Below are 72,089 nucleotides of genomic sequence, written 5' to 3'. Positions count from 1 at the left end.
TTTACAGTTTATGTATGCCATAGATGATTATCCTTCCATCTCAATGTCTCGGGCATAGGTTGACACATCATACCCATTCTATCTTTATCTCGTTTTTCCATCATAGTCATGCTCAAAAGTTTTTATCTTTTCATCTGCAATGTGCTTGTTTGTATGTTTTGCTCCTACTTTCCATGGTCTTTCCATGGATGCCTGGGCAACATGTGTCATAGCTCCACAACTATAAAAAGAAGATGAATCTTAAATTTGTTAGAGGAAGAGGAAAGAAACCTAAATATAAGCAGAGACAAGCATGGCCATCAAATTTTTTATTAAATATAATTATTTGGACCAAATTAAAAAATTCAAAAGTAGGGACCAAATTGTAATTTTCAAAAATTTGAAGGAGCAAATTGTAAATATTAAAAATTATTAAGGACCATTTTGCAATTTTTTTAAAAATTTAGGGTCAATTTTGTAATTTTGGAAAATATGAGGATCAATTTGCAAAATTTGAAAAATAATAGTAACAAATACATTTTATGGAGTATGATGAAATTTTAAATTCTTTGGTTTTTGGTGTCATTTCAAAATGATTAAATTTAACTTAGCTAAAATACTCCATAAATTTCTATCATTTTAACAATTTTTCATTTTTATATCCAAACAATAAATTTTATGCAAATCATTTTAAATTCCTTCAAAACATTATATTAGTTTATTAAAATCCTTCATTCAAACACACTCTAACGTAATCAGCCAATAGGTGATTTTGACAAAGATCATGCATTAATCCAACCTTGTAACGAAACTAGAAAATTTTAGTTAAAAGATTTTGTGTGGATTCACTTTTATTAGTTGGACAATGTTTACAAGGTAACACAATTTTGATACTCATAAGAGAGTTTGACAACTACATAGACACGGTACAAACACAGTCCAAGACATATGTAGCCAAATAATAAATCTCAAGAATTTCGGAAGTATACTTTCGAATTTATTCCAAAAATATACTTCCGAACTATTTTTTCTCATTTACCTATGAATTTAATCTAAATGAGTACAAGTTGAATTTGAAAATATATCTCCTGAATAAATTTTAGAAAAGAAATGGGGTGAGTCTCTTTTATTGTAAAAATATGCGTCCATAGATATATTTTCGAATTCGAGTTTTCATGAAATATTTTTACATCAGATAGGGTGAAATTAGCACTTCCCTTACTTTTATTATGAGCTTATATTTTTATTGGGCCGTTTACAACATATCTCCTTGCCCACACAAAAATAAATTGTAAATTAAATTAATTATCTATTCTCTTAAAGAGATTAACAATAAATATTTAAACATCACTATTTTTTGAATTATTATTTTCTCTGCATTGCAGTGGCTAATAGGGTTCTCAAACTTTTGGCACCGAGGAGAAGCACGAAGAGTGAGGACAATGATCTTACCTTGGCATGTATTTGTTGGTCTATACACTTATGCATTGGCAGTAGCAACAGCTGAAACTGGATTACTAGAGAAGTTGACATTCTTGCAAACACAAAGAAATGTATCTAAACACAACACTGAGTCCATGGTTGTAAATACTTTGGGACTTTGTCTTGCTCTCTTTTGTGGCTTTGTTATTTTAGCTGCAGTTTCACCTAATAAGTATCAATACATTCAAAACAAACTTTTGTATTCATCTTAATAAAACCCATTTCACTTGATCATTCTTCAGTAATAACACCTAAATGTATATTTTATGGAGGTGTTGTTGTTATTCTCTATATAGCTGTTGTTTTTTTGTTTTTCTATGTTGTGTTGTTATTCATTTTTTTTTTATAGGCAAAGTTAAATATATTAATTAAATGTTGTGAGTACTAGAGGTACTTACAGCACAAAGCAGAGTTATAAGGATTATTGAATCAATTACATAGAATTAAGCATATCCAGAGGTGCTTGTAGCCAATAGTAGAAAGAGATAAAATGTCGTCTATTCGCCCCAATCGTAAGCCAAATCCAAGAAACCATTTTAATCGACACAATAACATCATCTAAAACAATACCAATGTTGTTGAAGATGAGGTTGTTTCTTGAATTCCACAGTGACCACACCGTTGCTAACCAAATAAGACACAATTTCTTATTTTTTATCCTTCCATGAAGCCCCTGAATGTATTGAGATAGATGTTCTGCACCAGCCAGCCCCCCCACCATATTGATGTCCAGCCACAGCAAAAGATTGTCCTAAACAGCTTTAGAAAAAGGACAGAGAAAGAATAGATGGGCCGAGTTTTCGTGATCCGACAAACACAATCTGCACAGTTTGTCATCCTCATTGTGAATGATATTCCTCTTCAGCAGCTGATCTTTCGTCGGCAATCTGTTTAACATAAACCTCCAACCAAACACCTTGATACGAGACGGAACCTCTGAGCACCAAAATCTGTTAATGGCTTCAAGAGTGGTTGAATCTACAACAGCTTCTAGATTTATTTCCCGCATACAAGAAGAACAACTTTTAACCGTGAATTTGCCGTCTGAATTTTTCCACCATTTGAACGTATCCTCCATACCATCCTCGGGCCTCACCCCTCCCAATAGTTCCAGGAGTTCCAAAGCCTCCAGCATCGCACCCGGATATTCCATCATAACATCTAAATCCACCTGGAAATTCCACGACCAGACCTGCCCCACACGAACACCCATCTCCCTGATGCTACCCTGCGGTTTCCTGGATAAGCTAAATAACAGAGGAAGCAGGTTTTTTAGAGGAGTCCCTCCAAACCATCTTCCCAACCAAAACAGAATATTTTTTCCATCACTTAGTTTGAAGCTTATATTTCCTGCAAAACAATCAAAATCGTTAGTTTTCGACACGCTTGCCGCCATCATGTCTTTCCACCATATAGAGTCATTTTTTCCCGCCCTATAGTCCGCACCCACTATCACTGCTTTTTTAACGTCACCATATCTTGATTCAAGGATTCTCTTCCACAAAGACGCCCCCTCAAACAAGAAATCTAGCCACAAGACGAATTTCAGATTTGTAATCAGTGGCGGAGCCACGTAGATACAGGGGAAGGCCATGGCCACCCCTTTTATTTTTTTTAATATTTTTTTATATAGAGGAAAATACTAAAATGCCCTCACTTTAAGTTAAAACTCATTCCTTTTTTTATTTTCCTTCACTCTTTCACAAAAGAAACGTTGCCGGCTACTTCCACAGAAACGAAAACCAGTGGACGCTGCCGACTTCTTCCACGAAAACGAAAACGAGTGGACGCTGTCGACTTGCTGCCGTGGTTGCTGGAGGAATCATTGAAATATTCTCAAATAAAAAAGGTCTTCTTCTTCCTTTGTCAATTTTTTATTTTTAGGGTTTTCATCAAATCATCTTGGACACCAACAATGTCAATTGCCCCCTAAAACTATCATAAATATAGCTGTATCTTATTTGTCTGCTACTTAACTTTTATTCTACTGTCTTTGTTTTCTTTAATTTTATTGGAATTCACTTGTTAAAGTTGGAAAATTATGACTTCTATATTATAAAAATCTAAAACAAGTATATAAGCCTCCTTAAGCTTTTGTTCGATAGCTTGAGTGAATCATCCATAAAATTGAGTTCTTGGGGAGTTTGATTGTTCAATTGCATAGTTTATCTACATGATTGCAAAATTTTCAATTTTGAGGTTGTATGTAAGTTATTGGGTTGTGTGAACGTTTATGAGAGGAACTTTGATGTGAAGGTTCTTTATATTTTGTCTACAATGAATTCTTTTCCCCTTTGTGTCCTGATGAGAAAGTTACACCTTTCTGTATTCTGTTTAATTTTAGAGAAAGAACAAAGGGTGAAAGATGCTGTGAGACATTGACTGAATAAAAAATGTTCAGATTTTTTATGATAGTGTGTGATCAAATATACATGTTCCATTTTAAAATTTGACAAATAGATGGTGCACTTTATTAAGAATTAAAGTATTAGATTTTGTTCTATTTTCTTCTTTTATATGTAATTTGTGATTGTTAATTGCACTATGTGTGATCATTTTTTCATGTGTGGTAATTTTTGCCATTTTATTATTTTTCGTTTTATTATGTGTGATAATTTTTGACATTTTGTTATGTTTCATTTTTTTCATCAGAAAAATAAAGATGAATAATAGAAAAATTGATTCGTTTTTCAAGAGGAAAGCATGTGAAATTGAAAGAGATGAGAGAGATGAAGAAATTATAATCCCGACATTTGATCCTGAAACAATTCTTGAGATTCCAAGAATTGAAGAGCATCATGGGTTTGAAAATTCTTTGGAACGTGATCCTGGAAAGCGTCGTCCGATTTGGCAATATCCACCAAATCAAGTGGATGCAATACAAAGAGCTTATCTAAAATGGGGTCCATATCAAATTCATTTAGACAACTATCCTTTGTCCGGTAATGAGGATCATCCAAGAAGGTTTCAACACACTTGGTTTAGCATATTTCCCTCTTGGTTAGAATATTCACCATCCGAAGATGCTGCATACTGCTTACCTTGTTACCTTTTTAGCAAAAAACCAAGTGGACGTCCCGGATCACATGTCTTCATTTATACAGGATTTAGAACTTGGAAGAAAGTTAGGAATGGAAAACATTGTTCCTTTCTTAAACACATAGGGATGGATCCATGTTCGCCACACAACAATGCAATGCAAGCTTGTCAAGACTTGTTGAATCAAGATTGTCATATCAGAAATGTTATTCAAGTTCAAAGTTCAAGTCAAAGAATGAGTAACCGGCTTCGTCTCAAAACTTCAATTGACACTGTTCGTTGGTTAACACTTCAAGCTTGTGCTTTAAGGGGTCACGATGAAACTAGCAATTCAAGAAATCAAGGTAACTTTCTCGAATTGTTAAAACTTTTAGCGTCTTACAATGATGAAATTGCAAAAGTTGTGTTGGAAAATGCTCCACAAAATTGCAAATATACCTCACATCAAATTCAAAAAGAGCTCTTGCAAATTCTTTCTAGTAGGGTGAAAAAGCATATTCGTGAGGAAATTGGTGATTCCAAATTTTGTATTGTTGTAGATGAAGCTCGCGATGAGTCAAAAAAGGAACAAATGGCTCTTGTATTAAGATGTGTTGATAAAGTTGGTCTAATACAAGAGAGATTTTTTGTTGTGGCACATGTTAAAGACACCACGTCTTTAACTCTTAAGGAAGCAATATGTGATATACTCTCTCGACATAACCTTGATGTGTCTAACATTCGCGGACAAGGGTATGATGGTGCTAGCAACATGAGAGGAAAATGGAATGGTTTACAAGCACTCTTTATGAAGGATTGTCCTTATGCATACTATGTTCATTGTTTTGCTCATCGATTGCAACTGGCCTTGGTTACAGCATCAAGAGAAGTCAAACCAATTCATAAATTCTTTGATAAACTGATTTTTGTAGTCAATGTTGTTTGTTCTTCCACTAAGCGCCATGATGAGTTACAAGCTTCCCAATTAGAAGAGATTGCACATTTGTTAGAGATTGGTGAGATTGTAACTGGTAAAGGTTCAAATCAAATTGGTACTTTGAAACGAGCTGGAGATACCCGTTGGGGATCACATTACAATTCTATTTGTAGCTTGATAAACATGTATGAAGCAACTTGTTCAGTTTTAAAAAAAATTGCAAAAGAAAGGGGAAATTATGCTACACGTGGGGATGCAGATAGTTCTTACAATTACTTGAAGGCATTTGATTTTATATTTATTTTGCATTTGATGAAAGAAATTATGGGGATAACAGATATGCTTTGTCAAGCCTTGCAAAAACAGAATCAAGATGTAGTTAATGCCATGGACTTGGTTCGTTCAACAAAAAGTTTTATTCAAGACTTGAGAGAAAATGGTTGGGATATATTATTTAGTACAGTGACATCTTTTTGTGAAAAGCATGGCATTGAGATTCCCGATCTTAATGATATTCATTCAGCAACAAGATTTGGACGATCTCGCCTTGAAGAAAATCAAGTCACAATTCAACATTACTTCAAAGTTGAAATCTTTTTCACTACCATTGACAAATAGTTACAAGAGTTGAATAGCAGATTTAGTGAGCAGGCAATGGATTTGTTAACTCTTTCTTGTGCTTTGTCTCCTAAGGATGAGTATAAAGCTTTTAACATTGATACTATTTGTTCTCTAGTTGAAAAATATTATCCTATGAATTTTAGTGATCAAGAGAAGAATAATTTGCAATTTCAACTTCGGCATTTTCTATTTGTTGCTCGCCAAGCATCAAATTTGAATAATTTATCAACTATTCAAGAGCTATGTTCATGTTTGGTGGAAACTGGACAAGCTGAAATTTATTTCTTGATTGATAGGCTACTTCGCCTTATCATGACTCTTCCAGTTTCTACGGCAACAACTGAGAGGTCTTTTTCAGCAATGAAAATTATCAAGACTAAGTTGAGAAACAAGATGGATGTTGGGTTTCTAAGAGATAGCATGACAGTTTATATTGAAAGAGAGATTAGTGCAAACATTAGTTCTGAGTCTATTATTGAAGATTTCAAGTCACTCGGAACACGTAAAGCTTTATTATAAGGTATTTTCAAGTCATGTTATTTAATTTTTTGATAATCAACTTTATATTTATTTCAACTAATTAAATGCTTTTTATGAAATATGATTTACAATTTTATTGATAACTAGTGTCTTACCCGTACGTTCGCACGGGTACTCGTCGTTTTCGCGCATTGTGATTGAGAAAAATAAAAGATATTAGTAAAAGATTAAGTTTTGGGTAAAATTAAAAAAGTTATAAAAATAGTAATATTTTATTTAACAAATTATAATGAAGGAAAAGTTTTAAAATCGCAAATTCACGAATTATAATGAAGAAATATTCAATCAAATTATATAATTCAATTAGTGATAACTATTAGCCCAATCTCAAACTATCAGCTAAGGAGAATCGATTATTTTTTTGCTAGCTAAGGAGAAAATTAATTATTTTGGCTCAATTATAACTACAAACTATCAGCCCAATCTCAAACTATCAGCTCTGTCTTGTAGGCCAAAGAGAAACCACTACAAACTCCATTTATAATAATGATTCATTCAAAATGCATAATTAATAGAAAAATACTTTGACCAGTTACTTCATGTTCCCGTTAATATTCATTATTTTGATAAGTAACTTCGTATTCCCGTTAATATTTCAAAATTTTGATCAGTAACTTCATGTTCTTGTTAATATTCATTATTTTGATCAGTAACTCCTTGTTCCCGTTAATATTCATTATTTTGATCAATAAGTTCGTGTTCCCATTAATATTCCAAATTCGTTTCCGTTAATATTCAAAAAAATTATCAGTAACTTAATGTTCCTGTTAATATTCAATATTTTGTCAATAACTCCGTGTTCCCGTCAACATTTATTATTTTGATTAGTAACTTTGTGTTCCCGCTAATATTCAAAATTTGTTCCTATTAATTTTTAAATTTTGGATAGTAACTTAATATTTTCGATAATATTCAAAATTTTGATCATTAACTTTGTGCTCCCATTAATATTTAATATTTTAATCAATAACTCCGTGCTCCCGTTAATATTCAATATTTTGATCTGTAACTCCGTGTTCCCACTAATATTCAATATTTTGATCAATAAACTTCATTTCCCATTAATATTCAATATTTTGACCAGTAACTTCATGTTCCCCTTAATATTTAATATTTTGATCAGTAACTTCGTGTTCTCGTTGATATTCAATATTTTGTTCAGTAACTTCATGTTCCCGTTAAAATTCAATATTTTGATCAATAACTTCAAGTTTCCATTAATATTCATTATTTTGATCACTAACTTCGTGTTTCTGTTAATGTTTCAAATTTGTTCCTGTTAATATTCAATAGTTTGATTAATAACGCCATGTTTCCGTTATTATTCAATATTTTTAGCAGTAACTCCATGTTCCCGTTAATATTATATACTTTGCTCTGTAATTTAATACTCACGTTAATATTCAATATTTTGATTACTAACTTCATGTTCTCGTTAATATTCAATATTTTGATTAATAACTTCATGTTCCCGTTAATATTCAATATAGTTTGATCAATAACTTTGTTTTCTCGTTAATATTCAATAGTTTGATCAATAACTTTGTGTTCTCGTTAATATTCAATATTTTGATCAGTAACTTTATGCTCTTGTTAACATGCCATTTTTTATCAGTAACTCCATGTTTCCGTTAATATTCAATTCATTTAATATTTTGATCAGTAATTTAATATTATCTTTAATATTCAATATTTTGATTAGTAACTTCATGTACCCATTAATATTAAAAAAAATTCTATTAATATTCAATATTTTGATTAATAACTACACGTTCCCGTTAATATTCAATTTTTTTATCAGTAACTTCATGTTTCTATTAATATTCAATATTTTGGAAACAAAAATAAATTAATTTTAACATTGTTTAAAAATATTTGATTATAATTAATTTTTTTTATAATAACAAAAATCATAAATTGACAAATTATAATGAAGAAATATTCGATCAAATTATATAATACAATTAATAATAAATATTTAATATAATTGATTAAACTCAATTTACAAATCAAATATATTATTCCATATATAAAATATTTGAATCAATAGTTAGTTATTCATATATATATATATTTTTGTTTTGGAATTATTTATAAAACTATTTAGGCTTAATTGCAACTTTAATCCTCCTATTTTGTCTTTTTCTTGATTTTGATCCCTCTATTTTAAAAATCATTATTTTAGTCCCTTTTTTAAGTTCCCTCTATTTTTTTTTTCTGCAAAATTAGTCCCTATTCCTGTCTCTTTTTCATTAGAAAACTCAAAAAGGGGACCAAAATCGTGGTTTTAAAAATGAGGGACTAAAATCGAGAAAAAGACAAAATAGGGGGACCAAAGTTGCAATTAAGCCAACTATTTAAATCAATTGTAAACTTATTCTCGTTATTACATTTAATTAAATGTGTTAATATCAGTACCATATGTGCGAACCATATAATTACCCGTGTGTATCCGTAATATATTATTTTGTATTTGGATAGAATTGACCCATTAAAGTTTTAATGGTAATTTTTCAATTATATTATATTATATATAGATAAATATATATATATATATATATATATATATATATATATATATATATATATATATATATATATTGATTATTGATGAACTTGTTCAATTAAATTTTAAATTTTATAAATGACAAACAAATTGTATGATTAATAAAAAATATCATACAATTTTGATATTATTTATTCATATATTACTTATATTTCATTCTATTACTACTTATTCATACATTACTTATGTTTCATTCTATTACTATTTATTCATACAATACTTATGTTTCATTCGATTACTTATGCTTATTAACACCCATAGTTATTTTTAAATATTTTTTTTAAAAAAAGTCAATAGATCTAATATATTTATTTTATTTAATAATCTCTAATATATATATATATATATATATATATATATATATATATATATATATATATATATATATATATATATATATATATATATATATATATATAACTTTCATATTTTATATTTTAAATAATTTAGTAGTATTAGTAAGAAATCTTATTAAAGTGAAAATAGAAAATAGTAGTTAGTTTTTCTATACAGAGAATGACGATGGCACATGTTGTATTTTAAATATTTTGAAAATATACTTTATTTTTATAATAATATCTATGAATTTTTAATCAAAAAACTCCATACAATATATAAAAGCAATGATATGCCTAAAACATTTTATTAAAATATGTATGTAATAATATTTATCCTTTTGTTAAATGAGAGGTTAAAAATCTTCTAACCATATGAAATTTGGTTTCAAAATTATGTTGATAGATTCATTATTTTGGAAAGTTTCTATTAAATAATTTTGAAGGAAATCAAGTGAAATAAATTATATTTATTAGTTTTTAATGATAATATGATTCACTCAATTTTTGGTGATACAACATCAATATAATTGGAGTACTAAATATATTTGTAACGTATTTATTTTATACCAATTAAGATATTGGTAAGTAATTGATATGATTTTAATGTATCGATTCTATATCAATTAAATTATTCCCAACGTACTGATTTTAACGTATGGGTCGTTAAAAAGGCTTTTATATCTTACAAAGTTAGATAATTTTAGGTAAATCATACAAAAGTACAATATTTACTCAAAATTATATTATTTTTAGGTAAATCATACAATATTGTAAAAACAATATAATTTTGTAAGATATAAAAATACAATATTTTCTCAAATCTAATAATTTAAATATACATATGGTAAGTACTAAAAGAATAAGAAATCAAACGTTGCAATCACATGCATTAAATCATAAATTAAAAGTTGCAATCAATCGATCAATGATTACTAAAGATAATTATGATATTTAACTTTTTTATAAGTAAATGATTTATGTCTTTTCATTCTAAACTCTTTATTTACCTTAAAAAATATACTGTTTTTTTCTTTATTCTTTGATTCTATTTTCTTATACATTTCAAAATTATGTATATGTTTTGAATTTGTAATATTTTATTATATTCTATATTTATTTATTTTTGTTAAACCTTAGAATAAATAAATATCAATAATATTTTATAAAACTAACTTTATAAATTATATATATATATATATATATATATATATATATATATATATATATATTGATAAACTTAATTTTTTTAATTTGACCTAACTAAAATATTCTTTAGTTATATGAATTAATATACAATATTATGTTATTTATATATTATAATATCTATAATTTTATAGCTACTAAGATTTAATATAAATATCACTCAAAGATAAAATCAATTAATCAATGAAATTTATTTATTAAAATTTGCAATAATATATCAATTATTTCCATATCAAGAAAATATGTGTGCTGCTTTATTATTTCAACAAACCATTCTTTAAAATCACGTTCAATTCGACCATAATGCTTGGATTATTATGGATAAGAAGTTAAAAATTGTAATCACATTAAATCAAAAAATTAAAAATAATAAATCAAAAGTTGCAACCAGATTAAATCAAAAATTAAAGTTGCAATCAAGTAAAATGATTATGATATTTAATTTTTTTATAGGTAAATGATTTATGTCTTTTCATTTCAAAACTCTTTATTTACCTAAACAAATATAATGTTTTTTTCTTTACTCTTTGATTCTATTTTCTTATAAATTTCAAAATTATGTATACATTTTTAATTTGTAATATTTTATCTTTATTTTTTGTTTTGTTCGACCTTATAATAAATAAATATCAATAATATTTTATAAAACTAACTTTGTATATATTGATAACCTTAATTTCTTAATTTGACCTAACTAAAATATTCTTTAGTTCTATGAATTAATATAAAATATTATCTTATTTACATATTATAATATCTACAATTTCTATAATTACTAAGATTTAATATAAATATCACTCAAACATAAAATCAATCAATTAAGATTTATTTATTAATATTTGCACTTAAAATATAAAAAATTAAAGTTCATTCTATGAATTAATATAAAATATCATGTTATTTACATAGTATAATATCTACATTTTTGACAAAACTTGCGCTAATTTCAAGCAGATTCTCCATTGTATATTGACACCAGCCAACTTGATTTCTACTTCTACAGCTCAAACTATTTATTTCAAACGAATCGTATAGACGATGTTTTTCTACTGTCTGCACCAGAAAAAAAATCCAAAACACATATTAGGACAATATTTAAATTGTTACTAAAAAATAGAAAATAGGGATTGGAAACAACCCATGTAAAAAACGAAATATATATACTATGGAGTGACGCCAATTGGTACTTCAGAATGATACATTACAAATTCAACCTGCAAATAACATGAAACGCCAATTAGTACTTCAGAATGATACACTACAAATTCAACCTGCAAATAACATGAAAGATATTTTCTATCAAGAAAAGAAAGAAAAAAATGTTAAATTTCGGTTTGTCCATGAATAGTCGTGGGAATGGCTGTAATTGCAAAAATAGTATAAATCAAAATTTTCCACATGAATAGTCGTGGGAGGGAATGGCTGTAATTGCAAAAATAGTACAAACCAAAATTTTCCACGATTAGGTTTGATGAATATGATAGATACTGTGAAAGTATGATGGTTATATATAGTAATGATAAAAATGTTTTGGAACGTGGAAGGTGGAGGGCTTGGAAGGCAGAAGGGGCAGAAGCATTATATGAGGTCATTAGTGCTGTAAGTAGTTGTGAATGTGAATGGCCAGAGAAAGTAAATAATTTGTAACTGCGAGATCATGAGAGGTTGGAGGTTTAAAGTTGAATCCTACCATGGGAAAGGAATGATGTGGAATTTTGTGAGAAGAGAGGCTGATGTGGCATAGCTAAGAGATGAGAAAATGGTAGACTTTTCTTATATGATAGATTTTTATTTTCCTTTAGCGGCCATCCCTTTTCTTTTTTCCTGGCTCCGCCACTGTTTGTAATGTATTATAATTTAAAGTACATATTTTTTTGGGCGCTTAAAATAATAGAACTGGCTCATCACTTTCATTACCTAAACTTGTGGTTTTCCACATAACACACATCTGCAAAAGAATGACTAAATAAAAAATACTTGCAAACAACATAATGAGTAATCACACTCAATAGCATAATAAAACGAGCCTAATATAATAACTTCTCAACAATTATTGTGATACAATTTTCTCATAATTTCATAAAGGGTTTTGTAATCGAGTGTTTAAGAATTTTAAATAAATAATTATTTTTTTTGGAAAAGTTACTCTTTGCATTGAGGGAAATAGTTGTTGAAACGATCTTAAATTCATTTTTTAGGAACAACTAATAAGGAGAAAAAAAAATTTTAAATTTATTTGAAATTTAATTTCTTTTATTTTTTAATTGAAATGCTAGGGTGGTTCTCATAATGAAATAGAGAAAAAAAATATTTTTATTTTTACTTAGTAAAAAAAATTAAAATTAATTGTGTGTAAAGATACGTGTTATATTTATGTTTAAAACTTACTCTTTTAAGTGTTTAAAAAGTATCCTTAAAACATCTCCGGTGCAAAATTCGTTGAATTTCTTTAAAAAATTTAAATTTTTGTGAGTTCAAATTACCACATTGAATATTAAACAATCTTAGTCAATTTTATTTCAATAGTAATTAGTATAAGCAACTTATATAAGACTGTAAATTTATATATAAACTCTATTTTTATTCAAATTTAAAATAAAGTAAATATTTAAACACTTTAAAAATATAGCATAAATAATAAGTTGGGTTAAATATGTTTTTGGTCCCTATAAATATCTCAATTTTGGCTTTTAGTCTCTATAAAAAATATATTGACTTTTATTCCCTATAAAATTACTTTTGCACTCATTTTTGGTCCCTCATTTCATAACATACATAATGACTATTGAAAACAGAGACGAAATCCAACAAAGGATAAAAAACAAGAAACAAGACATCAGCAAGTAATCCAACATCCTCCCGAGTGCTACGTATCAGAGCATCGACACACCAACTCGAGCTATAAGGCACAAAACTACTCCTCGTCATTACCTGCACGTTACCAACGGAGGATAACATTCAAACAGAAGGGGTGAGATATCAATCATAATAAAGAAACGTATGATAACATTCAAAGCGGAGAAATAATCATACATTGGTCACCACTTCTCGGCACATATCACATACTACAATTCACATCACTCAACGTCTTACCAACAACAAATATATCAAGTTCATGTAAGGTACACATAGTCAATTATCACATATGATCAACGAAACAACCATCACCTCAACACAAGTTAACATCTATGTCATGCATACACAAACATCCAATTACAACTCAACATGCAACTACACTTATGCAACTCGAACAATGCAAATGCATGTGGTACCATTAGAGTAAACTCCCGTCTCAAATAGTTGCCATTGGGCCGTCTCAAACAATTGCAACAAGGGTCGTCTCAAACATTTGCCACAAGGGCCGTCTCAAACAATGCAATGAATGTGACTCAATGATGCACATTCACGATCACACTTAAATGACATAACCGACTCGAACAACATAGTCCACTTAAACGACATGATCAACTTAAACGACATAATCAATTCTGAAAATCCAACGTCAACAACAATCCAATTCAAGAATAAGAGTCCAAAAGAGTTTCCCAAGATATTCATAGCATATACCAAGGAAAGACATTAATTAGAGCTCCACGAAGGTTCAAACGGCATATAGAAATGAGTTACGGTTCAAAAGATACATCATTTCAAAGTTTGAACGAGTTTTGTGAAACAGGGTCCGCTTAGCGGCCCACTAGCGCGCTTATGCCCCGAAAGTTCCATCATCCCGCTTCAAGCGACGCGTGGAAGAAAATTTTACGAAACAAGTTCCGCTTAGCGAAACTTCTTTTTATTTCAAAAATTGCCAGCATTCGCTTAGCGGACTAGCTCCGCTTAGCGGAAGCGCAATTTTGTAGAATCCAACAGACGGAACAAAACTGCACAACCTCACTTCCAACACTCAAAATCATTACTAAACAGAAATTAAACATGTATAAACACGAAATCTATCATTATCCATCATCAAACATCAATTAAAACACATTTCCAAATCAAGATTCATGCATTTTGTTCACAAACCCTAAGTTCTACACACAAATTCCATGGATACAATCATATAATCAAATCCCACCCAAAACATCATCATACATCCCCTTAGCCTGAAAGAATCTCACCCTTACCTTGAGTTTGGATTGAAGCCAACTATATAAACTTCAATCTCTCTTCTTTCTCTTCTCTTCACTCTCCTCTTCTATTCCCAAATTGTGAAAATGAGCTTCCAACTTCTAATCCCTTAAAACCCTAGTTTTAGTTAAACCTTACTATCCTTTTAATTACTAATGGGCCTTAAATAACACCCTACTCTTACTAATGCTAACTTAAGCCCAATAACTAAAAGCTTCTCTAACTTATATTATTTAGTACTAAAACCCAACAATTAACACAAACATTAATTAAATAAAACACATAACACAATACGACATAATTAAATAAAACACGCAAACTAAAAACAGGCGTTACAACTTTCTCTATTTCTCTCTGTATTGCTTCGTGGCTGGACTTTGATCCCAATCCTTGGCGAATGTCCTTCATGCTCTGGTTGCGGTTGCTTCTAATAATGTTACGAATGCCAGGTATCTGCTCCTCGATATTATTGTGAGATTTTTTGGTTGTGTTATTCTGCTCCTTATTAATGTTCCTGATTCTTTTTTTGAGTTTGCTGAGGCGCTCCTGATTCTGTCTATTCTTCATAGTAGGATTCTTATATGTCTCTCTATCATTGTTCTATCTGTCTCTCTGCTTGTTGTTTTTGATCCGCAATTCTCTGGATTGTGTGCATTTCAGAATATTCAGGTACGTGTTGCTATTGTTGGTTGCTTGTGTTATGGATTTTGTACCTCAGTATCTTTGTCATTGAGTATCATGTTGTTCCTGGTTTTCCAAATGATGTCAGTGATGTTTATTATCATGTTCATTGTGTTCCCTTGGATGGTATTGACAATAACCTTGGTCGGGAATTTGAGAGTGAGATTTGATCCAAACCAGACCTGTTGAGCCCATCTACAACCAATAAAGCAGTGGTTCGTAGTCTCCATTTTTTCGTTGCATCTTGGGCAAATGATGTCTCTAGGTATTCCTTTGTGGATTAGGTGAGCTTTCACAGGGATGTTATCTTTTAGAATGCGCCAAACCAGAATTTTCTGTCGCGGAGTAACATTAGTTTTCCATATGTTTTTTCACACTTTCTCTTGTTGGATCTCATTAGATGTTTGGCTCTGATTTTGCTTTTTTTTTTTGCTCTATTATGTTGTGGTAACCATATTTCATATTGTAGTTTCCATCTTTGTTAGCCTTCCAATCTAACCAATCCTGATTTCATACTTTAAAACTCCTCAAAGCTCAATGACTCTATATACAACAATGGCACACACATTCACTTAGAGTTAATTTGTTCTTCTTGATGAACTTGCTAAAGACTCTGCTAGAAGTGTCCTAGAGACAAAAATCTAGGATTGTATATGAAATTTGTGGATTATATGATTAGTATAGGCTAAGAATCGGATGATATTGAGTTCCCGATGAACCTTTTAAGTATAGGTAGCTCATAGTTATGTCTGTTAATTTGAATCAGGCATAGTCTAAAAAAAGGAAGGAGTTGAATAGACCTTTCTCTAATAAAATTGTTTTACAAAATCAGAGTTGACAAGTGCGGGAGAGGAAGTTTAAAAAAACGTATTACAAGGGATTACATGATCAAATTGATGTACAAAATGAATTCAATAATAATATAATGATAAGTAATTAACTAATAAACAATATGATAATAGTTTTGTTTTGGAACCAGAAATAATGGTTGATTCGAGTTTCTGACGTGATAGAGAAGTGACTGACCTGCAAGGTTATCACTTCAATGCTAAAGTCAGTATGTGTGAGAGAAGAGTGAATTAAAATTGAGTTTAAAAATAAGTACCTAAATTAGGATCATTCTCTATATATAATAGAGACAATTGCAAACTTTGTTATTTGTCAGGCGTGGGTTATGGGAAGCCATTAAATGTGTCTGAAGTTTAGATTCTTTGTAAGTATTAATATAATATTCTTTGCGTTCGGAAAAGGTTTTGGAAGAATTACAAAATAATCTTAGAAAAAAATGCTCCATCTTTGTAGGTGGATCCTACTTATTTTTCCACTGTTTTTAATTTTGCAAGAGACAGTAATCCGATGGAGAATTTCTCGAGGTTGGTCCACCTTCAGGTTTGAGTGTCTTGACCCCTAGCGAGGATGATAAAATCTGGATCGAGTATGGCATTTGCATCATCCCTTTTTATAAATGCAGCATTGTCTCATCTTCCACATCAAAAAGGTTTTGAATATGAAAATTTTAGTACTTAAAGTAGGTAAATTTTTACTCGATCTTTCTTTCAGGAGAAATTCTTAGCTGTGTAGTTTAAAATATGGAACAACTTCAAGGATAAGTTATGCTGAGAAGTTTAAGAAGTATTTTTAACTTGTGAAAAATTCAAGTCAATAATGTGTTGATACAATAGAGATGATCCAAAATGTTGATTAGTACATATGTATTGAGCGTTATTGATGCTAGGTGTTTTTTTATGTTGATGATTCAAAAACTTTTGGCAAATACAGCGGTTATATGATAAATTTTTCAATATGAATTTTCAACATACACAAAAAAAAATCTTTGATAACTTGTTTTGTATTATGTTTAGAGACATATTTTTGGACCCCTAAGCATTTCTAATGCGAAAAGGGAGAAGCTAGATTATGTAGCTTTAACATAAATGTAAGTTTCTAATACGGTTTTCGAAAATGCAACGCTCCATCAAACGAAGTATGAGTATTCTTAGAAACTCCTTTCACCCCCCCCCCCAAAGGAACGTTTGTTGTAAGTTGACAAGTTTCTTCCAAACTATAACATGCATTTTCAAAAAAGATAAGAAGAAAATAGGGATAACATTAAGTACATAATTGAGAAGAACCATTCTACCACCCAAACTAACATATATGAACTTCCAATAATTAAGCCTTTTTCCAACAAGGCAACCAAAGGATCCCAAGTATTCTCAGACGGGGGTTGGCCCCTACCGGTAAATCAAGGTTCTTAAAAAGAAGATAATTAATCTCACAGTGTAGAAAATCCCTAAATGATGAAAGAAAGACAACGTCCACAATAACCTTGATAAGACTATTTTGAAGAAGTTCACTCGAAGACTAGAAGTCATCGCAAACATCGAAAATAGCCTTAATGCACTACATATTTTCTAGAGAAGGATCAGTCACCAAGAGAGTGTGAACATACTGAAGATGAGTGACCACCAACCTGCCATTGACAACCCTGAACCAGGGTAAAGACCAATCTCATATACCCTCGTGCCTAGACCACTAAGACCCATAGCCACAAGATGGAAAAGGAAGGGAGATAAGGGATCCTCTGCTTTCAAACCCTATTGGATGCTAATATCTTGGGTAGGACACCCGATAAATAGCACCACAAGATTACCAACAAAAATGTAAACTCTCCAAGACCTCCATTTCTCACAAAGCCTGAATCTAATAAACATATAATTTAGGAATTTTCAACTAACTTAATTGTACGCTTGGTTAAAATCCACCTTATGAATGAGGCAAGCTCTTTTAGATCTTCTGGACATGTGGACCACCTTAATAGTCACCACTCCATCAACCAACATTTTCCCCTTAAGAAAAGTCGATTGGTTAAGGGATATAAACGTTTCCATCATTGACTCAAGTTTAACGACCAACACTTTAGCCACCAACTTATACAATGACCGCACTAAAGAAATAGGTCAAAGTTCTCCTAGATGAGAATGGGAATTAACCTTAGGGTTTATAGTCATAAAGTAAGATTGAAAACTTCATGGTAGAGATGCAAAATGATGGAATTTATCAAACATGATCCTCAAGTCAACTCTAAGAAGGTTCCAGGAATTTTTAAAAAGGAGGAGTTAAAACCATACGGACATGGAAATTTCTTACCATCACACTGTGACACTACACAATTAAGCTCCTCAAGGCTAAAATGGGCGGATAAAGAGAGATTATATTTGTCCGAAAGAGAGCGGAATACCACATCATTTAGACGACGTCCATCAACATTAGGTTCTTTAAAAATCTCAGTAAAATGATTTACTATCTCACATCTAATATCATACACCCTTTCGATCAAAACCTCTCAAAATTTCAGCACTAAGATAGTGTTTCTTCTCTTCATTCTCTTAACAAAAGCATGGAAGTAACCTAAATTAGTATCACCTTTCTTGAGCCATTTAGACCTAGATCTTTGAAACAATTGAGAATCTTTAGTCTTAAGAATGAACCACAAATCTGTAATCGCTTTGGATCTTGTATCAACATCTCCGACATATAAGGCTCTAAAATCGACCACAGAAACCACCCAAGATTATCAAAACCTCTCAATCGCAGGATATAATGATCACATTGAGGGATTTAAGCCTTTTCATCAAAACAAAATCTTTCCAACCATGAAACTTAGTGTTACATCAGAAGGAGGTCACTAACTCAGATAACTACCATGGACAACTAGTGATTATTGAATTTAAAGGGTTTTGGGCCCCACAACTAATTGTCATATTTCGAGACAATAGGACAATGATCACAGTGGGCATGGTAACAAGATAGGTTGGAAATAGTTTTTACCTTTTCCAAACCCAAACCCTAATCCCCAAACAATCCATGTTCCCCGTCTTAAACCCCAATGGGGATAGAGAACTAAAATCCAAACCCATCCCAAAACGAGTTCAAGTTGAATTCAGGTATACCTGTCTCGCCATCATCCATTTAGTTAAATCACTTTTTTAATAGAAATATTTATTTTTTTCAAAAACAAATTACAATACAAACAAAAAAATAAAACAATCTCAAATAAATTCCATACATATATTTAAATAATAAATACAAATCAGAATATCAAAATATTGACTACATATTTAATATTATAAATTATTAAAACTAAATAATAAAATATGAGAAAAGGGGTGATGCAGTGACAGTGTAAAATAGTTTTACATAGTCAACCAATCACAACCATGAATCTAATTATAACACACTTTTATTTTTAAAAAAAAATTAATGACATGACAGATTGTTGATTTTCTATTACATGACAGTGTAAAACTATTTTACACTGTCAATGCATATCCATTAAATCTATAATATATATAATGAAATAAACGGGGTTGGTTCGTATCGGGAAATGTTTTTACCTTCCCTAAACATAAACCTTAATCCCCAAACAATCTTTATCCACTGCCCCAAATTCTAATAGAGATGGAGAATTAAAACACAAATTCGTCCTAAAACGAGTTTGAGTATCCCCACTCCGCCATCATCCATTTAGTGAAATCAATTTTTTTAGTAAAATACTTATTTTTTTCAAAAACAAATTACATTATGAATAAAAAAACAAAACAATCTCAAAAAATTCCAGACATACATTTTAAATAGAGTGAAGATCCATTTTGGTCCCTCACAAAAATCGCACAATCCAAATTAGTCCCTCACAAAAAAAAGGACTCAATTTAATCCCTTACAAAATTTAACCGGACCATATTAGTCCTTTTATTAATATTTTTATCAAATCGATTTTTTAAACTGTGACTGGACTGCCACATTGACTTTTATTTTTTATTTTCATTTTTTTAATACTAAATTAATTTTTAATTACAATTTCATTTTTAAACAATTCTTATTTAATAATATCAAAAAGGAAAAATTGTTTTTTATAAAGAATCGAACCCAATACTATTAAACAATATCTTAAGTCTTTACCACTAGGCCAATAAGCATTCATGAAAAATAGTTTCCAAGATTTTTAATAATATTAAATAATTATGAATTTAAAACAAAAATTTTAAAATTTATATCAATGGGGTTTCGAACCTCTTTGATTTACTAATTTCAAATAATACACCAATTTAAAAATAAAATTTATTAAATGTAAAACCTCAATATATTTAATCAATTAGAAATAAATTAAATCATATGTAACTGAAATTAAATAACACACAAATAAATATTTATTTATTTCAAATTAATTCAAATTAAATAATAATTAAGTAATTTAATAGTAATTTAACTAATTATTAAAAGATCTAATAAATTTAAATTAAATAATCAATTAATTTTTAAAATTATTTAGTTAATACAAACTAAACAGTAATCAATTAATTTAATAGTAATTCAACCTGCTTTTAGTAGCAAGCCGCCTATGACATAGTAACCAAAGTATCATAATCGAGCAAGGACGAGCAGGATTACGAATACACAGAATTGCTCCAAGCCACAGATGGATTAGCATTTAGGCTACTATAAATTTTCCCACAACAGAATTTGTTGTTCAGAGACATTCCCTCCCATTGTGATTGACAAGAGTTAATGAGGGATCCCGTGTTCATAATTTCTCTAATGATCCAAGTACTAGCAGAGTTAGGAGTAAAAGTCATAACAGGTTGTTGCTTCAGGTAGTACGAATGAATCCATTTGACCCATAAATTGTCTGGCTTGTTACAAATGTTCCACAGTAATTTTAACAAAGTGCATTTGTTCCATATGTGCATATTGATCACTCCAAGGCCTCCTTTACTAATAGGTTGACATACAGTATTCCAGGCAACAAGACTTTTACGGCTAATTTGATCTTTACCTGTCCAAAGAAATGAACGGCATATAGCATCAATCTTAGCAAGCACAGCTTTAGGCAAAGGAAAGCACATCATCCAATAATTGACTATGGCAAACGAGATACTTTTGATAAGCTGTAATCTACCCGCATAGGTAAGTAACTTGGATGTCCATATACGAGTCCTGCAAATAATTTTTTCAATTAAACCCATATAGTGGTGAATGGAAAGCTTCTTAGTAGTAATGGGAACTCCAAGGTATTTAAATGGCATTGTCCCTTCTTGGAATCCAGATAAAGTGAGAAGATTATTCTTCATCTCTTGTGTAACAGCACCAAAGAAAATCTTGCTTTTATCTTTGTTCACCTTCATTCCTGTGGAGTTAAGAAATCTATAAAATGTAGACAGCAAAAGGTCAACCGAGGCACTATCTCCCCTTGCTAAGAGAAGCACATCATCAGCAAACATTAAGTTGGTGAGCTGCAATTTCTTGCATTTTGCATGATGCTGAAAGAGAGGGTTTAATTGCATACGATGCAGGCTTCTTTGTAAGTATTCCATCAGCATAGCAAAAAGGTAGGGAGAGATGGGATCCCCTTGCCTTATACCTCTTCTAGCTATAAGAATCTTCGAGGTGTTGCCATTAATATTAAATCTGTATGACACAGTTGTTAGGCTTTGCATGATCCACTTAAGAAATTTTGGAGGGATGCCCAACTCAGCCATAATACATTCCAGTGCCTGCCAATCAATCATGTCATAGGCTTTTTGTAAGTCAACTTGAAGCATACATTTAGGAGGGCCTTGTTTCCACTCATAGCCTTTAAGGAGTTCAAATGCCAAGAGAATGTGGTTCTGGATCTGTTGACCAGGAATGAATGCAGTTTGGTTAGTACTCACTATACTACCAATGACTTTGCTGAGCCTATTCGTCAGAATTCTGGAGACAATTTTATAGAAAGTAGAACAAACTGAAATTGGTCTAAATTTTCTAATAGTTTTAGCAGAAGGACTTTTAGGAATCAGAGATACTAGAGAACAGTTAAAAGCCTTGTACATATAGCCTTTGTCAAAATATTCATGGATTGCAGCAATTACATCAGGTTTGATTATGTTCCAATTGGATTTGAAAAACTTCGCAGTGTAACCATCAATGCCTGGGGCTGAATTATCATCAATACCCTTGAGGGAAGAGAAAATCTCAGCCTCAGTAATATCACTTTCCAGGGAGATTTTCTGATCTCTATTGATTTGAGCTCCATCTCTAAGAATACCAATATCCACACAGTCAAGAGAATTAGCCTTATGCCCCATAAGATTTCCATAGTAAGCTAATAGCTTTTTTGATATTATTAATTCATAATTGTTTAAAAATGAGATTATAATTAAAAATTAATTTAGTATTTAAAAAATAAAAAATAAAAGCCAACGTGGCAGTCCAGTCACGGTTTAAAAGTATGAAAAAAACCAATTTGGTAAAAATATTAACATAAGGACTAATATGGTCCGGTTAAATTTTGTAAGGGATTAAATCGAGTCCTTTTTTTTGTGAGGGACTAATTTGGATTGTGTGATTTTTGTGAGGGACCAAAATGGGTCCTCACTCTTTTAAATATTTTAAAGAATAAATACAAATCAAAATATCTAAATATTAACTATATATTTAATATTCTAAATTATCAAAATTAAATAATATAATATATAATGAAATAAATGGAATAGATTAGAAGTGGGTACTTGTGTGCCCGTACCCATTACTATGTTTTGTAAATGAAAAGAAAAAAAAAAACAAATTCGAATCAAAACTAAGTCAAAGCAGAATTTCTCTGTGAAATTCGAGATGGATTTAAGTGGATATCCACATATACGGGTTATATTGCCATGTGAGATGATTTTGCATGTTGAGCCCTTATTGCATTAGTTGTCCTCCACTTAACACTTGGGGTTAATGTTCTTATTATTTTCTCAACCATTGTTTGATTAGTGATTGAATTACCATATAAACAGGAAAGGTGATCGATACACATACGCTTTTTGGTAGGGTCCAATCCTCTTTTCTTTTTGTTGAAAAGAACCCACATTTTCCCCCTAGTAATCCATGGTTAAAATTTTCATAAGTCTGGATAAATAAATAGTGTATTTTTTACATATCTTAATATTGTCAAACTCAAGTCTATTTTTTTATTTATTATATATATGGAATATTATAGTTGGATATTACCTAACGAGATGCGTACGCACATCAACAATACAACTTTTGACTTTAGACTATTTTTAATCACATTTTTTAAAAACAATTTGTCATCATATTTGACTTTTTAGCTTGTTTACCTTTTTTATTCTTCCTGTTTTTCAATCAATAAAAAAGATTTCATTTAAAAACAAAACTTCTTCTTGCATAAGCAACTTTTGCTAGCAAAAATAAATTTTAATTCTATCAAGAATGAATCAGAACTATTTAATCTCAATCGAACGAACGTCAGTCTCTCTATTACACAATTGGATAAAATTATCTCGATCATATTACAAGGAAAAAAAATATTTTTCAGATATATTAAATAAATAATTTCATATACATAATTTATTCTTTAAAATGAGCTTCATTAAAAACAAATTAAACCAGCATATACAAAATATAATTCAGAACTACAAAGATATAAAATCATACAATAACATCATCTTTATTATCTAGTTTTGCATCAAGATGATCTTTCATATTACACCATCCTAGAACTATAATTATTATTATTATTATAGTTGACAAGTTTGTCATACACATACATAAACAAAACAACTACAATTTTTTTATGGTGTAGGAACCAAAACCAGATTATCAGGCGGAAAAAAATGGCACACCGGAGACTTCCCCGGCCGAGTATTAAGAACTCGAAAGGCGACATGATCGGCGTCCCATTTCGAAGTATCTATATGACAAATCGCCGCAGCTTCAACAACTCCACCGTTCTCTCCTTCAACAACAATCTCATACAAATTGGCATCACCCTTTTGTGTATGACAATAGAATACCGCATAAGGGTACGGCATGGGGTGACATCCAAAAGCATTAGGAACTGAGATTTTGTTCACTTTTGTTATGGTGTAGTTTTGTAAAGGGATGGTGGATTCTGTGACATGTTTTGTGGTCAAAAACTTGAAGTTTGAGTTTGGACCGAACATGGAGTTTGCGAAATCGAATAGAGATTCTAATGATGTTGCGCAGAATTTTGTTTCGCCTTCCATTGGCTCAAAGTTGCATTGGTCTAGTGTGTACTTCATGGCTTTGGCTTGTGGTGAGTCTTTTGGGATGGAGAAGAAATCTAGAAGGAGAGGGAGTTTTTTTGGGGTGAAAGGGAGTTTTTCGGAGTCTTCTTTGGGGAGAAATTTTGGAGTTGTTGATATGTCTTTTTTCGAAAAATAAATCGGCATTATTTTTCCGATTTTTAGATCGGTCGGAACGAAAAATACGTTCAATTCAGGCTCTAGTTGGTTTTGATGATGATTCTTATGAGAATTGTGTTGATCTTCATGATCAGAATTTTCAACTTCCATGATATTGTTTATCTTTCTAGCATAATTCTCTTGAATAATCTGCAAAAAAAATAATCATAAAATTGAAAAATTAAACAAGTGAAAATATCATGTAGTACATATATTTTTTGTTAATAAATAAAAAATGTTTGTATGAAAATAGTTAAGAGGATGTTACCAAAGAGAAGAGTAGGGTGAATAGGATGAAGGTGCAAGAAGAAATTGAAAGTCTCATTTTTTGTGTTTGTTTGAAGGTTATGTGTGGCAGGGGGAAAAGAATATAAAGGGTGGAGTGAAGTGTGTTGGAAAAGTAAACAGCTTTGGATTCAGAGAGTTATTAATGAGAGTCAAAGTTTAGATTATTTTGTGCCTCGTGAATGAACAATCAACAAAGAAAAATAAATAAAGACAATGTTTTTTGATGTGGATTTTTAATATGGTCAGCCTTTTAATAAATAATTAATTAAATTAATACTCATCCGACTCAATATAAGAGACACTTTTTTATGTGTCTTGCTAACAAGTGTCTTCAGGACACTCTTTAAGCATATTAAATAAAGAAAATATTTTTTATAAAAATTAATATTTCAATTCTCATTACACTTTTAATGTATTAAATACACGTATTTTAATAAAACTTAACACTTTAACATTTAAAGAGTGTCTCAAAAATACTGATTAGCATTTTCTTTTTTATTAAATTAATTAAATAATTAAAATATTTTATATATTATTAAATTAAATACATTGATTATTCATTAAATATAAAAATTAAATTATCTTTTATAAATAAGACTAGATCATATCGTTTGATTTCTTAAAGGAGATATTTAGATATTTTTTTATCTGAAAATATCGTAATGCCAACTACCATTATAAAATAAAATCCAATATTTTATTTTTTAATTTAGTGTTACTGTGAGATAACTTAATTGATAAGTCATATTTGAAATTAATGAGTGCAAATTGTTGGTTTAAAGTTCAATCACTATCAACAATATTTTTACGTAATATATTAAAATAAATAAATTATTAAAATAAATAAATTATTAATAATTATAAATTATTAACTAAAATTTTTTAATAATTAAAATTCTATTAATTAAATTATTCAGCATTTGATTATTTATTATTATATTATTTTTTATATTAACTAAAAACTGATACGAGATTTTTTAAAGCACTTGTTAAAATAACTATTATAAAAATTTATGTTGTAAAATGTTGTATTATATCTAAATCATTTATAAAGATAGTTTTGTATGTGTTATAGAATTTTCTTATAGTTTTTATTTTTATTTATTATACAATATCTTTAATAACTATATAAGAATATCAAATATATTATATCAAATATAATGATGCAGATTCGAACTTGCGACTTTTCGCTTAATCACCAACAAAGACAAATTTCAGCCGCTATATATTATTCAACAAAAAATTAAAATATTAACATACACTTTCAACTTAATATTTAGTTATGGTTTTAGATATAGTTACTTATCTATTAAAATTTAATTCGATATATATATTATAAAATTAGAAGTTGGTTGTGATTACTTCAACATGTATTATATTAATTGAACTAGAATGACTATATAAAATGAATTTTATACTCATTGTAGTAATTTCTTTAATACAACTAATTCTAATCCAGTTCAATCTTAAAATTTTTTATTGGATTCTATCATATTTTCAATCACAAGTAGTAAAAAGTGGCTAGGTGAGGTTTTGACCATATAAAAGTAGTGGCATAGGATGCCACTTTCTTGATTCATATATATCATATCCATGTCGTGATTTTTGCTAGTTCTTATCATGTTTACACTTAAAAGTATCACATATCATATCATAAATAGTTAAATTCATTTGACTATTTGTGTTGTGTGAGCCTCATTTCATATGATAATGAAAGTGGGAAACCGAAAACGTTGACAAAACTGTTCAATCATGAGCCTCAACTCCCACACATACCACCCAAATCTTTCTATCTATGACAATCCATTAAAATTTATGGATTCAGGACACCACACAATACCCAAATTAAACATCAATAATATAAAAAAATATGTAAAACATAAATATGCTGCATATATAATAATTTATCTGTTTCATAAATCTTATTTGTATTTTTTTTAAATAATTGTCCTTTTATGTTATCAATATAATATTTATTATTATTTTTCAACTACTATATATTTATCTTAATCAAAAATAATTTTTAATTTTAAAATATATTAAATTATTTTATATGTGAGTGAAAATTGTAAAAAAAAAAATAGTGTATTCAATTACAGATTTTTTTTTAATATTTTTTGAATTGTCTGATACGTGTTATAAGTATTGCACGAATGACATATTAATATTTGACATCAATTGAAAAAATATCAATAAAAAAAATTGTAAAACTTATTTTAACTTTTTAATATTAATTTATTTTTTAAATATGTGTCGTAAAAGTGTTGGATTCTATTCTATGTTGAATATTAAGACAAATTGTCTACTCTTAAATTTGTCGTTGTTTCTAAATTTGACTGTCTTTTTTAGTGACTAATTTAATAAACTTTAAAAATTTTGAAAAATATGTTACATTGGTGGTCAAGTAAGAGCCAAGTGCTATAAAGTAAAAACACCAATATAGTATGATAACATGCCTTTCTAAAGTCTTTAGCATATGCATGCATCTACCTTGACAATATCATTTTTCTTTATAACTAAACTTGAAACTTTTCATCAAAACCGATTTTAACTTTATTATCTCAAAATTAAGTACACACCGCGAGTTAAAAAAAATCGTCTGTCTTAAAGTGGTTAATAGATTGTACTTAAAATTATCAAATAAAATTAATATCTATTAAAATAATTTTATATCTATATTATTTTTAAATAACATTCATTTCAGTAAAAAATTGTTTGTAATTTTTATCATTACAGACGTAAGCACATAAAGAATCAATTATAAGAACAAGTTGGCTCGTCAATGAAACAATTTATGACAATAGCATGTTTTAATGTCTTTTCAATGAAAGAAAGTTGACTTTTTATATTAAAAGATACAAAGTTGACTTTGGCAGATGAAGACAGGTTGCAACCTGCCACCATCCATCTTGCGCATGATCAAAGAAAAGACAGGACAATGATGTACTAAAACAGAAAAGCCATGAAGATCTGAGGTATCTTTTTTATGTTGCTCATAATTTCATATTGCTAACAACACTTTTTTTACCCTATTTTTTGTTCAGATAGTTTTTATCCTAGGAAATTCATGTCAATTATGCCATTTTAAAGATGATCTTTACAAAATTATCTTAAACTTTTCAATTCAATAATAGTTCAATTGTGATAAAAATATGTCTAAATTAAAAAAAATAATAATTAAAAATATCGCATAAAAATATAATTATATAAATCAAAATTAAATTTAATTATAATTTTTTTGACTTTTGATCAATTTTTTTTATGTATTGAATTTTTATTATAGCTATTTTTTATGCATTGAGCTTTTAATATAGTATTTTTATATTTTAAATGAAAAAAATTAGACTTCCTAAAATTAGGGTCGGCCTGATAAAATGTAGCGATTACTTTAAATGGGATTTCATACATGGCATAGAGATTACTTTGAATGAAATTTCACACCATATTAATTAGGAAATAATTTTTTGTTTTGATGAAATTTGGAAACAAATTTGATATTACATGTGTGAATATATTTATGTTTTTTTAGTGTAATCTTGGATTTATTCAAACTAAATTTATTATGACATTTTGAGTACCAACGAAAATTGGTCTACGTACCAGAAAGAATTGAATTCTAATAATATAACCTATTTAAATTTAAATTTTGGTTAAAAATATATTTATATATAAATATGACTACTTCAAATTAGAGAGATACAAATGAGGAGTTAAGTCGGGTTGCATGAAACTCGAACTCTAAAATATTTGTTCGGGTTAATTTTACACACTTAATTTGACCATAAGCTCATTGAAACTCAATAAAATATTAGTTCAATAAAGACAAAACAATTCAAAGGCAAGATTATGTTGGTATCAAGAAAAGTTATTAAAAATATATATTTTTAAAAGAAAATATCAACAAAAAATAACTAGTCGTCGAGAATTTTTAACACATAATTTAAAAATTCATTGTTATTTTGCTTCTCGTTTCATCTGAAAAAGAGTTTGGTTTGAAACGGATTTTTCTTTTTATTTTGTTGACGGCCCGTAATTTTAAGGTTGTTTTTTAGAATATTATCATCATTTGGCTTAAGTATGTAGTTAAAATTAAACATTTAAGATTTCATTTATTTATACATAAAAAGAGAATGTTAGGAAGCAAAATAGGAACGTTAACAAATAAAAGACAATAAAAGCTCTAAAATAGGAAGCAAAAACTAATAAAAAGTTCTAAAATAAAAGACAATAATAGTTAACTAAGAAAAATAAACTTCATTGATTGATTTCATATGTCTCTATGAGACTATATTATAGAAAATTTAGCATCGTACTCCTACAGTATTTCTTTAAAAAAAAATCATATTGGAACAGTTTTTCAAAGTGTTCCAATAGAGTGTATTATTAAGAAATCGGGAACGCTTTTTGAAAGTGTTATGGTTAGAAAAATTGCTAAATGAGTTTCAGTAAAGGTCCAAAAGTGTTGTCTATTTACTTTAGGCCACGGTTTTAATTTGTTGTCGAAATTAATTTAGGAAAAATTATCATTACCGAAACACATTTAAAAAATATTCCGGTAGAGTGTATTATTAACATACCGGAACGGTTTATAGTTTATGAAAGTGTTCCGGTTCAAGAAATGGCTAAATGGTTTACTGTAACACTTTTTTTTAAAGTGTTGTCTTTTTACTTTTGGCCACGGTTTTTGTCTATTGCCGAAATTGATAAATGATTTTTTTTTAAAAATTTTTGAAAACTGAAACATTTAAAAAGTGTTTCGGTATGAATTTTTTTACCGGAATACTTTTAAAAAGTGTTCCAGTGTGTATTTTGTAAATCAGATTACTTTGAAAATATGCTCCGATTTATATATTTTTGGGTGTTCCGAGAGCTTTTCTGAAATGTGAGAAAAAAGTAAAAAAAATTCAAAATATAAATTATTTATACAAGGATATTTTGGTCCAAATTTTTTTCGTATAGGGGTATGAGTATAATTGTAAGGGTACAAAGTAAAATTTTCTACACTCCATAATACTTTTAATGGATAATAAACCTAAAAGCCCAACAACTATTAAAAGCCCAAATACAATTATAGTTCAATAACAATACTAGTAATTAATATTATAAATACTATTATACTCCTCTATCAGAGAATTAATGTGCAGATTTATTAGTATTTTTTACTATCATTTTATTTCTCTGAGGGGTTTGGTTCCTTTAGTTGTTTATAACAAGTTGTAACTTACTCATTTTTCATTTTGTTAATCACTAAGTGTATGTTTGGATTGATGTAAAATGATGGAATAGAATGTAATGATGTTATGTTCCATTGTTTGATTTTATAAAAAACGAATGAAATGAAATGTGATAGAATTCATTCCATCAAATACCACTACTTTAATCCATTTTTTATTCCACCCAAATTGGAGTGTATCAAATGGAATGGAATAATTTAAGCACAATTCCAATTTTGTCCTCCAAAATTTCACAATAACCATATTAATATTTTTGAAGTAAAGGATAAAAATAAAGTAAAATAATCATAATGTTTTCAGCTCCGTCTAATTTCTAAACAATGGAATGAAATATTAATTTCATTCCGTCATAAAATATCCAAATAATTGAATATAATTTATATTTCATTCCACTCCATTTCACTAATTATATTCTGTTGTACTCCGCTCTACTTCATTAGTTTTAAATTATCCAAACAAACCCTAAGATCCTAATAAAGTTTTGGTCTAATTTCCACTCTTTTATAATTTTTTTCCTTCTTTGAATATACGGTTTTTTACTTTAAAAAAATGCAATCTACCATAAAAAGCAATATCTTACCAAATATTCAAGGGTAGTACCAAATTAATCAAAGAGCCAGTGAGACTGAAAATAGAAAACGTGAATAAAGTGTAAGGTTAGAGAAAGAAAAATATGCTTATAATTGTTTTTAAATAACTCTATTTGAGCATAGTTAGTCTGCATATTCTGATAAGTAACATAAAAAACTTTAGTAATTTGTAATTAAGTTCTCTATTTCTTTTGAAACAAAATGAAAGTATATCCGTGGTATGTGTGGTTAGAGGATGAGATCAACCCTCTCAATACGTGTACGTTTAATCAAGTTTAAATTAGTGCTAATTTTGACATTTTTCATTTGAGGAAAATAATGATTCTATCCGAAGCAATTAGATACCATTGCCACAATCTCAAAGCACTTATATAGATATATTCCAAATTTAGTTGTGCACACATCATCATCCTGTACACCTAACACCGGTCATTATGAGTAAAAAAAACATGTCAAATTAAAGATCTTTGATAGACGACCATATACTGTACGTAATTCGTAATATATATTTTTGTCAAATTATTGAAGACTTTTGTGTCTGCGTACTCTGCATATCAGAACAGGGCAACCCTGTGGAGTATACTATTTTCTTATTTCTATTAAAAATATAATTTTTTTTTAATAAAGGTTATATATTAAGAGGGAAATGGAAGGGGTAAAAAATAAAATAAGGGGATGTCAGCGCAGCGCAACAATCGGGGTCTAGCAATGAGTATTCTACTTTATGTAATTTTCTTTGAGCAACATATTTTTTGTGAGCGACACACTACTTACTCACCCAAAATATTAAAGTGATAGGTGAATGGGTTCTCGCATTTATAAATGATCAGGTCTTCACATTTCTAACTCATGTGAGACTTCCTCACACTACTCACACTTGTAATTCTTTTTCAACATAAATAGGGCAAAACACTCTCAAAAGGAAACAAACCTATAGCTAGGCATGTCTAGACTACTCTTTACAAAGTCATTTCTAACTTCTATTGGATAGAATACAAAAATGTTAGATTTTGAAGATTGCGGCCTAAGCTAGCAAGAAAAAGTGCACAAAAATTTTCTTTACTATAGATAAGAGTAATAGTAAAAGCCATATTAGCAATAGTATTTTTATAATGGAGCCATCTACTTCTAAGATGCCAAGGAACTAAAGAATTCTTCGAAAAAGTTTGGACCACTAAAATGGAGTCACTCAAGAATCCAAAGCTTTGACCATGTTTTATCTCTTGCTATTTCAATCGGTCTAAGCACCAAAAAAAATCCAGCATGTGAGGAATTGTCAGATATTGTTGGATTAGCAAAGCCAATAATAAAATTGCCTTTAGAATCTTTGGAAATACCACCACAACCACTAGAATTCTGAGGTAAGGGATCCGTCATAGTTGCACTTTAACTAGGGGTCCAAAGGAGGATGCCAAATGACCTCTTTCACAATAGGAGCACGAGGCAGATGCATATCAACATTAAAGGAGTTGATCAACATAAAATCCAACATTAAGGAGGAGCTTTTAAGCCTAGTATTGTTTTCCTACCAAAATAATATGGGCTTTGATTTTGGATATTACTAGATCTAATATTAGGGGTTTTGTTACTGTATCGGGCCCAATTCCTAGTTTCCCAAATCACATGAACAGAGTAGACAATGGCATAACTAATAATCAACGTGCCTTGGGGAGAAGAACTCTTCTTGCAAAAGGATCAAAGATCCTTTAAAGAATGAATTCTTATAGAGGAGTTAAAAATATTACCTTGGCAGAACGAGATTTGGAAAGTAAAGTTGCATTGAAAAAATAAATGAAATGAAGTTTGAATAGCACACTTACAAGTACTCTGTTACACCGTAAATCCCAAGCGCTTAGTTTGTAAAACATCCGAAAATAATTACTTAAAGAGAGTGCTATATTTTCTCAGCATAAACATCTCTCTCCATATATAATAAGATAGCACCAAGATTAAACAATTAAAATACATATTATTTTCTCTCATAATTAAAATCAACTTTATTCAAATCATAAATCAAATAACATTAACAACTCGCAAAAAAACATGGAATAATTCCCGCCCAAGTTTTACATTATTAGAGTGACACATGGAACTAAATAACACAAGAGCGACACAGGAAACTAAATAACACAGAAGATAAACAATGAAGAAGACCAACTACACCATCTTCCAACAGAAGCAACAACTAATACTCTTCGAACTCTATCTGAGTATCTGCATCACAAGCGTAAAGAACAACAAAAAAACAAACAGGGGGTGAGAATACATTCACATATGTTAAGATAATAAGGATAATACAATTAGCATAGATAATCAATCATACAATTTATCCATAACAATAATCATTCATAAATACAATAATGCAAGCAATGTATTCACCTGCTCTACTTCAATACATGTGGTACCAAGATTTTAGATTTTAGAGGTATGTTGTTGATTAATCCATTCGTCATTGGTTCTTCTCTAATTCTAAAACTCGTCACTGGACCGAAGTCCTACTCATCATTGGATTGAAGTCCTACCTATATCCGATATACATGATGCATGAATGCGACAAACAAATGCAATACTTTTATCAAACCTCCAACTTCAATACTTGTCATAGGTTCCTCTCTAAACCTACAACTCAACATGAACATCGCCAATAGAAGGCCACAATAACGGTTCCTCTCTGACCAAACATCTCAGCATAACTCAACACTTTTCATCATAACTTAGCATAATAATAAAATTATATAAAATAATTAACAACTTAATTATATCATCAAAACATTGTGTTTGTATCATAAAACATTAACAACTTAATTCACACAACATCTTATCAAAACAGCCCCAAAATCATGTTTCCTGCTAGTAATACATCATATTGAAATAATTATTTAAAATATCAAACGAAGTTGGAATCAAGAAAATGAATATGTTTAGAAAGGTTTAGAGTGTCTATTTTAAGAATTTATGCAGACACCAGAGATAATGTTTGCTACTACTTATACCTCAGGTTTGAACAATTCTTTAAAATATCATAGGAAGCTGAAACCAAGTAAATGAACATATTTTGGAAAGCTTATAATTTATATTATCATAGTATCATTTTTATTTTTGGACTTCAGGTCCCAATTGATACAGTTTAATCGAACAATGGAAACTGGTATCGATCCCGGAAAAAATATTTTCTCAAACTTGTAACTAGTATTTCTTCTATTGAAATCAACAAAATGAGATACTTATTAAGTCTAATATGTATGAAATATCATATATTTTTTTATGATATGAAGTTTACTCTTAAAGAACTCACCTCAAACGAACTTACAAAACTCAAGTTATGCATGAAACAAGGCGATCAATCACCTTTTATCTCTACCTACAATTTTTTTACATTTTTCTCTCACTATAACAAATACAAAACTAACCCATTTCGCCTATTTGAGTTCCAACCGCCCAATACACACAAATAAATACCAACCATGAACAATATGAACCAAATATCACATATTCAATATTTATCCCTCTCGCCTTTTCATAAGACATCAACATTTATTCTCCCGCCTTTTCATAAGGCATCAACATATTTTATCAATTCAACGTCTTTGCTCGTGAATATCAAAACTCAAGGATAGACATACAGGTTTACACGAAAATCAACAATCAACAGAGCACAAAAACCGTATAATATCACAAAAGAAGAAAGAAAAAAGAAGGATGATAAGGTATCCTCTCTATCCTTTATGCCTAAACACATATATCATGAACAGTTCCCCCTTACCATGACTTTGTAGAAAACATGAAGTTACGATAATATAATTCCTCTTCTCCTTCAAAAGTTCTCTAGGGTTGCCTCTTTCCTTCCTTAGTCTTTTCTCCCAAAATTCTACATACTGACAACTTCTCCCTTCCCTTCTCTATTTAAATAAAAACTCTATTTTTATTTCTATTTTAGTTAATTCTACAACTTCCCTCAACTCTCACTAATTCCACACACTTCCTTATTTCTAATTAAAATTCTATTTTCCTCCTCAAAGCTCAATTTCCTTTATTTCTCTATTAATTTAATTTAACTTTGGATATAAGGATTTTTTTAGGTACTTCAGGTCCATCTATTTACTACTTTTCAAATGTTTCTATTAAAAAGTCAAATTCAATGCTTAAAAGTTACTTGGATATCTATTTATAATTCAACTAACTATATGGGAGGGGTGAAAGGTCCCCTTTGTTTTATTATTTTTTTAAGTGATTTTTATAATATTATATATTTTTGTTTTAAAGAAATTAAAAACATTTTTTTAAATAAAAGCATTAAATAAAAAATTAGTTTGAATAAATATTCTTAAAATTTTAATTTAAATATTTTATCATTTAATTATAATTTTGATCTTCAATAATGTATGTTTATGTTAAAGAAAATCATAGTTAATTTTTTAATTTATAAAAAATAAATATAAACTTTTTTTAATATTTTCAAAAACATCGTTATCAAATTTATTTTTGAAATATTTTAAAAAATTCTATTTTTAAAAGCTAAAATAAAGAAACCCAAAATCTCGTTATTAACTTACAATTTTTGTTAATAACTGGATATCATCTACACGCAATTGTAGAAACCAATCACTCAAATCGGATAAGACTACAATGGATAGGAAATCTTTTCCTAAAAAAAAGGAAACACTTAACTTTTTGCTGATAGTAACTCACTTAACAATCTTTTTTACAGTAATAAAAAAGTAATTTGTAACTCACATTCCTAGATTATTTTGAGTTTATAGCTTATAAGCTCATATAACATTTAAATCTATTTGGTAACAAATTTTTATTTCTTGAGCTTATAGCTTATTTTTCAGACGCTATTTCAAGTAGTGTTTTAGCTTATAGCTTATCATTTTACTTCCTTTTTATCCTTATTATTTTAACAAAAATCTACTTTTACCTTTTATAATTTATTCTAATTTAAAATAAAATAATTATGTATTAAATATCTTTTATATCATTTTACATTTATAAGTTACTTGAACCGTTAATTTTACCAAACACTTCAATTAACTTATCGGCTATCAGTCTCAACCATCAACCATAAGCTATAAGCTATCAGTCATCAACTATAAGCTATAAGCTATTAGCTAGCTTATCAGCCAATCACTAGTTTTATCAAACAAACCCATAATCTCTTTGCGTCACCTATATATTAAAGTTTAGTGACAAATAATTAAATTCTACAAAGTTATTTGGGAAAAAATCATCAAGACTGATGTGTGTAAGGCAGTTAGAGAATTCTTGGAGAAAGAGAAAATATACAAGGCTATAAACAACACTATTGTCACCATCATCCCAAAGGCTATATTGTGTTGTACTATTCTATACAAGTTAATTTCCAAAGTTATGGCTAATAGATTGGGAACAGTTATAGGTAACCTTGTGCACTAGAGCCAGACAACTTTTGTCCCAAGTAATCACATGCAAGATAACATACTTTTGGATTTATAACTTATTATAGGATACAATAGAAACACTCGCCCCCTAAGTGCATGATCCAAATGGACTTGCAAAAAGCCTATGATTTTGTTGATTGGTGTGCCCTGGAGAATATTCTTAAAGAGATGAGTTTTCCTCAAAAGTATATTAGATGGGTAATGCTGACCATCAACACAGTCTCTTATAGATATAAGGTCAATGGAGAATTTTCTGATTTCCAAGTGGCTAATAGAGAGCTCAGACAAGAAGACCCTCTCTCCCTAAAGCTTTTTGTACTAGTAATGGACTATCTCCCCAGGGTGGTGCAAAAACTCAAGGATAATCCCAACTTCAATTTCTACTCTAGACTGAAAAATTGGGCATAGATAATCTGAGTTTTGATGATGACTTGCTCTTATTTGCTAAAGGAGACCCCATATCCATTGGTCCAATGATGAAATCCTTCAACATGTTCTCCACATTAACAAGGCTATCTGCTCATTTGCTGAAATGTAGGATTTACTATGGGAATGTGGACCAATCCTCGAATGAAGCTATTTTATAATTCCAGGTACCTTAGAATTCCACTATCTAGCAAAAAGTTATCTGTTTCTAACTGCTTGCTGATGGTTGAGAAAATGATAGGCAGAATCAGGCATTGGAGCAATAGGCTTCTAAGTTTTGTAGGTAGATTTAGTGAAAAGTGTTCTATTTGCCATTGCTAATATTTGGACGCAAAGTGTGCCTATGCCAAAGAAAGTGACACAAACTGCAGAGGCTATATGCATATGATTTTTGTGGTTAGGGGGTGACAAGGTAACAAGGAAATCACTTGTAGATTGGGGGGAAAACCTGCAACCCGAAGAATCAAGGTGGCCTAAACATAATAGACCTAAATGTGTGGGGGAAGGTAAATCTGTTGAAAATGTTATGGAATCTCTGTGGGGAAATCTGATAGCCTATGGATCAAGAGGATCCTTTGCTATTATGTGAAGAAACATGGCATCATGACTGTCCTAATAAAATCATCATGCTCTTGGATCCTGAAAACAATCCTGAAACAAAGACATAATGTTAATCAAATCCCATGTTGGAATGGCGTGATGCAGCAGATGAGATTCAAGGCTAAAGTGGTTTATCATGACTTGAAGAAAGATAACCCTGATGTGCAGTGGAAGAAAATATTCTTCAAAAACATAGCCAGGCCAAAAGGGAAATTCATTATATGGGTAGCGTGCCATAACAAGCTGGCTACAAAGGAAAGGCTCCATCAGTTTGGTCCCATCAACAATAACACTTGTTGCAGGAAATCTGGAGATATGTCCTTAACGGGTTGCAGGTGGACCATAACCCTTCAAGATGGGAAACTGAACTCTAGTGAGTTTTGGATAAAAGCAAAGGGAAAGGTAGCAAGGTGGTAACTCTTAAATGTGCGTTTACTGAAACTGTTTATGAAACCTTGATATTCATAAATCAAAGTTGTTTTGGTAGTCCTATTGATAGTCATAGAGTTGGTCCAAAAATAGTTGAGAATGACATGTATAGGGGCTGGATGAATTATAAGCTTAGACAACATGTTTTTAAACTTATAATGCCATAGGCCAATTTGGTTTGCAAGGGGTTGGATCTACGGATCGCCTTTTATTGAACTATTTTCGAGCATTAAATAAAGTATCTTCATTTTCAATATATATATATATATATATCATGCTCTTGGATCCTGAAAACAATCCTGAAACAAAGACACAATGTTAATCAAATCCCGTGTTGGAATGGCGTGATGCAGCAAATGAGATTCAAGGCTAAAGTGGTTTATCATGACTTGAAGAAGGATCTCCCTGATGTGCAGTGGAAGAAAATATTCCTCTAAAACATAGCCAGGCCAAAAGCGAAATTCATTATATGGGTAGCGTGCCATAACAAGCTGGCTACAAAGGAAAGGCTCCATCGTTTTGGTCCTATCAACAACAACACTTGTTGTTTCTGTGTTGACAACGAAACGTTAAGTCACTTAATGTTCCAATGTATCAAAATGCAGGAAATCTGGAGATATGTTCTTAACTGGTTGCAGGTGGACCATAAGCCTTCAAGATGGGAAGATGAACTCTAGTGAGTTTTGGAGAAAACAAAGGGAAAGGTAGCAAGGTGGTAACTCTTAAATGTGCGTTTACTAAAACTGTCTATGAAACCTGGATATTCATAAATCAAAGTTGTTTTGATAGTCCTATTGATAGTCGTAGAGTTGGTCCAAAAATAGTTGAGAATGTCATGTAATGGTGCTGGATGAATCATAAGCTTAGACAACATGTTGTTAAACTTATAATGCCATAGGCCAATTTGGTTTGCAAGGGGTTGGATCTATGGATCACCTTTTATTGAACTGTTTCCGAATATTGAATAAAGTATCTTCATTTTCAAATATATATGTATTTTGATTCAGTTAAATTTTTATATTGTTAAAAAAAAAGCTTTAATAACTTAAGCATCAGAGTCTTTGAAAGTGCATCAACTTTGATGATAACTTTCTTTATTGTCTTTATATTCAATGTGAATGAGAGTCCGATATAGTACAATTATGATATATTATTAGAAACAAATGGTACAATTACATATAAATAATAATTTATTCTTAATAATCACGAAATAATTTTTTTTTTATATAGTATCTTAAAATTAGCATTCAAAATACTATATTATTACTATTCAATCATGACATCTACGTGCCATATTTGTGTATAGATGTATATGTATAGGAGCTTCAACCCATTCTGATAATGTGTTCAACTACCTACACCAACCATATCAGTAGTATCCTCGTGGTTCTGCTTCATGGACGTAACATGTGTGTGATATAATATGAGATTAGGTTTTACATCGAAGTCTCTAACAAAACGATCCTTCTCTTCATACGTTGCTTGATGATCATGAATAAGTCCTTTAATTGCTTCTGGCATAGCTTCATCCTTCATCATATTCTTCCAATATTCACCCATATCTTTTCTAGCAAAGCTCAAGTTACCAACCTACATATATTCACAAAAACATTGCAAAGAGTTTCACTTGGTATATATAATTAATTAATCAGGAAAAAAAACGTTAAAATGAAATTAACTTTCATGGGAAATTTAGAAAGCTTACAAAGAGAAGAGAAAAGAGTAGGAAAATAACAAAGATGTATTTCATGGTTGTTCTTAATGTTGAAAGTAATCCTTGGTGAACACATATTTATGTTTATCTCATACCATAATGGGTTGCAGAAAAAAGGTACTTTCTGTTACCAAAATGTTTGGTAGAAATCCTCTCATGAAAATATTAATATATACTTTGAGAAATGCTAGGCTTACATAAAAAAATTACACTACACCGTATGTATATACGGTTAGACCTGTCTTTCTATTTTTTTAATAATTATTCTCTAGCATTGATTTCTGTGTCACAATAAAATAGGTTGAAAAAGATCGACTACGGTGTATATACATGTATATATACATGTATATACAGTGTAAGTGAATTGGGTGTATATATAGCACACTTTATATACTTTTAAATGATAAAATGATTAAGTTGTATAGTAGGTAGGTCGACATACCAATAAAAAAGACTATTGTTTTTATTTTTGGTTTTACGTACAGTAATAAAATTCTCATTTTATTCTTTTAGTGGTTTGATTATGAGAATATTTTATATAGAAACACGAGTTTGAATTATGATCACAATATATATTTTTATTTTTTGTAATTGTTTATTTAAGTATGTCATAGTCACTAGACCAATAATTAAAAAGAAAAATAGAACTTTTTAGACATCAAATATTCAAGAAAAATGTAATTTTTAAATTTTAATATAGCAATCTAATATTTCTTCGTTATGGTTTATGGTTTAGTGAGAAAGAATTTTTATCTTTTGATTTGACATGTTTTACATTATAGTCTATTCTTTAGTGAGAGAAAGGCTTGACTAAGTAATATTATCTCTAATCTTATAAAGAGTCTAAGTAATATTATTCTTTTTCACTGACGGGTTTTTTCTTTCTCTTGCAAAGTCCTGAGAATATTTTTGAAAATAACTTTTTATACATTCATTGTCATCTCAACAAGTTTCTTCTCTTGAACCATTAAATAAAAAATAAAAAACATAATCACCTTTTAACTTACTATTCAAGTCAAAATTGTGTAGCTGCTTCTGATATTGATGTGTGAATGATCATGATCTTTAATGGAATGGTACTTGTTCTAGACTTGAATAAACACAATCTTTCATATTTTATAAAAGTGAATGAGATTTTAAATTTAATTACTAACAAACCCGTGCATACGCACAGGTTCTATGTTCGGTTTATTTTAAATAAAAATATTTTTAAAAAATAGATAAATAATAGATTATTTCGTATATAAAAATATTTAGATCAATAATAGATTTTTTCCGTATACCATTTTGGATTAAAAATATTTAATCGTAAATATCATTTCTCGTATATAAAATATTTAGATTAATAATATATTTATTTCCATATACAGACTTCATTTTGGTTAAGTTTTCATTTATAAAAATATTTGGATCAATAATAAATTTCGTATATAAAAATATTTAGATCAATAATAGATTTTTTTCCGCATACCATTTTTTAATATAAGATATTTGGGTCATGAATACCATTTTTCATAAATAATAGATTTTTTTCCATATACAAATATTATTTTTGTTTAGGTATCATTTACAAAAATATTTGGATTAATATTAAATTTTCGTAAATTAAAATATTTAAATCAATAATAGATTTTTGCTCGTATACCATTTTTGGATCAAAGATATTTGATCATAAATAACATTTTTCGTATATAAAAATATTTAGATCAATAATAGATTTTTTCCCACATACAGACTTCATTTTTGTTTAGCTATCATTTACAAAACTATTTGAATCAATAATAAATTTCGTATATAAAAATATTTACATCAATAGTATATTTTTTTTATCGTATACCATTTTTTAATAAAAAATATTTGGATTATAAATAACATTTTTCGTAAATAATAATACAAATATTATTTTTATTTAGGTATCATTTACAAAAATATTTGGATCAATATTAACTTTTCGTATAAAAAAATATTTAGATCGATAATAGATTTTTTTCCGTATACCAATTTTGGATCAAAAATATTTGATCATAAATATCATTTCTCGTATATAAAAATATTTAGATCAATAATAAATTTGTTTTCCCGTATACAGACTTCATTTTTGTTTAGGTATCATTTACAAAAATATTTTGATCAATAGTAAATTTCCTATATAAAAATACTTAGATCAATAGTAGATTATTTTCCCGTATACCATTTTTGAATAAAAATATTTGGATCATAAATATCATTTTTCGTAAATAATAGATTTTTTCCGTATATAAATATTATTTTTGTTTAGGTGTCATTTACAAAAATATTTGGATCAATATCAAATTTTAGTATATAAAAATATTTAGATCAATAATAAATTTTTTGGCCTATTCCATTTTTGAATTAAAAATATTTGGATCATAAATAACATTTTTCCTATACAAAAATATTTAAATCAATAATATATTTTTTTCCCGTATACAAACTTCATTTTTGTTTAGGTATCATTTACAGAAATATTTTGATCAATAGTAAATTTCGTATATAAAAATATTTAGATCAATAGTAGATTTTTTCTCGTATATCATTTTTGAATAAAAAAATATTTGGATCATAAAACAATATTTATGATTTTCGTAAATAATAAATTTTTTCCGTATTCAGATATTATTTTTATTTAGGTATCATTTACAAAAATACTTGGATCAATATTAAATTTTCGTATATAAAAATATTTATATCAATAATAGATTTTTTGAGTAAATTTTTTCCGTATATCATTTTTTACTAAAAAATATTTCGATCATAAATACCATTTTTCGTATATAAAAAAATATATATATCAATAATAGTTTTTTTTGGAAGTAAGAAGTGAGAAAGTGATGAAAGAGAAAAAAACAGAGAATGGAGATAGATTTAATAAGTTTGATAAAATATAAGAGTTGTATTATTTTAATAATAAAATTATGAACTTTATTGTGTAAAGACCAAAAAAACCACAATTTTAATGTGTTGGCAAAAAATCAAATAAGGGTATTTTTGACTTTTCCACAACCATTAATTTTCTTATATTATAGATAAATATGATTTTTCATGAAAGTGTGTAAGATTCTTATAAATAAAGGGTTACTGTTTCTAATTGTAGACATTAAAAAATATCATAGAATATTTATTTTCTTCATTTTATTGGAAGAGGAACCAAAGAATTAAAAAAATCTACAATTGAATAGTAATTACTTAATCAAGATCATCATCGTCTCATTGAAATTATATGAATCTTAAAGATATGCTTCCGTTTTCTATTTCATCTTGAATTGAATATATAAATTTATAAAGTCTTGACTAATCAGAAACCCAACAAATTAGTTGGAAGAGGATATGGAAACTACAAGTGCTCGAAAGAATGAAAGAGTTTCTTTGAATGGTTCATCAAAATGGAATCAAAACAAACCAACTACTTTGTTATATTAAACTTAGTGGTGACAAAATGGATGGATTGGGTGTACCAAACCAATGCATTATCAATCCACTAAACTCTCTTAATAAAAATCTAATCTAATTCATCCATTAAAGAATAAAATCCATCCAAACCATTCATTAGCATGTTTCTAATGGATAGATATCTCATCTGTCCAAAAAATAATTTAAAAATTCTATTTTTTTTTTAAAATTTCATAAAAAAAAAATTTAAATATTCTAAAATATTTTTTAAATTTCATAAAAATATCTAAATATTCTAAAAGATTTTTTTTCGTTCTTCCGGAAAAACTCGAATTTTTTTCGTTTTTTGAAAAAAAACTCGACTTTTTATTTTTCCGAAAAAATTCGATTTTTTTCGTTTTTCTGAAACAAACTAGACTTTTTTGTTTTTCTTAAAAAACTCGATTTTTCGCAAAAACTCGAGTTTTAAAAACATAGATTTTTTCGTTTTTCTAAAAAAACTCGATTTTTTTCATTTTTCCAAAAAATAACTCGATATTTCTTTTTTTCCAAAAAAAACTCAATTTTTTGTTTTTTCAAAAGAAATCGATATTTTGTTTTTCCGAAAAAAACTCGATTTTTTGTTTTTCCGAAAAAAAACTCGATTTTTTTCTTCAAAAACCCACACTTTCTCATTTTTCCGAAAAATGTCGATTTTTCATTCTTCCAAAAAAAACTTAATTTTTTCGTTTTTCCGAAAAAAAAACTCGATTTTTTGTTTTTCTGAAAAAATTCATTTTTTTCGTTTTTTTCAAAGAAACTTGATTTTTTCGTTTTTCGAAAAAAAACTCGATATTCCATTTTTTGAAGAAACTCGATTATTTGTTTTTTCGAAAAAAAACTCAATTCTTTGTATATTAAAATTTATTTTATTTTTAAAAAAAACTATTTTTATTTTTTTTAAAAAATAGTTTAATGGATTTAAAGTATAAAATAAAAATAATTCATTGGATTAATAAAATGTGTTGGATGAATTTAATCCCTCAATTAACTTATTTTTTATGTAGTGGATAAATTGAATGAATTTTTTAGTGGATGAATTAGATGGATTAAGCATAATGGATTCAATTGTCACCCCTAATTAATTTAAAGCAGCCTTATTGAATTTACGGTGAAGGACATATAGAAATAACCCTTTATGCTACTAGAGATTGCAAGACTGAAATGAATGCTTGGAGCATATTAATTCAAGATGAGTTCAGGGGCCTATGTTTGAATCTACAATGATGGATTGCCCTTAATATGGAACAAAATCTCAATAAAAATAAGAAAGATGACTTGCAGGCAATTTGGGCAATGGCATGTTATTCTATAAAGTTTTGGAGGAATAAAGAGAGCATGCGGAGGACTATGTTATACTTGTTAATCCGAGAAATTATATTTTTTGGAAAACAAAAACTTACAAGAATGCTTTTAAAATGCATGAAAAAATGGCTATAAAAAAAGAGAATTCTATGGTGCAGTTACCAATTTGACTTCAGTGGTGAAGTCACTGTCTGACCAATCAGAATTAAGCCCTAAGCCCTAATAGTGTCACAGTGGACTGAAGCATTAAATGACCCTTATTGACACTTACTGTGATAATTTTATAGTTTGTATATTGCAACTTAGTCCCTAACATATTAATATTGTTTTTAAAATGTAATGTTTATAGACAAAATCAATTAAATTAAAACAAATTAATCAACTCAACAAATTAATCAACTCATCTCCATCTCCCTCACTTCATCATCGTGAACAGAAGTTGAAAATAAAAATTCTTCATCATCTCATCTTGGCATTTTTTCCCAACTACAAACTCAACACAACAGTTATCGTTTCATCTTGGCATTTTTTCCAAACACTGCAAACTCAACACAACAGTAATCGTTCCATTCACAGGTTCGTCAAACGTAACAGGACCACAAATCTGTTTGTGTTCGTATTGAGCACGCTGCCGCAAAGGTAAATGAGAAAATGGTTGTTATATTTGTTTGAATAGTTAAGATTTACTGATTTCAAATTGGGAATTAGGGTTTAGGATTGGGAAATAAGGTTTATGATTGAATCTGTTTTATTTACATGGGTTTTATATTTGATGATTACGAAATTTCACTTTTGGTGGGTGTTGCACCCCAATTTTTGACCTCTGAGATCCCATCATTTTCTAAGTGTTATGATCATTATTGTTATACCCCAAAATTCGCCCGCGTTCTTTTTTTTCAAAGAGAAGTCAAAAGACTTCTGTCTAAAAATTTGGAGTTTTATACAATCTTGGATTTTTATTTCATAAATATCCTGATTTTATGAATACTCAATTTTTAGAATTTTTTATACAGTATTTTGGTTCGCTGTTAAATTTATTCTTACATAAACGCCAAATACTGTTTATCACTTCATACACTGTTTATTTGAGATTTATTTTCAGATAAATAATGCTGACGCAGTTTGTGCAGAATTAAAATTTGCAGGCGCGGAGTCCGGATTTCAGATTATGCTGGTAACAATTAAATTATTATTGGTTTTATTTCCCACTAATTTTTATTTTTATACTATATTATTTTTTTTTAAAATCTCTTTCTTTCTTTTCAAATATCTTCCTTTCTTTTTCTTTCAAATTAAATTCTAGCTTTATTCTACACCCCTTTTCTTTTCAAAAACCTACCATACTTTTTTTCAAATCCTACTACTATTCAAAACGGTAACACTCCACTCCCAACGTCTCTATCTCTCTCTTTTCACTCTATAAATACTCTTCATTTTTTTCATAAATTCTCACATCAAATTTCACTCATCTCCCAAATTTCTCAAACTTCTATCTCATAATTATTTTCTCTTCTTCCCCGGCAGAAATGGCAAAGTGGATGGATACACTTTTTCTTATAGTCATCACTATTTTTACGGTGATCATGTCCTTCTTCTGTCTGCATAGTCCTGAAAAATGCGGACCTGCGATGGTTACACTTCCGATCATCTATTTTCTGTTGTTCATAGCATGGATTATTAATCGTCATTTTTAAAGTTTGTTGTATCTGTCGCTTTCAAATAGTGTACCGTTTATTTTATTTGTCGTACTGTTCATTATATTATGTAATATTTGTACTGTTAGTATTAAATGTTGTACTATCTGTCGTACGGTAGTTTAATTATCAAGATAATATTATGTGTGTTAAATATTTATTTTTCTGTGCATTAAATATTTTTTTCAAGGTTATTATCGGTAATTTCGTTCGCGTACAGTATATTTTATTTATTTATTATGTTTGTGTTTTTCTAACAGCTCAGGTAAATAATTTCTCACCATTGACACAACAAAAATAAAAAGAAAAAAAATTAACTTTAACTGTTAAGTTTTCACTTTAACTGTTACGTTAATACCCGGACAGCTAGTTACCAGTCAAACCTGCTATCAGCGCAATTCTCCGTGTTTGTACCATCAGTCAAATCAATTTTTCGCACTTCAAATTTCCAAGATTTTGTTCTAGAAGTCTTCTGATAATCACGTGATCAACAGAGACTCAACACTGCACAAAAATCAGGTACGCCTAACTGTCTCCTACACAAACAGTCCCTAACTAGTTTTTTTGTTTTTTTTCAGGAGAACGAGTTTTTGAGACCTCAAATAGATTTCATGGATCTCCATATATCTCAAAGTACCACCAGGCAAATTTTCAAACTTCGATTCGCTCGGACGCGCAGTCAACAGCTCAAACAGTCAACAGACGACCAGTTTGACCAAAAAGTCAACAGACAGTCAAAAATGCAATTTTTTGTCAACATCCATATTTTGTCAAAATATTCATCATGTGATCAATGGTTGATCATAATTCATCAAGAAAAGTTCAGAAATCGACAAAACTCAAAATTGCAAAATTAGAGTTTTTTACCTAAAAGTCAACTGAACTTTGACCGACCATAACTCTCTCATAATTTATCAGAAAAATTCCAACCAAAGCTCATTTTCAAGGAAATTCAATTCTCTACAACTTTGATGTTGGGACCAAAGTCAAGAAATGCTTCCGCCTAAGAGATATAAGCCAAAACATTACAGGTTATTTTCAAAGTCAACAAAAAGCAGTTTTTTGTCAAAGCCCATATCATCAAAATAACTTCTCCAAATGCAAAAACGCTTCCAAAGTGGCTTGTAGAGGACATCTTGGGCTTTCCAAAAAGTTAAAGAACACTTTCATAGGATCAAAATTGAGGGAGATATGCCTTGATGAAGTTGACCTTTTTTGGAAAAATGCATGAAACAAGTAATGACCAAAATTTGATTTTTTTTCAAAAAGGCCAATTCTTTTGTGATTCAATCTTGATTCTCATATGTTTAAAGGGCATCCACGACCCATCCATGATTCATGACATTTTTATTTCATTTTAATTAAATTTTATTCATTTAAAGTTTAATTAAAGTGAGATAATTCAAAGATATTATCAAAGATGCTTATGGTTGCCAATCAAGACCAATTCAAGATGCTTAAATATATTATTGCAAGGTTGAAGAGAATAATACTTGAGTGTTTTAACCATGGTTAAGAAATACACTCATTGAAAATATTCCATTATCATATTTTTTCCACAAAATCAATCATGACAATTTCCACTTGCAAGGCTTCCAAGATCAAACTCTTTGCCTATAAATAGAACTTCATTTTCTTCATTCAAGAGGGGGGAAAAAAAGGGAGAAACAAGAGGAGAGCACAACAACAAACACCAAAGCCATAGCATAAGTTTTATATTTTCCAAAAGTTTCAATAAACTTGTAAAAATCAAGGCTCATTCAAATAGCCACTTTCAATCAATTTCAATCACTCTTTTCCACTCTTGGAACATCACAGAGTAAGTACAATGTAATTTTTAATATGTAGTAGTGTTAGGAGTTCATGAATTAAAAACTCCATATTTATGCATATTTTCAATTTCTCAAAAAAAAAAATGTTTTAATTTTAGTTTTAAGTTGATAAAATGTTTATTTAATTTTTAACATAAAAATATTTTATTTCTTTTCATAATTAATTTATATTGCTTAATTAATTAGTAATTATGTAAATATTGCTTTTTAATTATTTTTAACCAATCAAAAAACTCCAAAAATATTTTCCTTTTAGATTTAGGTTTATATTTTTTATAATCTAATTTTTGACATATAAAATAATATTTTTCTTGTTAAGTTTAATTATTTGTATAATTATTTGTTTAATTAGCTTGTTAATTAACTTAAAATCAAATTCCAAAAAAAAATCACAAAAAGAATGAATTAAGTTTAATTTGTTTTATATTTATTTTTGTATATTATTTGATATTGTTTCTTATCTTTTTCCTTTGTCCCGAATCAAAATAAAAGATCAAATATGGCAGAGATTGTATGCAGTTGTTTTAAGACTTTTGGAAATTTATCGTGTAGTCGCTATGATTTTATCAAGCTTCTGATAAATTTTCATTAATTTTAAATCCGAGATCATCATTCACTCACCATCGATCTTCACTAACATCGTGAATATACTTGACTAGCTTCAAGATGATTCACGTGCTAACATACTAACAATTGACTTTAATTTCCGCATTTTATTATATTGTTCTTTATATTTCTTGCTTTATGCTTTATTTTATTATTTATTATTTATATTTCTGTTATTTTTTCTTTGTCCACTTGGACATATTATTTATATTTTTGTTATTTTTTCTTTGTCTATTTGGACATATTATTTATGTTTCTGTCATTTTTTTTTCTTTGTCCATTTGGACATATTATTTATGTTTCCGCTATTTTTTCTTTGTCCATTTGGACATATTATTTATGTTTCCGCTATTTTTTCTTTGTCCATTTGGACATATTATTTATGTTTCCGCTATTTTTTTCTTTGTCCATTTGGACATATTATTTATGTTTCCGCTATTTTTTCTTTGTCCATTTGGACATATTATTTATGTTTCTGTTATTTTTTCTTTGTCCATTTGGACATATTATTTATGTTTATGCTATTTTTTCTTTGTCCATTTGGACATATTATTTATGCTTCTGTTATTTTCTCTTTGTCCATTTGGACGTATTATTTATGTTTATGCTATTTTTTCTTTGTCCAATTGGACGTATTATTTATGTTTCTGTTATTTTCTCTTTGTCCATTTGGACATATTATTTATGTTTCTGCTATTTTCTATTTGTCTATTTTGCTAACGTACAGGAAAGATCTTATAAATTAAGAGTAAGTAACTCCTAATTGCTTGCTCAAACACTTCCATTTTCAAGCAACGTATTTTCAAAACTTCTCATCTATTTTCAAAACTTTCATCTGGTATTTGAAGGGCATTATTCCCGGTGAAACTCTTCAGAGACCTATGTGACCTATTGTCCATCTTCACTTCTTCTATTTTCAAATCAACAAAGCATTTAAAAAAGTGAGCTAAGCAATTAAGAGCCCATGGATAACCATGGATACAAAGGGTGCTTAAAACCTTCCCTTTGTATAACCAACCCCCCGAACCCAAAATCTGTCAAAAGGTCTTTCCTGTTCTTTTATGCCTTTCCTTTTTTGGATAAAATAAAAGTCGGTGGCGACTCTTGCAAAAATAAAAAAAAATCAAAAAAAGAGAGCAAGGAGTCAGTTCGCAAAAACCGAGTTTACAGTGGGTACCTTTGAATCAGGTCGATTGATTTAATAAGGGAATAAGGAATTGTGATTGATGCTTGAAATTGTTTTTTGTACATGGGTTTCCTATTTGATGATTTGGAAATTTCAATTATGTTAAGTACCTTTGATTTGAATAGGAAATTAGGTACTGTGATTTATGTTGATTTTTGGTGTGTTAACAAATGTGTTAATTCAGGTTTACCATGGAAAACACCGACCATTATGATTCCAACGACTATCGATGCCGTGACAGTGGTACATCTGATTCTAAATCGGACAATGGTCAGGATGACAGTAATTCGGTGTCCAGTGCGTACCAAGGTTCAAGTGATGGTGATGGCGATGGAGATGGTGATAGTCACAATGAAAATTTTGTTGAATTTGATGCAGTTGTAGGTGATAGAACAGTGAAAATTGATGCCCTTACTCGTGATGAAATTCGTGCTATGGAATTCGGTACAGTTGATGAAGCTAATGTGTTTTATTTCAAGTATGCTAAATGTAAAGGGTTTGCCATTAGGAAAAGTGATGTTAGGACAAGATCGACTGAGGGTGGACAAACAATTATAATGAGGCAGTTTGTATGCAATAAACGCGGTCTAAGAGATACAAAACACTTAAGGAGGCTTGATAGAAAAAGAGAACACAGACCTACGACCCGCACTAATTGTCCCGCTAGGCTTCGTGTGCATTACAACCCCCAGAAGGATAGTTATGTAGTGTCATGATTTGAAGAGGCTCACAACCATGAATTAACACCATCTAGGTTTATCCACTTACACCCCATTTATCGTGAGATTACTGCAGCAGATAGAGCTCAGATTGACGGTCTACAGTCAAATGGAATTAGAACTTGTCATATAATGGGGTACATGGTTGCTCAGAAGGGTGGACACGATCGTGTTGGGTTTACAAAGAAGGATATGTACAATTATTTTGATAGTAAAATGCGTGCTACTATTAAAGATGGTGACGTTGCCGCTGCTATAAATTATCTAAATGTGAAGTCATCTACTGATCCCATGTTATATGGTAAATATGCCGTAGGCATGGATGGACGAATGAAGTCTCTTTTTTGGGCTGATGGAAGCAGTAGATCTGACTATTTTTGTTTTGGCGATGTGATTGCGTTCGACACGACTTACAAGAAGAACAAAAACAACTACCCATTGGTTATATTTCCAGGGTGTAACCACCACTCTCAGACAGTTATTTTTGGTGCTGCATTAGTGTCAGATGAAACGACAGAGACGTATAAGTGGTTGTTGGAGTGTTTTTTAGAGTGCATGGAAAATAAATACCCAGAAGCAGTTGTAACAGATGGAGATGGGGCGATGAGGGAATCTATAAAACAGGTGTTTCTGGATGCGACACATCGTTTATGCGCTTGGCATTTGAACAAGAATGCGTCTGAGAATGTAAAGAACTCGGAATTTTTGAAAGATTTTCAAAAAGCCATGTACTCTAATTTTACAAAGGATCAATTTGAAGAGTTTTGGTCAAAAACAATTAAAGAAAACGGACTTGAAGGAAATCCTTGGGTTGCAAAAACGTACGAGAACAAGTCACTATGGGCAACTGCATATCTACGTGAGAAGTTTTTTGGACGTATAAGAACTACGTCTCAATGTGAAGCCGTCAATGCAATCATCAAGAGTTATGTCAGGAAGAAAGGCTGCATTTTTGAATTTATGCACAATTTTGATCAGGCTCTGAGATCTTATAGAAACAATGAACTAATTGCCGATTTTAAATCAAAGTTTTCAGAACCTGTGATGACTACTCAACTGCGTGCCCTTGAGAGCCATGCTGCGAAAGTTTATACTACGGAGATTTTCAAGGAAGTCAGAGATGAAATAGTGAAGGCTGGATCATTGATTGTTAAGGAAAAGTTAATTCGCAACGGATTTAAGACTTATCGATTTACAAAATATTGTTGTGATAACTATGACGTAGAGGTTGTGTATGATGGTGAAACACTTCAATGTGAGTGTAGGTTATGGGATTCTCGTGGGATTCCATGTTCTCATATGTTTGGTGTCATGAAGGAAGAACATGTTAGTCTCATTTCCACCGGTTTGATTTTGTCGAGATGGACGAAGGATGCAAAAATTCACTACTTGAACATGAATTGTAATGGTTCTGATGATTCTAATATGATTGAGCTAGCTCGGTTTGGTGCATATTGTTCTGCATTTACTGCTTTTTGCAAAGAAGCTTCAAAAAAGGAAGGTGTTTATGGGGAAATAATGGGTGACATTCTGAAGTTACAAAAAAAGTATTGCAGTACGGACGATCCTATTTTGGCATCGAACTCAGCCGTAGGTGATCCAAATATTGTGAATAGCAAAGGTGCTCCAAAGAAAAAAAAGAATGACATAAAAGCTATTAGGCGATGTTCTAAATGCAACAGTAGAACTCATAATGCAAGGAGTTGTTCGGTAATTTCAAAAGCTATATTCTGTTCGTTTGAGTCAATCTGTTGCTCTTTTGATAAACATAATAGTTTCTGTTGTATAATTTGCAGGTTGCGGAAAACGCGCCATCTGAACAAAATGTTGGTATGACGTCGCGGCCAGTATCTGATTCATTCAGCCAAGTTGTGAAGGTATTATGTTTTTTTTTAATACAAGGTCTGATATGCTGTATTAATTATAACGTGTTATTATCTGTATCAAAAGAATAATTTGTTTGTTAAAACAGAACAAGAATGGAAAAAGAGGTCGCATTGGTGGAAGTAGTGTGCAAAATAAATGTACAGAACCACCGAACTCTCGTGGCGTTAATGCGACAGCGACTTCTCGCGCGGAAGTTGGAAGCACAAGCATACCCATGCCTGCAATGTATGGATTGCAACCCGTGTTGCCAGTGGTACAACCGGTGTTGCATCCAATGCATGTACAACCGTTAATCCCACTATATCCAACGACAGTTGCGGAAAATTCGGGTTCGTGTTTCGGTAGGCTACAACGACCGATGAACAATGGTGGTACTTGAACGAGCAAAGAAGTAGCTGTAATTTGACCAGGCATGAATTTGGAGGTGATTTTTAGTGGTATGACAAGGTTTAGGTTAGAATACATGCATCTATATAGGTTTTTTGTGTCCTAGCATATAGTTTGTAAGTTCAGTGGAGTCAAATTAACACTGATACAGTTTAATAGTTCTACTGTCAGTCACCTAATTCTATGAGTGCAGTAGTGGTTATATTACCATCATGCATTAATATTTTTTTTCACTTAAAGTTAATGCCATTGAATGAGGTTTAGGTTAGGTGTAACTATACCTATATATTTTTTCCAATATATATAGTAGTAGTACCACCAAGAGAGGAAAAAATAACATAACGAAAAAAATCTTGTTTTAAAAGTGAATTGTTAAGTGTTCTTGCTCTTGGGAAATGTCCAGTGGTGAATCCCACTCAGTGACTTCAAGTGATACGTAATTATGTTTATCATTTGCTTACATATTTGCGTTTACATATAATTTCATTGTTTGCTTTGAAATTTTAATAGTTGCATGTTTATCTTTTTGAAGGATGGATGAACAATGGGCTGAGTATTTAGGTAATTACGTTTACGATGAGGTTGAACAGAATGTCGATCTCAGTGACATTGAAAGTGATGAAGGTGAAGAAGAGATGGATGAAAATTTCGGTGATCCCGTGGTCGAAGAAAATGGCATTTCATTCAATTATCGTGTCACTGCTGCTTGTTTAAGAGGAAAGAATGTTTTCGTAAGTAATCTGGACCGGTTATTTTAATCGACATGTTGGTATGTTAGATACGCATGTATTGATAATGATTTTGTGCTATGAAACATATTTAAAATGCAGCACTTTCCATCTAATGTTGCTGACAATTGGTTATTGTCGTTGCAAACTGAGATAGACATTGTCGATGTTCATACCGATGTTGTTTACCCATGTGTGTTGAAGACTGGTAGGAGGCCAGGGGAGAGATATCTTTGCTTAGGTTGGTATGAGTATGTTAAAGCAAGTCGTCTGAGGGCTGGTGATGTTCTTGAGTGCACTGTGGCAGATCCTCCTACAAGAATGTTTGTTCGTTTTATGATGTAATACGAATAATTTTAGGCGTATAATTAAACTTGGTTGAAGATGGAAAGTAATTTTCTTTGATGTTTTGTTAAGTAGTTGGTATGTAGTTTGTTTTGATGTTGTCTGTTTTGGTGTTGAAATGAATCAAATGTTGAGTTTCATAATGTACTTTTGCATTGTAATGAATTATTGTATTGCTTGTGTATAATATTAAATTAAATCTTAGCATTTTGCATCATTCAGTTAGCAGTTTACTCACTACAAATATTTCAGATGAGAAGTTTCTTTTTTCTATAAATGAATAATTTGTTTTCTGATAAATCAAGTCATTAGTAACAAAAGCATAAACAACAGCAACAACAACAACCATAAATTAGGTCATTAGTAACAGAAACGTGAACAATAACAACCATAAATTAGGTCATTAGTAACAGAAACCTTAATCCGGAAAATACTTTGCATATTGTATCATGACTGATTAATTTATCTAATGACAATAATCCAAAAAAAATAAAAACAAAGTCTTAAAAATCTTGGAGATTTTCCTTTCATTTTGCAGTTTCATCTCCATCTGCTCTCCTTTACTGTATTGAAGTTCTTTAATAATGCCATGCAAATCCTTCAAAAGCTTCGAGCAGTCGCAACAGACTGTCCCACTGTGTGTTGTTTCAAAACAACTATGTTAACATACCAGTAATTCATGCTTTTTCATTTTTGCACCCCCTGAATTTTGAGCATTGCATGGGTTTTTGCATGGATCCTTACTCCGTACAAATACTTTTTGATATAAAAAGTATATAAATCATGCAGATAAACAACAGAATGTGCTATGATTAATACAACCACAAAAAGAGCCCAATCTTAATAAACTGGGGTCAACCATAAAATTTCCCAGCAATAACAATCACTTACATTAAAACTTAACAAACACATACAAAATACCCAATATACTTCACTTCACAACTAACATTGTATCTGGAACATTATAAATAAAACTTAATAAACTTCCATCACTGTTTATAATATAAAATTATAATATTACAAATAGAATCTTTCAAAAAAACCATTGCAACTATGATCCTCCTCGGTGCCCCTATGGGGTTGTAGCCCTACGCTCAACATATACCAATATTTCCTCCACCGGTGGGTATCGGATGATAAAATGGAGTTTGTCACCGACCTTCAAATCAGCTTTCCTTACGTAATCAAACCACGCCCCACACAGATATGTCTCCTTCTTCTCTTCCCTCTTCTTTATCTCACAGTAGTATTGTTCACCCTTATCACAGTCAAGTAAAACAATGTTTGAAAATTGGCGGAGAAGGCAACTATCAATCACATTTGCTGGAAATTGCTGCAAAGGTTTTCACCGAATGTCAGATTCTTTAAAATTAACAACTGACTTCTGCTGTTATAGGAAATCAAATAAAAACAGGACATACCATCACATTCTTGCGCATCTTCTTTGCATCAAACACTTCTCTAACCCAATACTCTTCATCCTGGTTCACAATGATCGGAGTGTACACCCTGTACCAAAGCCAAAACATCATATAAACTTTTTTTAGAAACTTCCAACTCAACATCGAAGCAACTTATTTCAATATAATATACGTTCAAAATATATTTACCTATTGCTGTCGGATGATATACTTGTGAATTCATAGTCGACGCTTTGAGCGTCGGGGGCTTCCGAAGAACCTACAGCCTTACCCTTTAGTTTGTCGTTACCTCCAGCATCAACTTCGTGATGACCTCCTCTCTTGCGTTTGCCTTCCATGCCCTCATCGATCACCACACCTTGGGTCGGACGAATTAACCTATCTTCGCTCTGCCAAAGTTTATTCTTTCTTTTCTCCACGGAGAGCCTGTCGTTGATCGTAGACCTGGTAACCTCTTGTACACAACGTTGTCTGGAAACCCCCTCGCCAGCTACACCCTTTCCCTTTGCTTTTCCCGATACCTTACTATGTTTATTACTCCTACACATGGTCCAATCAGGTAAAGAAACGCTAGTATCATACTTGCTCCCTAATCATACAGGTTTTTATTGTAAAATACATGTTCATATTCATAAAACACACTTCAGAGTTACCTCCTGGATGCAGCATTTTGGAGAGAGGCTCTGTAAACAGATGCATGGTAACTTTTTCTTGCATCAACACCAGTATTGACTGGAGCACTTTGAATGAGCTCCTTGGCAGGTTCCTTTGGTGGATCAAGTCCGTATTTTGCTCGAAGATTACACACTTCTACCAACTGTTTACAAAATTCTTCGTAGCTATACAATTTCCTGATCTTTTTTTTCTGGAGCAATCGTTTTTTCAGATACAACTTATGACATATGTACATCTGTTGAAGTTTCTTTTCGTCAAAATGTTGAAGATTGAGTTTATCAGCTCTGCAACATTATAACATGCAACACACATTGTTTATAAAATCCTGAAGATTGTATCAAAAACCCTAAAGTATGTAAAATCTATGATATTTAAATCAACAAATTTGTACGGTATTCAATGGCATAGACAAACACAAATTACATAAACCGTAAATGTGTACCAAAAACCCTAAATTTTGTAAAATCTATAACATTTAAATCAACAAATTGTGCTACATTGTATGGCATAAACAAACACATGTTACATGAATCCTAAAACCCTTTCAATTCGGATATCAGAAAAGCAGAGATGAGTTAAAAACAAAGAGAACAGATACTAACCTATTTGAAGAAGACATGATGTCGTCTCAAATCCAGTGTTGTTGTTGGAGTGGAGGTTGTGCAAAGAACAACAGTTAAACGGTGAGAGAGAATGTAAAAGAAAGAGAAATTAAAAACCGAACAGTTTGCATGCAATGTTACCTTTACCAACTAATGATATACCAAATCTTTGGTCAGATGAAAAGTTGCAATGTTACGTTTACCAAGTAATGATATATCGAATCCTTTGTCATAGGCGTGATATGTTTTTTCAATATATTAAATACTTAAAATTAATCAAGATTATCATTTTCTTATTAAAAACAAACACAGGTATTCATTTTTCATTATCAGTTTGCTTTTCTTAAAAAATAATAAATAAGTTAGATCATTGGTAACTTAAACATAAACCTAGAAATTAAAAACCATAGATTAGGTTATTGTTCCATAAATTACATTAGATAAATTAATCAGACATTTTAAAATATGCAATGACAATAATAATCCAAGAAAATAAAAACAAAGTCTTAAAAATCTTGGACATTTTCCATTCATTTTGCAGTTTCATCTCCATCTGCTCTCCTCTCCTGTCTCGAAGTTCTTTAACAATGCAATGCAAATCCTTCAAAAGCTCTGAGCAGCTGCAACATATTGACCCACTGTGTGTTGTTGCGTCGTGTGAATCCAGAATTACATTTCTTGCATCCATGGTTATTTTCCGATCATATGGAGGTCGACCATCAAGTTCATCATCCCAAATGAACAAACTACAACATCGCCATGCCTAAAAAACATCATAATTAACCATATTCACTAATAAATTAACCAAGTCCATTTTATAATACAGATTATAAAAGACGAAATCGTATAGCATATTTTCCAATCAAACTCACCTCCACATTTGCACATTTCCAATATCTCCTTTTAGGGTTATTTCTTGAGTTGGATATAAACAACTTCATTGGTTTATTGCATCCACATTCAGGGATTTGGGGGATTTGGGACGCTTTGGAGTTTGCAACAGATGAAGATGACATGGTTTAATGGAAAAGTGATTTGGGATGAGAGGGTTTCAAAATGTAACATTCTCGAACTCCATTTAAAGTGGCCAACATTAAAGTGGTATAATAGGGTCCAGCGATGGGTGTTGAGGGAGTATATAATCAGCCGTCCGAATTAAATCACCGGTTGATATCTATTAGTGACAAAATGATCACAACCGTGTTGTAGCAACCTGCCCTAAAAATTAAACTTTTAGAGTCGCCACCTATTCTGAAGGGCGAATAGGAAACCCTACGCAGTTAAGAGATTCGGGGTAAGTTATTATAATCAGGTCGAGGGAAGGTGTTAGGCACCCTCAACCCTTTCCTATGGCTTTGAATCTAAGGTAGCAGTTTTATGGCTAAATTTATTAAGGTTTAATAGCTAAAGACATGAATAGGGGAAAATGAGATGTATGGGGAAGGGGACTCGCCTTGGTTATCCAAGTGCCTACGTATCTCCTTAGGGAGAATCAGAGTCAACGTAGTTCGGGCACAAGGTTGTACGCCTTAGAATTGATTATGGAGGTTTGAAGGCTTTTTGAATGGCCTATCGTAGATTGTGATTTGAAAGGCATTTTGAATTGCCTGATTGAAAAGGATGAAAATCCGTAGTGTCGTGGTTTAGTGTATTTTAGATTTGGGCGTATAACCCTGATTTGATATGTTACTGTTAGATGCGGTGACCAATGGATTTGGTCAGTATAGCTAACAGATTAAAGGCATTGCTGGTTACTCAGATCGATAGATTGATCGTCGCGGGCAGCAAATTAAATGTGTTTTGAATTTTATGTATTTTTTATCTCTCGCCTAATGCGACTAATAGATTTAGTCGGGTCGAGGAGAGAATTAAATAAAGGATTAATTAAATTAACGGATAAATTAAAATAATCAAAATTATTTCCCGCCTAATGCGACTAATAGGTATAGTCGGTTCGGGGAGAAAATTGGATTTGAATTATCAAAAGAAACAATTAAACAATTATTTGAAATTATCAAAATAAAAATTAATTAGTTTTTATTTTTAATTGCTGGGAGGTGTATTTTAAACTAGGTGAGAAATTAGAGGGTGTGTGATTACTAAAGGGCTTGGGTCCATTAGAATTTTGGGTCCTTCTGGGTAAGGTGTGGCGAGGGTGTACACGTTATGATGCACGCTCATGCTATTGGCCCTTAGATCTAGATCCAATATATGTTCTACGGTCTGCATGCGTTGGAGTTTGAGGGTGCGTGATAAAATGCTTGCACAAAATCATGTTCTGATGCAGCAGCCAAGTGGCTATGGTCTTGCCACGAGGCGTTCATCCAACGGTGGGGGGAGAGCTAACCCACAAAAACCCCAGCATCCCATTCATTCCTTCAAACCGTTTCTCTCTCTACTCCTCTTCGTTATCTCCCCTCTCTCAAGCTTTCTCTCCCGCTCGTTCTCCTCTTCACTTAACAAAAACCCAGAAACAAACAAACATAAACCCTCCACCGGCCACCGCCCTAAAGCCACCGTAAACCACCTTTCTCCGGCGAGAAACCCAGATCTCCGGTTGAACATCAACCGGGATCTTCAAACCTTCAACCTGTTCAAACCCAGAATCCTTCATACCTTCATTCACCAAGAACCCTTACCCTATCGTTTAAGAACCCTAGCCTAAACAACATTCCAGAAACGCAATCGAACCCAGAACGTACATGCAAACATAAACCTTAAGCTAAGTTCGAATTCAGTTTGTACCTTTTGTCTTGATTGTTGATACGTGTAAGCTCCAGATCTTCCCCTAATCCTCTTCTTTCTCTCCTTTTGTAGGTACGAAGATGAGAACGTAAGCGTCAAGGATTCGTTCGCGGCGGCTCAAGGACTCCTCCTCCCAAAAAAACCCTTCTTCTGTTCTCCTCTTTCCGATTTATAGTCTTAGGGTTATATTTAGATTAGGAAATTAGAGATTAGATCCTTAGTTAGAATTAGTTTCAATCTTTGATCTTGATTCCGGATTTGATTCACTGTAATCTTGTTTTTTTCAATTAATAAAGATTTGATTTTACTTATTTGTTAAGATTAGATTCAATGTTTTAATGTTTGATTGTGATTGAAGATTTGATTCGCTTGTCTTCGTGATTCGTTCTGGATCTGGGCCTGATTTGGTTTGAAGATGGAGATTAGGGTTTCTGTTGGAGTCTAGCGGCGCCGCTAGGGTTCGGCTGAGGGAGAAAGTGAACAGGAATGGATTAGATTTCGGGTTGACCCGCTCCAGTGATCCGTACGTGGCCCAATGCTTATTAGATCTGACCCGGTTCTGCGTCCAGCATTCTTTTTGTTCGGCCCAACACACAAAAATATAATAACACCAGTAAAAACCCAATAATTCTAATTAAACTATTTTATTAACTACCCCCTTAATGATCTTATGACAATTGAAAATTAATAACATTAATTAAAAAATTAAGATTATCCAAAATATTAATAATAATTAAATCAATACTAATAATTCAAATATTAATCTTAGTTAAAAATTAATGCTAATAATTATATAGTTAGTCAATAATAATATTTGATAAAAAGAATAAATAGAAAAGATGATAAAATGATTAAATAAAACAAATGGGCCAAAATAAATTGGACCTCAAATTTTGCTATTCACACCTCCATTTTATTTTAATCAATTTATAAGGGCATTTTATAAGAGATCGAGTTTAACAATAGGTATGCTAAACCCTATGGCTCCTAATTTTTAACGCCCTTAATAAATTGGCAGATGTCAATTATATCGGGTAAATTTTGGGGTATGACACGTGCATGAGATCTATATTTTACCCAAATTGACCACATCCATCCACTTTATATTGATAGAATTGGACCACATAAATAAATCCAATCTATTGAGAAGTTTTTAAGTACTTTGGATTTGATGCTTTAGTTTGTTTTTATAATCTGATGTTGTTGAATGTAATTTTCAGTGTTTTTCAGTGTTGATGTATTTGAAAAATAGAATGAACAAAAGGTCTGGGAGGGGATCGAACCCCAGACCTTGGAGAAGAGAGAAGACTAAGTGCAAGAGCTGAGCCACTAGGGCAAACGATGTATTCATTTATCTACACGCCTTCCACCGATAATATATAATCAAGGCTTCGTTTTTTATATGCAACCAAGAGTAACACCAACACCCCCAATGATTCCTAATAAATAGAACTTAACTTGTTGACCCACCAATAATATTAAGACAAGTATCATTAAATAGAACTTTAACCAGAATACAAAACAACAAGTTGAAAAATAAAATGAACAAAAGGTATGGGAGGGGATCGAACCCCAGACCTTGGAGAAGAGAGAAGACTAAGTGCAAGAGCTGAGCCACTGGGGCAAACGATGTATTCATTTATCTACACGCCTTCCACTGATAATATATAATCAAGGCTTCGTTTTTTATATGCAACCAAGAGTAACACCAACACCCCCAATGATTCCTAATAAATAGAACTTGACTTGTTGACCCACCAATAATATTAAGACAAGTATCATTAACTAGAACTTTAACCAGAATACAAAACAACAAGTTGAAAAATAAAATGAACAAAAGGTCTGGGAGGGGATCGAACCCCAGACCTTGGAGAAGAGAGAAGACTAAGTGCAAGAGCTGAGCCACTAGGGCAAACGATGTATTCATTTATCCACACGCCTTCCACTGATAATATATAAACAAGGCTTCGTTTTTTATATGTAACCAAGAGTAACACCAACACCCCCAATGATTCCTAATAAATTATGGTTGTGGGTGTTGCGATTGCGGGCAATGCCGTTGCGGCTACCGCATCAGCAATATTGCGGCTGCAATTGCAGCTGCGGACCGCAATTTAAAAGCAGCCTTATATCCTCATGTTTAAGAACTTTGCATCAGTTAAGAAAAACGAACAAAACTTTGCATCAGTTAAGAAAAACGATAAATTGTATTACAAGGTACGAGTTGTCTTTTTAATAAGTACACCATATAACTACAAAAAATCTACATCCTCATTACAAAATAGCCCTTCAATTGCAGCAGCAGCACTGGTGGATGCGCTACACCCGTCATCAGTCCAGCTTCCTCACCCAAGCGGAGTGGTTGTCATACGGATTACACATGTTGAATTGTATACATCCAACTCCAATTTGGTTTCTGGATGCAAACTCCCTCCAGCCAGTTGATAATCTCATTTTAAATGGAAAAATGTCAGCATCCAACTCACATATTTGTGACTCCCCATTTGGACCAACCAGTTGTATGTTATCAAGGGCTGGATTTACCAAGTATTCTCCCATGGCATTAGGTAAAGTCTGTAATATAGTCGACACAAAATTCCAAATAATATTAGTTGAATCACAAAAAAACCAGAGTTAACAATAACAAAACTAATGAGTGGATTGAGAAACTAACCAAACATTGAGTGGTTGTGGAATCCTCTGACACGAAAACCTTGAATGCCACTGCTTTTCGGAGGGACCGAGTTTTTGAATGCCGTGTAGGGAATGAGGCTGGAGTAATTTGTTCCATAATTGGAAAGATGTGGAAAGCATTTCCTCCCAAGTACCTGAAGAAAATATGGTGATGACCTTGTAATTTGTAAAACTTTCTTAAAGTCATCCAGCCGTTGGTAATCCTTGGGGTTTCATCGTCGTCGTTAAATTCAACCCTTAGACGGAGACCATTGGCATCATATAGAACCCAATATTTGCCCAACTCAGCTCTGAACTCTTCGTATAATTCAGGTTCAATCTCACCGTGTACCTATCTATCATACCCTAAAATTTGCCTCCTTCATTTCATCTACAATGACTCAAAGATTAGGGTTCTATCCAAACCACACTCCCCTAGTTAAAAGTCTCCTAAAGCTAGGGTTTGAGGTTCTCTTGAGGAAATCAACAAGGTAAGATTCTTAATCAAGCCCTCCATGGTCCATGATGATCTAAGACAACTCCATGAAAAAAGTCAAGACCCAATTCAAAAAGTTACCTGCTCAAACAACTCAAGGGTTTACAGTTAACTAGTTTGAACCTGAAAGTCAACCATAATCAAAGCATGTTCCAAACCTCTGATCTTTGGTCAAACATCAAGTATAGGAGTATATATCCATCATTTGATCAAAGCTTAATCATGATTTATCAATAGAAACTCAGAAATGAACAAATGCAAAAAGGGTCAAATTAGGGTTTCTTTAGGAGAAAGTCAACTCAACTTTGACTGGCCATAATTTCACATGGAACATAAAAAATTCCCCACTCAAATCCTATTTGGAAGGAAATTGGATTCTCTACAAATTTGTCTCTCACAAGCCAAGGCCAGAAATGCTTCATTTGGGAGATATAGCACAAGAGATTACAGGTCCTTTTCAAAGATCAATCAAAAGCAGTTTTTTCCCAAAGGGGATATGATCAAGATAAAATCTCCAAATGAAAAATATGTTTCAAAGTGGCTTATAGAGGACATTTTGAGGTTTCCAAAAAGTCCTAGAACTCATTCATAGCTTAAAAATTGAATGAGATATGCTTTGTTAAAGTTGGTTGATTGTGGAGGCAAAGTGTGAGATAAAAGAGGTTCAAATTGAAATTTTTTTGCAAATGGGCCTATATTTTTATGATTCAACCTTGGTCCATAAGCCATTTAAGTTACCCAAACCAAGTGCCACGAATTTTATCTTTTTATTTGATTTTATATGATTTTTATTTCATTTAAAAATGATTTAAAATAATATAATTAAAGAAAAATCAAATATTATGAGAAAAAGATTCACATTGACTAATTCCAATCACATTTATGACACATTAGCAATATAATTTCGTGGTACATTGATTGGGAAAATATTGGTACAAGATTTGGACAAGATTAGAAAGTTGCAAATCAAATTTTAAATCAAATTTCCAAAAGATGCAAGTTTGGATTCAAGAGAGTATTTGTTGGGTTTTATTAACCTAATTCACTCCCTATAAGTAGAGGAGAGAGTGCACACGAATAAGGGTTGATTTTTCTGGGCAGAGAGAGATTCAAGAACTCAAAAATCCTCAAAGAAGCTTACATTCGGTTTCAAAGAATTAAGGTGTTGCAACGAGATTTGAAGATTGCAAAAGCTTCCTCGAGGCATTCTGAACGTATTTGGATCCCTACGCCTCATCAACACCCCCAGAATTTCTCCATATAAGCCCAGGTACGTGGTTCTGAAATTTGGTTCGATTGAAATAATTCACGCATACTCATGATAATTTACTTGCATATTATGATTGTTATGGATGTTGTGATCGTTTCTGTATGTTTGGATTAAGGTTTAAGGGCTTAAAACGCATTCGGCCATTGGGGGCCAAGTTAAGGTTTAGGGTTCATAATTAGGGTTTTCTTGTAGAGATAGAATTAGATCAAATTGAATGCGTGGTTAGATTCGCATGGTCCAGACGAAGTGTTTGGACTAGGTGCGAAATATTTATTGTATGGTATGTGCTAATCGCTATTTTCCAAGTGTTGTTTGCTACGAAAAAATTCCAAGCATATTCGTAGCTAATCTGCAGAAATTTACAGGTCTGGGGGTGGAAGACGATGAGGTGTCCCCCCACCACTGGTTCATTTGAAATTTGGCGCGCGTTTTCATGCGTGTATTTCTGGATTTCATATATTATATATTAGGCGCGTGTGCTTAACACATATGTGTGTTTGGTATGTTTGGTTGTGTGATGCGCTGGTAAAGGGGAGGTCATGGGTTCGAGCCTCCCCTTTGCCTATTTATTTTTGTGAATATTTCTCTGTAATCCCATGCGTCCCTCACCGTAGAGCCCATCATGCAGCCTCATAATCTGGCCATAGAAATCACCTTAGCTTTAGATCAACGCACCCAGATACATGCCACATACCATGAACCCTCTTGAGCACCACACTGGATCACTCGGTCCTTCTCTTAATGGGCCAGGCCCTTTCTATTAGCACCCCTGTTTTCTTTCTTCAAAGCAATTTGCACCCCCTCTTTGTGAATAATAAAAAATAAAAGAATTAATAATAATTTTTAATTATTTGTTTATAATTATTTTCTCCTCGATCCGATTATTATTATTAGTCGCATTGACGAGAGATGAAATTTTTACTGATTTAAAATAATTAATTTAATTTAACATTAATATTTGCCTTGTTTGAAATTCTCTTATGGATCCGATTAAATCTATTGATCGTCGTAGATAAGAGATAACAATTAATTCATAAATTAATCCGTCATCATGTAATAACTGAATATATTGGTTATGAGAGTTGATGGTAAAAAATAATAATCTTTATTAAAACACATTTATTTACTGCCCGCGACGATCAAATCTATTGATCTGAGTAATCAGTAATACACAATTCTATTCGTTAATTATTATGATCAAATCTATTGATCATCGCACCTAACGAAAACATATTAAATCAGGGTTGTACGCTCGCAACTTAAAACACTTCCCAAACTTTCTTTTCAAAACTACGATAAGGCAATTCAAAAGCCTCCAAACCATATCAGATCAAATTCCAATCTTAAGGCGTACAACCCTTTCCCGAACTACGTAGACTCTGATCCTCCCTAAGGAGGTACGTAGGCACTTGGCAACAAGGCGAGTCCCCCTCCTCCAAACTCTAATCATGTCAATATAATTAGCCTTTTAACCCTATTAAGCTGTCTGTTACCTTTCTTTATCTTTATGCCACCAACCTTAACTTTACAGTGCAAACCTTAGGAAAGGGTTTAGGTTGCCTAACACCTTCCCTCGACCTGAATATAGTATCTTACCCCGATCTCTAAACTGCGTAGGGTTTCCTATTCGCCCTTCAGAATAGGTGGCGACTCTAAAAGCTAATTTTTAGGGCAGGTTGCTATAGCTGGCGACTCTGCTGGGGACAACACTTAATGGTGAATACTATGCCCCAATAGGTTTTTGGCAGGGTTTAGGTTTGGCAAAATTTTAGGGTTTGGCTAATTTTTGCCATTTTTAGGGTTTGCGTTTGTTTTCTATTTTGTTTTTTATTTTATTCTATTCAATTCGTTTGTTTATTTTTATTTCGTGCCTAAAATGTTCATTTGTTTATATAATATATTTGTATCAATTATATATTTGTTATAATTGCACTGCTGGGATCATAAAATTATTGTTAAGCCTAAGCGTGGGAATTATATTTAAGACTAGAGGGGAATTACATCGCCTACGAGTCTTATTATAATTCCACTCAGAGTGGGTTAAATCTCCGGAAAGGTCTGATACGAGGCTTGACCTTGTTGAGGGCTGGACTAGTTATTTAGCTGATCTCTATGGGAACCTACCCCTAAAATTCGAACCTCATGGATAAAATGAGTTGTTCTAAAATCCAAAGAGACAGAAAGGCTCGGCGGCTACGAACGACCCCATGAGACCTTCTAGAACATACCCATGGGAAGGGTAGGCTCCCCGAGCCGCTACGTCGAACCTATGAACCTAGGGCCTATGTGATTATGTGTTAAATATATGATTATTATTATTGTTCTTATTTTTGTTTTTATTATGTGTATATTTGTTTGCATGCATCATTACATCATATGCATTTTTTTTTATCATGTCTTATCCACAGGTAAAAAAAAAGAGAAAAAGAAAAAGAGAATAAAAAATAATAATTCTTTTGGTGAATATTCAGGAAAATGAGTGATAAGAAGCCTATTGTCCACCTTGCTGTCTCGGTGCCCGACATCAAGAAACTGAGGATAATCAGAGATAAAATGTCATCAAATGGTTTGAACAGGTTTGTGGGTCATTATGGTGATATTCTGGATTTGCTCAAGGTTAAGGTCCAAGAAGAAGCCATCACCGCTTTGATTCAGTTCTATGATCCTCCGCTTAGGTGTTTCACATTTCAAGATTTTCAGTTAGCTCCTACCTTGGAAGAGATGGATACTATGCTTGGGTTTTCGAGGATAAAAAAAGAATTTTATACAGGTGCCGGAAAGAAGGTTGAGATCTCTGATTTGGCCAAAGCCTTAGAAGTGCCCGCTGCAGATTTAGAACCTAATTATAAGACTGATGGTAATGTACATGGGACTCGGAGAACTTATTTAGAAGCTTAGCCTATGTCTTATGCTCAAAAGAAACAATGGGACATTTGTGGACATTTTTTGGCTCTTTTAATTTTTGGTGTTATTTTGTTGCCAAAGAAGGCGGAATATGTTGATCATGCTGCTATTCATGTTTTTACCTCCTTCAGGAATTCAAATGAGGATCCAACTCCCACTATTCTTGCTAATATTTATTATACCACCCATGATCGATATGAAAAGAAAAGGGGAATGATATTCTTTTGTGTTCATTTATTGTACTCTTGGTTGACTTCTCATCTTTACAAAGCCAACTATTTGATCAAAGATTTGACTAGGCATGAATGGTCTCAGAAATTAAGGGCTCTCAAAGCGGATTCTATCTTTTGGTTTGCAAGAAAATTGAACTCCGAAAGAATTATTTACAAATGTGGAGAATTCAACAATGTGCCTTTAATGGGAACCTTAGGTTGTATGAATTATAACCCCGTGTTAGCATTGCGCCAATTGGGTCATTCTATGGATTGTGAGCCTTCCGAACAACAAGTAGAAGAATTAATTTTGCATGATAATGGGAAAGGTAATCCTAGGACATTAAAGAAAATCATTCAAGCTTGGAAGCATGTTCAAACAAAGAATTATGGGCCAAAGAATGTCATTGCTAAGGAACCTTACACTAGATGGGTTCAAGAGAGAGTTGAAAAGATTTTGCTTCCTTTTGGTGTGGATCCCATATACAAGCCCGATTCTCCTAATCCTGTTTCTCTATCCATCGAAGAGATAGAAGGAATCAAGGCTTCCCTAGAGGCGTCCCGTAAGGAAAAGGAAAAATTATAGCTTGACATACATCGACTTTCCAACGAAAAGAGCCAACTACGCCTCGATCTTGAGGAGAAGAGCCAAGAGCTTTAAGCCGCTAAGGAAGAGAACGATAGACAAAGGAGTAAAAAAAAGCATGCAACCGAAGGAGTCCTAAGTGCTAACTTTGATTTAATTGCACACAATGAAAGGTTGGAACAAGCGGGTATAGAAATTGCAAGGTGGAGGAGGCGTTATGAGAAGGCTTCCCATGATAAAGCGGAATCCGAGAAAAATCTAGAAGTTGTGGTTTTTGAATTAACTGATAGAACTAAAGACCAAGAGGTAGAAATAAGGCATCTCAAATTTGATCTTCAAGAAGCCCGCAATTCTGAACAAGAAGAACGCACAAGGAGATTGACTACGGAAGAAGCACTTTTACAGCGCACCGGGGAGTATAACAGAGCACTTCAAGCCATGGCCTCGCTTAGGCAAGTATTTATAAGGCAAAGGGAGATATATGAGGCTGCAAGGGATGAAGCGGATTATTGGAAAAGACAATACACAATTGTTTCTACGGCTAATGAGCACGTGAGCATGGTTCCCAAGATGCTTGAAGAGTATGAGAAGTGTCGTGAGAATTATGATAAGCTAGTCTATTTGTGCAATGATTTAATCCTGGACATTCCGAAGAGTTTGGAAAGAGCGGAGTCTTCTCCCATCATCCTCCCCGAAGCGGTGAAAGAATTTATGGAGCTTTGTAGAGACATGGTGGACAAATTCAAGGAGGACATTCATAGGCGTTCTTAGTCATTTATAGTTCTTTAACTTAAAATTTTTGAAGTTTATTTTCTTTTGATGTTTATTTCCTTTTTGCAATATGAACAATTTAAATTGTATTTCTTTGCAAGTATTTTGAATTAATAAAGTGTGTTTATTTCCGCATTATTCATTTTCTTTGCAATTATTCACCAAAAAGGGTTATAAAAAAAAGAGAAGGTTCTACTACAAAAAAAATATATATAGAAAAAATATATATAAAAAAATATATATACTATGTGGATAAGACATGAGCATAACATAAACATAACATTCATAGCATGCATATCATATTTATTTTCAAAGCATTAAAAAGGGAAACTATCTTTATCTCCAGTCAATTGGAGAAGACAATCAAGCAACCGTACCGCCATATCAAACCCGGTCTCAAAAGAAGAAAGCAATGGAACAACTAGAACAGAATCAAGCCGCCCTTCGCGAGGAAGTGACCCAATTGAAAGGTACTGTGGAGGAAATTAAGGGAGGAATGGCTCAAATGTTGAGTTTCATGAAGGACATTAGAGATGAACATGAAAAGGCTAGGGAAACTCGGAGTCAGTATGAGGAAATACCGAACGATGGCAACCCGCTGTTAGGATTTGTTCGAGGCTTTGACCCTCATAAGCCAAATGCCCACTCCTCTAAGAGAGTTACCAGAACCCATGAAGAGGGAGAAGCCTCCCATGAAGGATTCATCCCCACCACTCAGAAAGAGGGGGCACCTCGCACTGTTCGCATCCCTGCTAACAATCCGCCTAAGGATGAGGACTACGCGGATTTGCAATACGGGGAGGCGGATGAAACAAATCAGGAACCCCAACATAAGCAAACCCAATCTGATTCTGAAGAAAGTGCTAGAAATAGTGGACAAATCAAAGCGCTAGAAGAAAGGCTGAAAGTAGTAGAAGGATATGACGTCTTTGACGTGGATACCTATGAAATGAGCTTGGTGCCGGATTTGACTATTCCTCATAAGTTCAAGATACCCAACTTTGAAAAGTACAAAGGACTTACATGCTCGAGAAGTCATTTACGCATGTACGTCAGGAAGATGGCTGCTTATGCCAATGACCAAAAGCTAATGATGCATTTCTTCTAAGACAGTCTAAGTAGGGCATCTGTTGACTGGTACATGCAATTGGAAAAGACACATATTCGAAGTTGGAACGACCTTGCTAATACGTTCCTAAAGCAATACAAGTACAATCTGGACATGGCACCCAATCGAATGCAACTACAAAATTTGTCTCAGAAAAAGGAAGAATCATTCAAGGAATACGCCCAAAGATGGCGAGAAATGGCGTCCCGAGTCCAACCTCCGTTATTGGAAAAGGAACTGGTTGACATGTTTATGAGAATTTTACAAGGACCATACTACGATAAGATGATCGGAAGTGTGCTCAGGATTCTCAGAGCTAGTGGTCATCGGAGAAAGGATTGAGGACGGAATCAAAGATGGAAAGATACAAGGAGCACCATCTAACTCTTATCATTCAAAGAGGCCCACCTCAACCTTCGCTAAAAAGAAGGAAGGGGAGACCAATGCAGTAGTGCACCAAGAGCCTAGACCCCCTACGTCGTACTCACCTCAACAAAATAGGTTCCAAGCGCCGCAAAGGAGATTCGATCCTTTGCCCACTTCTAAAAGCGAAATACTGAAGTACTTAGTAAACGAGTCATTAGTGAAGCTTAGGCCTATGCCACCCCCGATCCCTGGAAAAGCTACGCCCAACTACAGAGCTAATGAAAGATGTGAATTTCACGCTGTTAGAACAAGATTTGTTCTTATCAATTATCTTAGTTTTGATGATAACAATAATATGAATTTTGCTCAAGATAATATGGTACTCTAATCCAATGCAATTTCCCTTTCAGGAAATATATAAAGAGTATGCATAATTCAGCGCTCAGAAGTTGTATCTCAAATGGTTCAGCATGCAACATCAGAACATGGTCTGGCAAGACATCAGAAGATGGTCGAAGCAGAATCAGAACATGGGTCTATGGAAGCATCAGAAGAACATGAGATCAGAAGCACTGAAGATCAGAAGATGGTATCACGCTCAGAAGCACTTCAAGGTCAGAAGATCAGAAGATGCTATGCACCAAGCTGTTTGACTCTGATGATATTCAAACGTCGTATTCACAAACATCAGATCAGAAGGAAGTACACGTGGCAGACTACGCTGACTGACAAAAGGAACGTTAAAGCTACTAAAGGCTACGTCAGTAGACACAGCGTGAACAAGGCTCGAGGTAGTTGACAAAAGCGTATAACATTAAATGCAAAGCTGTACGGAACACGCAAAGCATTAAATGCATTCAACGGTCATCTTCTCAACGCCTATAAATATGAAGTTCTGATGAGAAGCAAGGTTAACGATTCTGCACCAATACAATTCAAATTAACTTGCTGAAACTCTGTTCAAATCTAAACTCAGAATCTTCATCTTCATCAAAGCTCACTACATTGCTGTTGTAATATCTTAGTGAGATTAAGCTTAAATTGTAAGAGAAATATCACAGTTGTGATTATCGCTTTTAAGAAGCATTTGTAAACTCTTGAATTGATTACATTAAGTTGTAAGGAACTAGAGTGATCGGTTGATCAGTATACTCTAGGAAGTCTTAGCAGTTGGCTGAGCAGGAAGTCTTGGCAGTTGGCTGAGCAGGAAGTCTTGGCAGTTGGCTGAGCAGAAAGTCTTAGGAGTGAACTAAGCCTAGAGTGATCGTGTTGATCAGTAGACTCTAGAAAAAGTCTTAGGAGTGAACTAAGCAGTTGTTCCTGGAGTGATCAGGTTGTGATCAGAAGACTCTGGAAGACTTAGTTGCGGCTAAGTGGAAAACCATTGTAATCCGTGCGATTAGTGGATTAAATCCTCAGTTGAGGTAAATCATCTCTGCGGGGGTGGACTGGAGTAGCTTCGTTAACAGCGAACCAGGATAAAAATAATTGTGCATTTTATTTTTATTGTCCAAGTTTTAAAGTCACACTTATTCAATCCCCCCCTTTCTAAGTGTTTTTCTATCCTTCAATTGGCATCAGAGCGCCGGTTCTAAGGTGCAAGCACTTAACCGTGTTTAGAAAAGATTCAGGAAGAGAAAAACGCTTTATTTAAAAGATGGCTGATGAAAGTGAAAGGACTATACCTACACCTGCATCTACATCTGGCTCTGCTGAGCAATACAACGGTAACAATGGTTATACTAGACCGCCGGTATTTGATGGTGAAAACTTTGAATACTGGAAAGATAAACTGGAAAGTTACTTTCTGGGTCTAGATGGTGATCTATGGGATCTTCTGATGGATGGTTACAAACATCCAGTAAATGCCAGAGGCGTGAAGCTGTCAAGGCAAGAAATGAATGATGACCAAAAGAAGCTTTTCAGGAATCATCATAAATGTAGAACTGTTTTGCTGAATGCTATCTCTCATGCTGAGTATGAGAAGATATCTAACAGGGAAACGGCCTATGACATATATGAGTCCTTGAAAATGACTCATGAAGGAAATGCTCAAGTCAAGGAGACAAAAGCTCTTGCCTTAATCCAGAAGTATGAAGCCTTCAAGATGGAGGATGATGAAGACATTGAAAAGATGTTTTCGAGATTTCAAACTCTGACTGCTGGATTGAGAGTTCTTGACAAAGGATACACCAAGGCTGATCATGTAAAGAAGATCATCAGAAGCTTACCCAGAAGATGGGGTCCGATGGTGACTGCATTCAAGATTGCGAAGAATCTGAATGAAGTTTCTCTGGAAGAGCTTATCAGTGCCTTGAGAAGCCATGAGATTGAGCTGGACGCAAATGAGCCTCAAAAGAAAGGTAAGTCTATTGCATTAAAATCTAATATCAAGAAATGCACTAACGCTTTTCAGGCTAGAGAAGAAGATCCTGAAGAATCAGAATCTGAAGAAGAAGATGAACTGTCCATGATTTCCAGAAGGCTAAATCAACTCTGGAAGACCAAGCAAAGGAAGTTCAGAGGCTTCAGAAGTTCAAGGAAATTTGAACGTGGAGAATCTTCTGATGAAAGAAGATTTGACAAGAAGAAGGTCATGTGCTATGAATGCAATGAGCCTGGACACTACAAGAATGAATGTCCAAATCTTCAGAAGGAAAGTCCCAAGAAGAAGTTTCA

The 72,089-nt window shown here is 31.7% G+C and overlaps 5 protein-coding genes and 1 pseudogene across 5 annotated transcripts in view; 4 read left to right on the top strand and 2 right to left on the bottom strand.

The window, feature by feature from the left end:
- LOC131654942 (probable transmembrane ascorbate ferrireductase 4) overlaps positions 1-1,697 on the top strand; it is a 3,879-nt gene extending 2,182 nt beyond the window's left edge. The window contains exon 4 of the mRNA XM_058924865.1: positions 1,365-1,697. Within this exon, the coding sequence (XP_058780848.1) occupies positions 1,365-1,673 (309 nt within the window). The 3' untranslated portion in view covers positions 1,674-1,697. The remainder of the gene's footprint in view (positions 1-1,364) is intronic.
- Positions 1,698-4,123: 2,426 nt separating this feature from the next.
- On the top strand, positions 4,124-6,556 carry LOC131657584 (uncharacterized; annotated as a pseudogene).
- Positions 6,557-23,960: 17,404 nt separating this feature from the next.
- On the bottom strand, positions 23,961-25,167 carry LOC131654941 (BURP domain protein USPL1-like). Its single transcript, XM_058924864.1, has 2 exons — positions 25,010-25,167; positions 23,961-24,891 (listed from the first exon to the last, which is right to left on the bottom strand). Exons 1-2 carry the CDS (start codon positions 25,064-25,066, stop codon positions 24,109-24,111), a joined length of 840 nt encoding a protein of 279 aa, XP_058780847.1. The 5' UTR covers positions 25,067-25,167; the 3' UTR covers positions 23,961-24,108.
- A 13,693-nt stretch (positions 25,168-38,860) lies between these two features.
- On the bottom strand, positions 38,861-39,578 carry LOC131654940 (organ-specific protein S2-like). The gene is made up of 2 exons (XM_058924863.1): positions 39,434-39,578; positions 38,861-39,318 (listed from the first exon to the last, which is right to left on the bottom strand). The coding sequence occupies exons 1-2, from the start codon at positions 39,476-39,478 to the stop codon at positions 39,076-39,078; spliced, it is 288 nt and encodes a 95-aa protein (XP_058780846.1). The 5' UTR covers positions 39,479-39,578; the 3' UTR covers positions 38,861-39,075.
- A 10,128-nt stretch (positions 39,579-49,706) lies between these two features.
- On the top strand, positions 49,707-50,231 carry LOC131657583 (protein FAR1-RELATED SEQUENCE 5-like). The gene has a single exon (XM_058926966.1). It carries the CDS (start codon positions 49,707-49,709, stop codon positions 50,229-50,231), a length of 525 nt encoding a protein of 174 aa, XP_058782949.1.
- Positions 50,232-50,366: 135 nt separating this feature from the next.
- Positions 50,367-52,189, top strand: LOC131657582 (protein FAR-RED ELONGATED HYPOCOTYL 3-like). The gene is made up of 2 exons (XM_058926965.1): positions 50,367-51,944; positions 52,031-52,189. Exons 1-2 carry the CDS (start codon positions 50,367-50,369, stop codon positions 52,187-52,189), a joined length of 1,737 nt encoding a protein of 578 aa, XP_058782948.1.
- Positions 52,190-72,089: the final 19,900 nt, after the last annotated feature.

Source organism: Vicia villosa, linkage group LG3 (genome assembly GCF_029867415.1).
Source record: "Vicia villosa cultivar HV-30 ecotype Madison, WI linkage group LG3, Vvil1.0, whole genome shotgun sequence".
Lineage (NCBI taxonomy): Eukaryota > Viridiplantae > Streptophyta > Magnoliopsida > Fabales > Fabaceae > Vicia > Vicia villosa.
Note: the sequence above shows the minus strand (reverse complement) of the source record. Positions and strands in the feature narration are given on the sequence as shown.

Coding starts and splice junctions, on each gene's coding strand:
- LOC131654941 (XM_058924864.1), bottom strand. CDS start 25,066: ATGAGACTTTCAATTTCTTCTTGCACCTTCATCCTATTCACCCTACTC. Junction 24,892..25,009: donor TCACCCTACTCTTCTCTTTG/GTAACATCCTCT, acceptor TTTTTTTTGCAG/ATTATTCAAGAGAATTATGC.
- LOC131654940 (XM_058924863.1), bottom strand. CDS start 39,478: ATGAAATACATCTTTGTTATTTTCCTACTCTTTTCTCTTCTCTTT. Junction 39,319..39,433: donor TACTCTTTTCTCTTCTCTTT/GTAAGCTTTCTA, acceptor GAATATATGTAG/GTTGGTAACTTGAGCTTTGC.
- LOC131657583 (XM_058926966.1), top strand. CDS start 49,707: ATGGAAAACACCGACCATTATGATTCCAACGACTATCGATGCCGTGAC.
- LOC131657582 (XM_058926965.1), top strand. CDS start 50,367: ATGGGGTACATGGTTGCTCAGAAGGGTGGACACGATCGTGTTGGGTTT. Junction 51,945..52,030: donor ATAATGCAAGGAGTTGTTCG/GTAATTTCAAAA, acceptor TATAATTTGCAG/GTTGCGGAAAACGCGCCATC.